The 72089-nt window shown below is 42.3% G+C and overlaps 1 protein-coding gene across 2 annotated transcripts; it reads right to left on the bottom strand.

Moving 5' to 3' along the window:
• Window positions 1-19853: 19853 nt before the first annotated feature.
• On the bottom strand, window positions 19854-66006 carry LOC109865180 (alpha-tectorin). 2 transcript variants are annotated; one of them, XM_031799851.1, is made up of 25 exons: window positions 65958-66006; window positions 65764-65842; window positions 65575-65598; window positions 47778-47899; window positions 46549-46827; window positions 46275-46370; window positions 45558-45711; window positions 44916-45316; window positions 43090-43669; window positions 42394-42977; window positions 38422-38992; window positions 35857-36458; window positions 35276-35433; window positions 34659-35059; window positions 33928-34124; window positions 31742-32140; window positions 31132-31415; window positions 30375-30646; window positions 30049-30168; window positions 29685-29869; window positions 28505-28674; window positions 26046-26294; window positions 24887-25049; window positions 23826-23928; window positions 19854-20056 (listed from the first exon to the last, which is right to left on the bottom strand). In XM_031799851.1, the coding sequence occupies exons 2-25, from the start codon at window positions 65834-65836 to the stop codon at window positions 19950-19952; spliced, it is 6294 nt and encodes a 2097-aa protein (XP_031655711.1). In that variant the 5' UTR covers window positions 65837-65842; window positions 65958-66006; the 3' UTR covers window positions 19854-19949. The 2 variants fall into 2 exon arrangements, with proteins under 2 accessions (XP_031655711.1, XP_031655712.1); XM_031799852.1 differs by having other exon boundaries at window positions 19855-20056; window positions 30049-30165; window positions 65958-66005.
• Between the last annotated feature and the right edge of the window lie 6083 nt (window positions 66007-72089).

Genomic DNA, 72089 nt, shown 5'->3' with positions numbered 1-72089 from the left:
CGCTACACTCATCGACGCTAACTCATCGAGTTCCTGTGTCTCCGCCACAAGGCCGTGAACCTCGAGTTCTGCCATCTGTAATACATAAGCAACAATATGATTGAGTTGAGCATCTTCATTCAGACCCTTGGTTGAGAACCTGGAACACACGTATTTAAGTAAGGCAACAGAGCAAACAAAAACTCCAGTTGTCAGAATCAGTCTGAGCCTGGCGTCATTGTGATGGGTACACGACGGTCCATTCACTCAAATCCCAAACGTTCCTGAAGCCATTAATGCAATAAAATAAAGGATTTTGTAATATAGCCCTTTACATTCGTACCCGACAACTTTTGCAAATGTTTTGTTGTCTGAGAGGAAAATGCTGTAAATTTAAGAGGACGATGTATTTCGAAAGGTGAGATGTTGAGGATTACAATATATACCACTTTGATGTCATACAAGCAAACAAAAACACCCACGAGTCCAAATGTGCACATTTCTATATCATAAAACTTATGTCATACACAGTGTCAACATGTATGATCACTCTGTTGTATGTACAGTTACAAGATGACATGGCGCCATACTCTGGATTATTCTGAACATAATGAGCCTGTTTGTCTGTTGGGAAGAAAATCCACAGTGGAACACACCTGAATGCACTCATAAAGACTCCTTTCTATGTGCACCAAAATGATGATCTGTTACCCTGAATTGCATTGTGAAAGCCTAACACGAACATCATATTTTATAACTTCACTAGTCATGTTGATAATAAAACAAGCTTTCAAATGATGCCCACCTGACCCAGATTGTGATTTATAATGGACTGTTTCTCAACAGCGTAAACAACAACAGTAATTGTGTATTGGCGAGGACGCAGAGTTGTGTTCCAAACAAAAACAACTACAAGTGTGATTGCTCTAGCTCTAGCTAGGAGAGCAAAAAACAACAACAACCTTATAGTTGACTACTCTTCTTTGAGTCATAAAAGTGTATTGAAATGACTTAGCAACCGTGCACACTTTGTAGAGGTGTGGCCACTTGGAGAAAGCAGTTAGTTCTCTCACTCTAACCCTTGTAATTCTGTTGTATTATGTTGCACCTACCCCATATTTTCCAGGAATATTATTTTGTTACTGATTGTGTTCAGAGTATTTTCAAATTTCCTTAATATTTCTGCTTCTGCTATTGTTGTGTCCTCACATTTGGTCTAATCATTTCCCCATAATCTACAAACTGTCCTCTTTCAATTGCTACCATGGTTATGGTATTTCATATTTCTTCTGTAAGAAACATTTCAATTTATCCCTATCCATATAGGCCAATTCCCACGAGTGTAAAGGGTTAATATACCACACTCCCCGGTCAGTGATGCTGTCCAAAAGTCCCAAATCAAGAATTTTGTTGGTGACCATTGAAGAGATTAGCCCTTCAAGGGTTCAGCAATTACCCATTTGCTGAAGAGGTGGTTAGGTTAGGGCATACTGGTTTCCAGCCGTGGTTCTCTTTTCAAAAGGGCCTATGAGATCAATGCCCAGGCTAGACCATGCCCGTCTAAATTTGATAGGATGCATCACAGGGGCCCGCGTTTTCATGTTGTCATATAGTTGACACTCAACCTTAGAGAATGTGAAAACATAGTACATTAGATATAACAAACGCAAACACTCTTTCAATGTAATTTATAATAGCAAAGTTATAAAACAAGTTGTTTGGAACCTGGATGCTGATTGATTGATAGCAGGGACCCACAATACCCATATTCCAAGGGTAATGCCTGTTAACAGTTCAGTTAGATTTATCAATGCACATCCCACAGCCCAGCCAGTCAATTTATAAACTTAATCTCCCCTGGAAAAAAGCATCTAGACAAAATGTATGCCCCAAGCTACTAGCCTAGCATTTGTTTGGTACAGCAGGGGTTAATTAAAGCCTAGCTGTGTGCCTATCGGACCATGTTGTATTTTTTGTTTGCCATCTCCACCGTGCCATGCATATGAATGTGACAAGACTGACACCTTCTCTAAATCAGGCAGATACATTTTTATCAGGATCATTATTATAATGATCCCTTTTGGTCAGAGGTTGTCATTAGTATATATGTGGTTGTAGTCAGTAGTTGTGTTGGTCTGTACAAAACGTAGACAGTCATTTGTCGTTGTCAGTTGTGTGCAAAGAATTGACAATATAAACTAAGGTAAAACAAATGAAAATGCACACAGTTCGTCGTCATTTCAGCTGCTTGATGTGATTGTGTTCCACTGAATTCCCGTGATACGGATTGAATTGGCTAGCTAGCGAAGGAGAAGTAACGTTAGATTGTAATTAATTGTGACAGAGAGAAAGTTGCCACTTATCTAGTAGATCGTTTCCTTCAGCAGATGTTCCCAGGTACTGTTTTGAGTTAGCCTTCTTGAACAAATACATGCACTATCAATCAAAAAGTCTTTGCAATCGCAAAAAAATGTACTCACATCAATTAGGACTTTGAGACGCGATGTAGGGGGGGGGGGGGGGGGGGTGAGAGACATCCGCACGAGCTCAGCCATCCACAAAGAGACGAGCGTTATTGAACTGGGAACATTTTCACGCTGTGAGAAAGTTTACATGACGTCACAATCACAACACAATCAGAACGATTGGGAACTATTTCACGCTGGGAAGATGTTTTCATGATACAGGGGACAATGACACAACGTCCCAAGAATGTTCAGGGGACGTTTAGGAGACAATGACACAACATCCTAATATTGTCCTAAAAATGTCCTTGGAAACTAGACTAAACCTCCAGGGGACCATGACACATCATCCCAAAAACGTCTTAAAAACATCCTCTGGGATGTCCCTGGGACCAACGGGGAACTAGACAAAACCTCCAGGGGACCAGTACACAATATCCAGTTGTAAGTAGTTGTGATTTTGGTTAATAGTAATCATTAATTTTAGTCCGTGCTTTTTGTGGTCAATAGTTTTGGTTAGTTGTTTTGTGGTCAGTATTTATGTGTATGTGGTCAGTTGTTATGTCAGTAGTTGTGGTCAGTAGTTGTGGTTATTTGTTGTGGTCACTGGTTGTGGTGTCAGTAGTTGTGTAATTGTCAGTAGTTGCATGGTTGCGGTCAGTCGTGTTGGTCAGTAGTTAAGTGCTCAGTAGTTGTAGTCAGCAGATGTGTGGTTAGTATTTTTTGTGGTCAGTAGTTGTATGGCTGTGGTCAATAATTGTGGTAGTAGTTATGTGGTTGTGGTTAGTATTTGTGTAGTATTTGTGTTTAGTCAGTAGCTGTGGTCAGTAATTGTGGTCAGTAATAGTGTGGTTTCGGTCAGTAGTTGTATTCGATAGCTGTGGTTAGTTGTATTGTGGTCAGTAGGTGTGTCCAGTAGATCTGTTGTTGGGGGAGTAGTTGTGTTCACCAGTGGTGTTCAGTAGTTGTGGTCAGTTGTGGTCAGTACATTTTGTGGTCAGTCATTTGGGTCAGTAGTTGTGTGATTGTGGTCAGTAGTTGTAGTCAGTGATTGTGTTTAGTGGTTGTGTGATTGTGGTCAGTAGTTGTGTTGGTCAGTAGTTTTGTGAGCAATAGCTGGTTGTTGTAAGTAGTTGTGTGGTTGTGGTCAGTACTTGCAGTCAGAAGCTGTGGTCATTAGTTGTGCTCAGTAGTTGTGCGTCGATCCTATCGACGGCTGGGGCGCGAGAACCTGACAGACCGGTTGGACTCATACACTTGTGCTCCAATTTGCATGATCAGAGCCCACTAGTATGCACTTTCAGAAACAGCCACGGTGTTTACTTCTCCTGGGTTAAGGAACAGATATGGGTCCCTGGAACTGGCATTGATATCTGTGGTGCCTGGATCTGCCACCACAGGCTTCGGCAGCACTGGGCAGAGGCTGGTCCAGAAGCGGAGCCCACTTATTTTTGCCTCGCCTCTTTTGGCTGGTGAGGAGGCAGAGCAACCTCCAGAACGTCTCCTGAAGGGGGGCAGTATGGGCCATGAGGTATGCACATAATAGACTAGCTGGGTCAGAGTGATCAACCAGCACCAGGGAGGAGATAAACACCTGTAGGTTACCAATAGCTGGAGGTCCTGGGGCCTTTGTCCATGTCGCCCGAGAGAGCACGACGGACAAGGAAGCCCAAATTGAGCGTCAGGAACTGCACAACGAAAGAATTAGCAAACATATCCATATTTTCAGAGAGACATATGAACCGTTTGATTGAAATTTGAGAAGTGTGCCATTGTACAAGGACTAGGGTGTTACATTGTGTTATTGAATCATGACATCACAATCGAATTCTGGGTGACAATGTGAATCAGTACAGATCTGGCTCACGGTGATGTCATAGAAGAGATAGAATCCTCAATTATTTCTCAACATCTAAGTAAACTCTTGTACTAACTTGGGTATTATATCTGTCATAAAGCACCCACCACAATTAAAAACAAATCCACAAATAGATAAATACACATTTGGCAACAATGGTGGTCCTGTGAGGCTCAGTTTGCAGACTATGGTGCTTGCAATGCCGTGATAGTGGGGTTGATTCCCATTGTGGCCACCCATACAAGCATGTATGCGCGCACTAATGTAATTTGCTTTGGATGAAAGCATCTGCTAAATGGCACATAAATAAGAATATACAACTAACATTTATGAGGGCCACTACCTAGCTTTTATCAACACAATAACATACTTACTGTAGCTACAATTGATTGACTTGACAATGACAGCATGGAGTTGGCAAGAGCACTAACAGATGTGGGACCATGAAATTATTGTTTTGACCATGAAACCAAAGCAAAGTAACCGTATCACACAGTATGACATCACACAGATACTATATGTTTATCAGCTACAGAAACCTATCCAAATAGGATACATGAACGTAGAAAGGGGATTTGTTGTCTTAATTGTTCTTGCACCAGGGAGTATAATAAAACCTATGCTGTGAAAGATTAACCAAATCCTCCAACTATGGTTTCTAAACTAGATGACCCTATACACAAGAGGCATTTGACACCTTTTCTTTATTTGAAGCCTTTGTACCGTAACATAGATGACAAATCACATGTTATGGGTGTGCGATAACAACTGTTATGTCTAGAGTCTCACCTTAACACCGCAAGGGACACGTCCACTGACACTGAATGATTAACTTCACCTTCACCAAAGAAACACTAGGGATATTAGTATTGTCTCCCCCTTCCTGGACCTAGCAACAAAGGAAGCTTCAAGAAAAGTTGGGAAATTCAACCCCACAACTTTTCTCAGTCTCTCAACTTCCATATGGAAACTAGATAAATGCTTGAGGATGGTGGTTTGTCGGGTGTAGGGAGAAGTTGCAACCTAGATGTTGATCTTGGGTCAGTTTTGCATTCATCCCGGAAACCCCAAACTAAAGCTCCATAATTGTGTCAGATTGGGGGAGATGTGTTAGAAAAAAACAGTCACACTTTATTTGGATAGTCCGGACAGTCCATCTGTAGATGCTCTTCAGATGGTCATACAATCAACAAACTATCTGTTGATAAGCAACTGCTTGCTAAGGTTAGGGTTAGCCTAGGTTTAGAATAAGAGTTAGGGCTAGAGTTAGGGTAAGGCTTAAGTTTAGTGTTAGGATAAGGGTTAGGGTTAGTAGATAGTTAGTTGAAATGCTACTGATAGTCTGTATAGTATCAAAGATACTAGAACGAGGAGTGGAGTGGATACAGGGTGGTAGCTCACCCCCTCTATCTGCAGGTTTCAGGCAAATATAGAGACCAAATGTCCCCTCGTCTTCCAAAATTCAAAAGATGCGAGCACTTGCGAAATTGTGATTTGTCCAATTGATCAATGACGAAAAATCAGGGCAGGGGAACAAAATTCCTTGTTAGTCGTCACATTTTACAGTCTGTTGACAGACGCTACAATACCATTTATGTTAGCTCATATGATCATTTGATTGTTCAATTGCACACACGGTCCAACAGAAATTTGACTTCCGCTTTTAACCCAACTCCTCCATAAGACACATATACAGTTGAAATCGGAAGCTTACATACACTTAGGTTGTATAGTCATTAAAACTCGTTTTTCAACCACTCCACTAATGTCTTGTTAAACAAACTATAGTTTTGGCAAGTCGGTTAGGACACCTAATTTGTGCATGACACAAGTCATTTTTCCAACAATTGTTTACAGACAGATTATTTCACTTATAATTCACTGTATCACAATTCCATTGGGTCAGAAGTTTGCATGTGCCTTACATGTGCCACAAGTTGACTGTGCCTTTAAACAGCTTGGAAAATTCCAGAAAATTATGTCATGGCTTTAGAAGCTTCTGATAGGCTAATTGGCATCCTTTGAGTCAATTGGAGGTGTACATGTGGATGTATTTCAAGGCTTACCTTCACACTCAGTGCCTCCTTGCTTGACATAATGGGAAATTCAAAAGAAATCAGATCTCAGAAAAAAAATTGTAGACCTCCACAAGTCTGGTTCATCCTTGGGAGCAATTTCCAAATGCCTGAAGGTACCACATTCATCTGTACAATCAATAGTACGTAAGTATAAACACCATGGGACAACGCAGCTGTCAAACCGCTCAGGAAGGAGATGCGTTCTGTCTCCTAGAGATGAACGTACTTTGGTGCAAAAAGTGCAAATCAATCCCAGAACAGCAGCAAAGGACCTTGTGAAGATGCTGGAAGAAACAGGTACAAAATTATCTATATCCACAGTAAAACGAGTCATATATTGACATAACCTGAAAGGCCGCTCAGCAAGGAAGAAGCCACTGCTCCAAAACCACCATAAAAAAAGCCAGACTACGGTTTGGGGACAAAGATTGTACTTTTTGGAGAAATGTCCTCTGGTCTGATGAAACAAAAATAGAACTGTTTGGCCATAAAGACGATCGTTATGTTTGGAGGAAAGGGGCAGGCTTGCAAGCCAAAGAACACCATCCCAACCGTGAAGCACGGGGGTGGCAGCATCATGTTGTGGGGGTGCTTTGCTGCAGGAGGGACTGGTGCACTTCACAAAATCATGAGGTAGGAAAATTATGTGGATATATTGAAGCAACATTTCAATACATCAGCCAGGAAGTTAAATCTTGGTTGTAAATGGGTCTTCCAAATGGACAATGACCCCAAGCATACTTCCAAAAAGGCTTAAGGACAACAAAGTCAAGGTATTGGAGTGGCCATCACAAAGCCCTGACCTCAATCCTATAGAACATTTGTTGGCAGAACTGAAAAAGCATGTGCAAGTAAGGAGGCCTACAAACCTAACTCAGTTACACCAGCTCTGTCAGGAGGAATGGGCCAAAATTCACCCAATTTATTGTGGGAAGCTTGTGGAAGGCTACCCGAAACACTTGAGACAAGTTAAACAATGTAAAGGCAATGCTACCAAATACTAATTGAGTGTATGTAAACTTCTGACCCACTGGGAATGTGATGAAATAAATAAAAGCTGAAATAAATAATTATCTCTACTATTATTCTGACTTTTCACATTCTTAAATTAAAGTGGTGATCGTAACTGACCTAAGACAGGGAATTTTTTACTAGGATTAAATGTCAGGAATTGTGAAACTGAGTGTAGATGTATTTCGCTAAGGTGTATGTAAACTTCCGACTTCAACTGTAAGTTTTCTGGATATTCTATTCTGGATATTCTATTCTAGAATCTGAAAATTAGGTTGTCACTTGTTAACAGCTTCACAATCATAAATGTATTAGGTAGCCCTTGACACTCATACCCGTACGTACACTGGTTGAAAATGGCAGATCTGGGCACTTATAATTGCCTAAATTGGGCTGTAGTGGCTGTACAGTAACATCCTATACATGAAGTTAGAGCTCTGGCCTCACAGCGCTGTATGGGTTTTGGTGACAGGCATTCTGAACTTAAATGCCGAGCGCAACAAGAAGTTGCCCCCATCCCTCCCGGTAATAGGGACATTTCTGCCCATTTTCTGTTGACTGAGTGAGGGAAATGCAATAAATGAAAGATTAATCGATGTATTTAGAAAAAATATTAGACGTTCAGGATTATATTAATTACATCTTTGATGTCATGCAAGAAAGCCAAACACCTGTGAGTCCAAATGTGCACATTTCCTAATCATAAAACTCGTCATGTACAGAGGCAATGATAATGATGACTATCTTTGATGTACAGTTACGAGATGACATGGCGTCATACCCAGGATTGTTCTGAACAGAATGAGCCTATGTTTTGTTATTGTAAAACACATTGTCTCAGCCTCCAGTATTTATGCTGCAGTAGTTTGTGTCGGGGGGCTGGGGTCAGTTTGTTATATCTGGAGTACTTCTCCTGTCCTATTCGGTGTCCTGTGTGAATCTAAGTGTGCGTTCTCTAATTCTCTCCTTCTCTCTTTCTTTCTCTCTCTCGGAGGACCTGAGCCCTAGGACCATGCCCCAGGACTACCTGACATGATGACTCCTTGCTGTCCCCAGTCCACCTGGCCATGCTGCTGCTCCAGTTTCAACTTCCACCTGACTGTGCTGCTGCTCTAGTTTCAACTGTTCTGCCTTATTATTATTCGACCATGCTGGTCATTTATGAACATTTGAACATCTTGGCCATGTTCTGTTATAATCTCCACCCGGCACAGCCAGAAGAGGACTGGCCACCCCACATAGCCTGGTTCCTCTCTAGGTTTCTTCCTAGGTATTGGCCTTTCTAGGGAGTTTTTCCTAGCCACCGTGCTTCTACACCTGCATTGCTTGCTGTTTGGGGTTTTAGGCTGGGTTTCTGTACAGCACTTTGAGATATCAGCTGATGTACGAAGGGCTATATAAATAAATTTGATTTGATTCGCTGGCGCACATGCGCCTGAATACACTCATGACTCCTTTCTATGCTCTCCGACATGTCACTGTTTTTCTGAATTGCCCTGTGAAAGCCTAACACGGATCATATTTATAACGTAGCTAATCATTTTGGCAGTAGAACAGTAATTAACATCATGCCCACCTGACCCAGTTTGCAATTTATAATGGACCTTTTTTGTCTTGTGTAAACAACAGTAGTAATTGTGTGATGGCAGGGGCCGTGTTCCAAATGAAACAACTACAAGTGTGCTTGCTCTACTTCCTCAACGGCTCAAGTACCCGAGTTGAAGAGTTCTTTCAGCCATAAATGTGGCCGAAATTGCTTAGGAACTATAGACACTTTGGAGAGGTGCGTGGCCACTTGGAGACACCAGTTAGTCCTCTCACTCAAACCCTTGTCTTTTTTTGTTGTTGTCTTATGTTGCACCAACCCCCAAAATGTCTAGGAATAGTTTTCTCATGTTACTGAATGTATCCAGAGGCTTAAATGTAAAACGTGAATTCACAAAATGTAACAGCATAATGTTTTGATTCAGTCGTGTCAGGTGAACTTTTGTGAACTCACCTTTGGTTTAATCATGTCCCCATTGGTCTGACCATTGACAATGCTCAATAGAGCAACTGAAACTGTTCCCTTTCAATGCTCTTTAAGAGAACGTTCAATAGAGGGTAATCTATTCCAGGACAAAGAGAGAGAGAAAGTCCTGGCATGTCGTTACATTTGGCTGAATAGCAATAAATAGAAACACGATTAGCGGTTTCAGACTATGCAAAGAATAACTCTATGAGTAGGCAATGGAACCTCATTTGACCTCAGCTAAACATTTGATAAAAGTAACATACAAAGTGCACAAAGAGGTGGTGAGTGAAGGCGAACACCCTGGAGTGAGGTGAAGTTAACTCTAGGTGCTGATCTTGGGTAATTTTTGCATTTTTACCCACTAATGGTTCAGGTTAGTACTACGGGAGGGAAAGCTGATCTTAGATCTGTACCTAGGGGAAACTTTTCCTCAGAACAAGCGGAGACAAAACACACTAGCAGTGACTAATGGGCTTTTGCTGCCCTCTAGTGATTAAAGCCACATTCTGTCATTTGACATGCTGTTCAATTAGCATCTCAATAAGTGATATTGATATACCCAGTGATTCTTGACAAATAAAACGTATAAATGCCTTGTGCTTATTACAACAATTGTACTTCCCTATGATAAAACAAGATGGCAGACTGTGTTAGTTCATTGTTTTTGTGCCCGCTGTGCCTTGATTAATAATCTCAAACATCAGTAAATTAAAGCCATTATAAATAATTTCCTTCATTAGAAACAAAGTACAAACAGCTTGAAGCTGTAGGATCATTGGCACCAACACAGAGCAGGAAACAAAACATTATTGATTTATTGCTGATATATTGGCAGCATACTGTACTGTATCAGTGGTCATGTATTGTATTGCCTTTTCAATATAGCCTCACACCTACTGCACAAAAACAAAGGTCACAAGTCTTATAAGCCTGACATCCAATAAAAGTTGGTCTACTTCACTGAAAACACCTCACACTCTATAATGCCCAATTTCTAATACATTACCATTATAACCATTTATATTAAAATACTTTAAGCCTCTCAACTGCAGGAGGGTCTTCATTTCTTCTTACATGCCACTTTATATTCCAAGACGTGTAGTATAGAGGTCTGTTTTTATGTTTGTAATGGCACGGTTACTGTCAGGACCCGGTTACGAACCCGGGTCTCCGGTGTGAGAAACAGTCACTTAGCAAACTGAGCCACGAATAGTCGGCAGAACCCAGAAGATGAGGCAGACACAGCAGTACTTGAGACGGTGTTTTAATAAAGTAAAAGGAATGTTCAGGCAAAAATATAAGTCCACAACGTCAAAAGTAATTCCAAGAGAACAAAGGTAATCCTCCAAGTCAAAAAGGTAAATCCACAAGGTGGTAGGTACAGCAGAAAAAAGCCTCAAAAGATAATCAAAAATAAATAAACAAGAACAAAAACAGAGTACCACAAACGAGTCCAACTGGCACAACAAATTTTCACAGCATCACTGGGGCTGGGTGCTAACATTCAAACACCGAGCAAAGAACTGAGGGAAAACTAAAGGTTTAAATACAATCAAGGGAAATGAGGCACAGGTGCAAATAATAACTGGGAACAAGGGAAAACAAAAGGGTCAAAAAGCACAATGGGGGCATCTAGTGACCAAAACCGGAACAACCCTGGCCAAATCCTGACAGGTTACTATGGGAGATGATGCTGTGATAATTAAAATGATGTAAGCATTTGTTGTGGGGACAGACACTGGGAGACGAGAAGTAAGTAAAGAAGGCCTTGCTGAGAAGGCCTTGCTGGCCCTGACGGCCCACCACTGCATCTAAATGTATAGTGTCTAGAGCCATGGCATCATAATGATGGTAATAAGAGGTGGATTAATTCGGGTGGGACTGTGTAGGACTTCACTGAAGGCCCAGGCCCCAGAACCACGGCACGCTAGCTACTGCTTAGACAGAAACGCAGTATAACCAGGCGTTGCGTCAGTTATTTTAAGAATGTGAAATGTCAGAATAATAGTAGAGAGTGATTTATTTCAGCTTTTATTTATTTCATCGCATTTTCAGTGGGTCAGAAGTTTACATACACTCAATTAGTATTTGGTAGCATTGCCTTTAAATTGTTGAACTTGGGTCAAACATTTTGGGTAGCCTTTCAAAAGCTTCCCACAATAGGTTGGGTGAATTTTGGCCCACTCCTCCTGACAGAGCTGGTGTAACTGAGTCAGGTTTGTAGGCCTCCTTGCTCGCACATGCTTTTTCAGTTCTGCCCAAAATTTTCTATAGGATTGAGGTCAGGGTTTTGTGATGGCCACTCCAATACCTTGACTTTGTTGTACTTAAGCCGTTTTGCCACAACTTTGGAAGTATGCTTGGGGTCAATGTTCATTTGGAAGACCCATTTGCGACCAAGCTTTAACTTCCTGACTGATGTCTTGAGATGCTGCTTCAATATATCCACATTTTCTTTCCTCATGAAGCCATCTATTTTGTGAAGTGCACCAGTCCCTCCTGCAGCAAAGCACCACCACAACATGATGCTGCCACCCCTGTGCTTCATGGTTGGGATGGTGCTCTTTGGCTTGCAAGTCTTCCCCCTTTTTCCTCCAAATATAACGATGGTCATTATGGCCAAACAGTTCAATTTTTGTTTCATCAGGCCAGAGGACATTTCTCCAAAAAGTACGATCTTTGTTCCCATGTGCAGTTGCAAACCGTAATCTGTGGATATAGATACTGTTGTACCTGTTTCCTCCAGCATCTTCACACAGTCCTTCGCTGTTCTGGGATTGATTTGCACTTTTCGCACCAAAGTACGTTCATCTCTAGGAGACAGAACGCGTCTCCTTCCTGAGCGGTATGACGGGTGCATGGTCCCATGGTGTTTATACTTACATACTATTGTTTTTACAGATGAATGTGGTACCTTCAGCCATTTGGAAATTGATCCCAAGGATGAACCAGACTTGTGGATGTCTGCAATTTCTGAGGTCTTGGCTGATTTCTTTTGATTTTCCCATGATGTCAAGCAAAAAGACACTGAGTTTGAAGGTAGGCTTTGAAATACATCGACAGGTACACCTCCAATTGACTCAGGCTAATTGACATCATTTATCAGATGCTTCTAAAGCTATTACATTTTTTTCTTGAATTTTCCAAGCTGTTTAAAAGGCACAGTCAATTTAGTGTCTGTAAACTTCTGACCCACTGGAATTGTGATAGTGAATTATAAGTGAAATAATCCTTCTGTAAACAATTGTTGGAAAAATGACGTGTCATGCACAAAGTAGATGTCCTAACCGACTTGCCAAAACTATAGTTTGTTAACAATAAATTAGTGGAGTGGTTGATAAATGAGTTTTAATGACTCGTTGTGAACTTCCGACTTCAACTGAAAGTGAGGTAATTTCAACTGAATGTATGCATCTTAGAAGTAGTTTTCACATACAAACGTTATAATGAATCAAATATGCTTCCCAAAAATGACATGATTACTGTGGTAAAATGTTTATTTTGATTAGCGATTTTCTGCATTAATCAGAGTGCCATCAATTAGCCTGATTTTCGATGTGTCCATGTAACAGGATTATTAGGGAAATCATTCTTCTTGCAAAGCCTGTAAACATTTTAATCGAACTACTGTATTATATTAGACTATCCACAATAATCATATTATTGTGTGCATGTAACCGTACTCAGTGACACGTAGCATCGGCGACTGAAATTTTGAATTGCATAAATTCATAAACTCTTTACATAGATCTCTTTTCACAAATTGAGGATAATACAGTACCACTGTCGTGGCCCCCTTACAAGAACTGTCCCCCCCCTCCTTCTCAGTGGCTGATGTGAGTAAAACATTTAAATGTGTTGACCCTAGCAAGGCTGCTGGCCCAGACGGCATCCCCTAACCACGTCCTCAGAGCATGCGCAGACCAGCTGGCTGGTGTGATTATGGACATATTCAATCGCTCCCTATCCCAGTCTACTGTCCCCACATGCTTCAAGATGGCAAACATTGTTCCTGTACCCATGAAGGCAAAGTACGTTCATCTCTAGGAGACAGAATGCGTCTCCTTCCTGAGCGGTATGATGGCTGCGTTGTCCCATGGTGTTTAGACTTGCATGCTACTGTTTGTACAGATGAATGTTGTACCTTCAGGCGTTAGGAAATTGCTCCCAAGGATGAACCAGATTTGTGGAGGTCTACAATTTCTTTCTGAGATCTTCACTGATTTCTTTTGATTTTCCCATGATGTCAAGCAAAGAGGCACCGAGTTTGAAGGTAGGCCTTGAAATACATACACAGATACACCTCCAATTGACTCAAGTGATGTCAATTAACCTATCATAAGCTTATAAAGCCATGACATCATTTTCTGGAATTTTCCAGTTGTTTAAAGGCACAGTCAACTTAGTGTATGTAAACTTCTGACCCACTGGAATTGTGAAACAGTGAATTATAAGTGAAATAATCTGTCTGTAAACAATTGTTGGAAAATGTACTTGTGTCATGCACAAAGTAGATGTCCTAAACGACTTGCCAAAACTATAGTTTCTTAAGAAAATGTTTTGTGGAGTGGTTGAAAAATGATTTTTAATGACTCCAACCTAAGCGTATGTAAACTTCTGACTTCAACTGTATGTTATGTCTGAAAAAGTCAGTTATAAATTCTTCTGCCCTAGTTATAAAACAATTTATCATCTAGTAAGCTTTGATGAAATTTCCAATATCCTCGCCCACGTGGATATTCTGTAAGAGTAATATATATGCCAATTATGTGTTGATCCGACCACATTTTGTCCCCTATCATTTTTTTTCACTTTTGGTGCCAGAGAGAACGACGTAAGAAAGTAATCAAGACTACTAGCTTGATTAAGCCTCTGCCATGTATATCTCACTAGGTCAGGGTATTTAAGCCTCCATATATCCACTGATTCCAATATATCCATGACATTCAGGATTTCCATAATTGCCTGATAGTGATAGACTGTAGTGTGATTTCCTTTACGGTCTATAGAGGTATTTAAGACTGTATTCAAATCTCCCACTATAATAATAGAGTCTAGTGTTGCTTGTAGAGTTGATACATTCTTATATATATTTTCAAAGAAGCTTAGATCATTATTTGGACCGTATAGGTTAATAAGCCATATCTGCAATGATTAGGAAATGGAAGACATACAAGACCACTGATAATCTCCCTCGATCTGGGGCTCCACGCAAGATCTCACCCTGTGGGGTCAAAATAGCCTTTCATGTCATACATTGAAAGGCTAGTTCACAGACAACCCGGGAATATGCATGAAACCCAGTAAGTATTCCATAGGGAGATTCTGCCCTCTCCTGGCAAGGAGACATTAACAGTATATCACTTTCTACAGTATATATCATTACAGTTACTTATAAATGTAGAAGTAAAAAAAAAAAACGTAAAGCATGAGAAGAACATGTTACCTTAGCACAGTTAGTTGTTAGAGGATAAAACATGAGAGTAATCAACATCGTCACCAGACTGTGGCTAGAATATGTCAACACAGAACACTTTCAGATAATTCAGACCAACAGAATAGAGATGTTTTTCACACCCCTTTCCCTTTATTTTTTGTGACCAGACAGGGAGATATATTTATATTTGACCATAGCTAGTTCTATTTTTATTTCATTTCCGCCCCCTTTTGTCATTAAGCAGTCAGTCTATGAGCCACCGGGGCTTCAGTATAGTGCGGCCCCTACGGGTCGTGCAAGGTGCAGCAACAGTGGCTCTGCACGGACTGTCCTGAGCAATATCCACAAGCGTTGCAGCCTGATGCAAAGGGGAACGGGCAGGAGTATCAGGGGACAAAGGGGCAAGGTCCGGTGCCCTACTCTCACATGAGTAGCTAACAGTGGGGTTGCCTGTCTCAAACCATGTCCATGAGATAGTGGGTAACGGAATGGTAATGCCCCTGAGAGGGCAGTGAGTGGGGGGGGTATGGGAAGGTACAGAACCTTGCTGACTCTTGTGGCTGAGAGAGAGAGAGCTTGTGTGCTCGGTTGATGTCTGTTTGTGCAGAGCTTGATTACTAATGCCCAGAAATACAAATTGAACGCTATGTCCAAAAATCGAATCAAATGTTATTTGTCACATAACCATGGTTAGCAGATGTTGATGCGACTGTAGAGAAATGCTTCTGAATGAGAATATGGACATAAGAAAATATATGGATGAGCGATGGTTGAGCGGCATAGGCAACGTGGAATAGATGATATTTGATACAGTATATACATATGATATGAGTAATGTAAGATATGTAAACATGATTAAAGTAGCATTATTTAAAGTGGCATTGTTTAAAGTGACTAGTGATCCATTTGTTAAAGTGGCCAGTAATTGGGTCTCCATGTAGACAGCAGCCTCTCTGAGTTAGGCCTTGAGATATAAACTGTTTTTCAGTCTCTCGGTCCCAGCTTGGATGCACCTGTACTGACCTCTCCTTCTGGATGGTAGTGGTTTGAAAAGGCAGTGGCTCGGGTGGTTGATGTCTTTGATCTTTTTGCCTTCCTGTAACATCGGGTGCTATAGGTGTCATGGAGGGGAGTTAGTTTGCCCCCCCCCGGTGATGCGTTGTGCAGACTGCACCACCCTCTTGAGAGCCTTGCGGTTGAGGGGGGAGCAGTTGCCGTATCAGGTTATGATACAGCCCGACAGGATGCTCTCGATTGTGGATCTATAAAAGTTAGTCAGGGTTTTGGATGACAAGCCAAATTTCTTCAGCCTCCTGAGGTTGAAGAGGCGCTGTTGCGCCTCTTCCAGGACCCAATTGCACAGGGCGGAGTTGAGGCCCAGGGCCTCCAGCTTGATGATGAGCTTGGAGGTTACTATGGTGTTGAATGCTGAGCTGTAGTCAATGAACAATTTTCTCACTTAGGTATTAATCTTGTCTAGATGGGATAAGGCAGTGTGCAGTGGGATAGCGATTGCATCGTCTGTGGACTTGTTAGGGCGGTATGCAAACCAAACTGAAGTGGGTCTAGGGTGGCCGGTAAGGTGGAGGTGATATGATCCTTGACTAGTCTGTCAAAGCACTTCATGAAAACAGAAGTGAGTGCCACAGGGCAGTAGTCATTTAGTTCAGTTATCTTTGCCTTCATGGGTACAGGAACAATGTTTGCCATCTTGAAGCATGTGGGGACAGTAGACTGGGATAGGGAGCGATTGAATATGTCCGTAATCACACCAGCCAGCTGGTCTGTGCATGCTCTGAGGACGCAGCTAGGGATGCGGTCTGGGCCAGCAGCCCTGCTAGGGTTAACACATTTAAATGTTTTACTCACGTCAGCCACGGAGAAGGAGGGGGGGGGGGGCACAGTTCTTGTAAGGGTGCCACGACAGTGGTACTGTATCCTCAATTTGTGAAAAGAGATCTTTGTAAAGATTGTATGAATTTATGCAATTGAAATTTCAGTCGCCGATGCTACGTGTCACTGAGTAAGATTACATGCACACAATAATATGATTATTGTGGACAGTCAAATTAATATAATACAGTAGTTTGATTAAAATGTTTACAGGCTTTGCAAGAAGAATGATTTCCCTAATAATCCTGTTACATGGACACATCGAAGATCTGATGGCACTCTGATTAATGCAGAAAATCGCTAATCAAAATAAACATTTTACCACAGTAATCGTGTTATTTTTGGGGAGCTTATTTGATTCTGAGTTCGGTCATTATAACGTTTGTATGTGAAAACTACTTCTAAGATGCATACATTCAGTTGAAATTACCTCACTTTCAGTTGAAGTCCACAACGAGTCATTAAAACTCGTTTATCAACCACTCCACTAATTTATTGTTAACAAACTATAGTTTTGGCAAGTCGGTTAGGACATCTACTTTGTGCAAGACACAAGTCATTTTATTTCAAGTCAAGGATTATTTCACTCATATTTCACTCATAATTCACTATCACAATTCCAGTGGGTCAGAAGTTTACAGACACTAAATTGACTGTGCCTTTTTAGACAGCTTGGAAAATCATGGGAAAATCAAAAGAAATCAGCGAAGACCTCAAAAAAAAATTTGTGGACCTCCACAAATCTGGTTCATCCTTGGGAGCAATTTCCTAACGCCTGAAGGTACAACGTTCATCTGTACAAACAGTAGCATGCAAGTATAAACACCATGGGACCATGCAGCCATCATACGGCTCAGGAAGGAGACTCATTCTGTCTCCTAGAGATGAACGTACTTTGGTGCGAAAAGTGCAAATCAATCTCAGATCAACAGCAAAGGACCTTGTTAAGATGCTGGAGGAAACAGGTACAAAAGTATCTATATCCACAGTAAAATTTGTCCTATATCGACATAACTTGAAAGGTCGCTCAGCAAGGAAGAAGCCACTGCTCCAAAACCGCCATAAAGCCAGACTACGGTTTGCAACTGCACATGGGGACAAAGATCGTACTTTTTGGAGAAATGTCCTCTGGTCTGATGAAACAAAAATTGAACTGTTTGGCCATAATGACCATTGTTATGTTTGGAGGAAAAAGGGGGAGGCTTGCAAGCCGAAGAACACATCCCAACCGTGAAGCACGGGGGTGGCCGCATCATGATGTGTTGGTACTTTGCTGCAGGAGGGACTGGTGCACAAAATAGATGGCATCATGAGGCAAGAAAATTATGTGGATATATTGAAGCAACATCTCAAGACATCAGTCAGGAAGTTAAAGCTTGGTCGCAAATGGGTCTTCCAAATGAACATTGACCCCAAGCATACTTCCAAAGTTGTGGCAAAACGGCTTAAGGACAACAAAGTCAAGGTATTGGAGTGGCCATCACAAAACCCTGACCTCAATCCTATAGAAAATTTTGGGCAGAACTGAAAAAGCATGTGCGAGCAAGGAGGCCTACAAACCTGACTCAGTTACACCAGCTCTGTCAGGAGGAATGGGCCAAAATTCACCCAATTTATTGTGGGAAGCTTGTGAAGGCTACCCGTAACGTTTGACCCAAATTAAACAATTTAAAGGCAAAGCTACCAATACTAATTGAGTGTATGTCAACTTCAGCCCCACTGCGAATGTGATGAAATCAATAAATGTTGAAATATATCATTGTCTACTATTATTCAGATATTTCACATTCTTAAAATGAAGTGGGGATACTAACTGACCTAAGCTAGGGAATTGAAAAACTGAGTTTAAATATATTTGTCTAAGTTGTATGTAAACTTCCGACCCCAACTGTACCTCGGGCGGCTAGGGGAGCGGTTCCTCAAATGAGACAAGCTGTAGTCTGGAGTAGGTGAGCAACCTACTCTGCCTGTTGAGTAAGAAGAAACCTGTCAACTTGGACTGCCTTTTGAATCATGGTGTGGTTCATCCTGCCTCTGTCTTTGCATTGACAATCCCTGTCCCATCACCTGTTGTCCTTTTACGTAGTCCGGAGAATGTCACTTCGCACCGATTTCATGTCGGTTGTAAGGTCCTCTATTATTTTCACGAGCCGCTCATCACATTAAGTGGTTGCAGCACCTGAGCCTGGCACAAGGGGTTAGATGTGGCAGACATGTTAACCATTAGACTTGGGGAGTTCAAATGCATTTTCTTATGTGCTCGCGCCCAGCAATTACAAATGCCTGTTTCAGAGTAGCAGCCCCATGTTCGTGGCGTGTAAGCCTGAAGCACTGGGTACAGTCCAGCTTCAAAACGTTTCATTTGGATGGCAGCATCATTGTAGCCTGGAAAAGCTTCCTGTGTTAGACGTGTGATTTCAGCTGCATACAGCTCTAATGCTGATCTTGGGAGTCTGGGCCTAACATTTAACAAAGCTCTGAAAAAGAGTATTGCTTTCCACCAAAAACATCACTCCACTTTTCCATAGTCCAATTGAATTGCTTGTTGCAGGGAAATCCAGCAAGACAGTGCATCATCACTCAGTTTAGTTGGAAGACTTGTGGCTAAACAATTGTCTGCTGTGCCAGCACAAGCTTTGACAGCTAATTCCCAAACATTTTTTCCTTTGAGTAAAACTCTCCTTGTCCTTTCCATCGCCATGAAATGGTGGGGGCAGATCCACTTTGTAATGTATCACGTTGTTAACAGTGGGATGCGCCGGGTACCAGGCAGTACTCACAGGGGCTCCAGTGGTTTCTGCTCGTCCCTCGGGTCCTCTCAGCGGTGCAACGACGTCCTCGCGCACCTCCTCAGAGTCCGACATTCTCGTTTTGTCCGTTTGTTATTCCACTCACTTGTAGTTGTATAGTCTGTTATTTTGTTTAGTTTTATTGTTCTTGGTCATGAATAACAAGCTTCACAGCAGAGACTCATTCATTCATATTCCATTTGCTAACTAGGTCAATGCTTTAGTAGGTAGCTATTGATTCAAAACAGCATAAAAGTCTGTAATTCCTAACAGAACCCACTGTCACCAACTATGTAAGGCATGGATATAAAGATGAGCCGAACAACTTCTGTCTTCAATGATTCATATTTAATTTCCAACTGCTAGTTCTACATAAAACATGTCATACATCAAAAGGCTGGGTTTGCCATAGAGACAGATTGGTCCTAGATCAGTGTTGTGACACTCAGGAGGACAGAGAGCAGCAGGGTCACCAGGGAGCCAATCTGACCTGGGGCTCCGCTCACTCTCTCTGATATTGGAATCCACATATCTGAGGAGAAATCAAAACAGATCAGAGATCAGTCAGTCCAAAAAATAAGAGCACTGAACAAAATAATAATAATACATTTAATTTGTATAGCGCTTTTTACAGAGTTATCGCAAAGCTCTACTGAGGAAAAAAAAATAATGATACAGAATAAAAACAACATTTAGAATCAAGGCAAGTAAAATATCAATAGTGAGCTTGGTGCTAAATAGATTTAAGGGTAGGTTTTAAGGCCAGTTATAGAAGTTCTGAGTGATGGAGAGAATCTCAGATGGTCAGGTGAGGGGCAAGGGCGCAGAAGGCTCGGTCCCCCATAGTTTGGAGACATGTCTTGGGGACTTGAAATAGTAGAGAGTGGCTGGAGTGTAGAGTGTGAGGTGGCAGCACTGTTCTTGACTAGTTTGAGCCTCTGTAATAATTTGGCTGGGGGGCACCCAAACAGCGCATTGCCGTAGTTGATCCGAGAAACGATGTACACTACCATTTGGGGTTATTTAGTAATGTCCTTGTTTTTGAAAGAAGAGCACCTTTTTTGTCCATTTTTAAAATGACATAAAATTGATCAGAAATACAGTGTAGACATTGTTAATGTTGTAAATGACTATTGTAGCTGGAAACGGCAGATTTTTTATGGAATATCTACATAGGCGTACAGAGGCCCATTATCAGCAACCATCACTCCTGTGTTCCAATGGCACTTTGTGTTAGCTAATCCAAGTTTATCATTTTAAAAGGCTAATTGATCAAAACCCTTCTGCAATTATGTTAGCACAACTGAAAACTGTTGTCCTGATTTTAAAAAAGCAATAAACCTGGCCTTCTTTAGACTAGCTGAGTATCTGGAGCATCAGCATTTATGGGTTTGATTACAGGCTCAGAATGGCCAGAAACAAAGACCTTTCTACTGAAACTCGTTAGTCTATTCTTGTTCTGAGAAATTAAGGCTATTCCATGTGAGAAATTGTCAAGAAACTGAAGATCTCGTACAACGCTGTGTACTACTCCCTTCACAGAACAGTGCAAACTGGCGCTAACCAGAATAGAAAGAAGAGTGGGAGGCCCCGGTGCACAACTGAGCAAGAGGACAAGTATATTAGAGTGTCTAGTTTGAGAAACAGACGCCTCACAAGTCCTCAACTGGAAGCTTCATTAAATAGTACCCACAAAACACCAGTCTCAACGTCAATAGTAAAGAGGCGACTCTGGGACGCTAGCCTTCAAGGCAGAGTTCCTCTGTCCAGTGTCTGTTATTTTGCCCATCTTAATCTTTTTTATTTTTATTGGCCAGTCTGAGATATGACTTTTTCTTTGCGACTCTGACTGTTGTTTTGCGGGTACTATTTAATGAAGCTGCCAGTTGAGGACTTGTGAGGCGTCTGTTTCTCAAACTAGACACACTAATTTGAACGGTGGTGTAGGTGTGGATGAATTCCTCTGCATCTGGATGGGAGAGTGATGGTATGACCCAGGCAATTATGTTTTACATGTGCATCGATGGACAGAGAAGGATCAAACTTGACTCCTAAGTAGGAGATGAGAGGACAGGTGGATGGCCTGGCCGTTGATTGTAAGGGAGATGTTTCCAGTACTGGTGACCTGCTTGGGTTTCCCAATAAGCATAGCCTCAGTCTTGCTACTGTTCAACTGGAGGAAGTTCTGTTTCATCCATGCCCTGATGTCCTTTAGGCAGCCGCTGAGTCTTGCTAGGGTCAGAGATGGTGTCTAGTTTTGTGTTATAAACCTGGTTTCGTCAGTGTAGCAGTGGAAGTTAATGTTATAATATCTGGCGATTTGGCCAAGAGGGAGCATGTAAATTAAAAACAGGATAGGGACCAGCACTGACCCCTGTGACTGTAGACTCCTATGATCTGGACTCTCTAAAAGGGATGTATTGTTTCCTATTGGAGAGGTAGGAGGAGAACCAGTTCAGAACAGTTCCAGAGACAGTAGTATGCTCTCTGATAAGCCGCAGGAGGATAACGTGGTCTACGGTGTCAAAAGCAGCACTGAGATCTAAGAGGAGGAGGATGCTGATCCATAATGGTCAGCCATCAGTAGGTCGTTGGTAACTTTATCCAAAGCTGTTTCAGTGCCGTGCAAGAGCCGGAAGCCAGACTGGAATACCTTGTACAACTGCACTTTCTCCAGAACTTTTGATAGGAAGAGGTTGGAGATGGACCTGTAGTTGGATAGGATGTCCTGGTCAAGTTTGGGTTTCTTCAGTAAGGGGGGGACAACAGCTGTTTTGAGAATCGATGGTACTTCTCCGGTCAGCAGGGACTTGTTGATCAGGGTGGTGACAAACATAAGCAGGCTAGATGAGCAGTTTTTGAGTAGGGTTGTAGGGAAAGGGTAAAGGGAGCAAGTGGTGGCCTTCATTTGTGAGATGATTGAATGCACAGCAGCGGATGTGACTTCTGTAAAGTTGCTGAAGGGAGGGGCACGTGGGGTGCCGGCCGTCTTAGAGGCCATTATATTTGTCCTGATGGTATCAATCTTTGTCTTTTAAAAAAATCTCAGAAGCGATTGCACTTCTGCACTTGTTGAGAGAATGAGTGTGCAAAGCTGTCATCAAGGCAAAGGGTGGCTACTTTAAAGATTCTAAAATATATTTTGATTTGTATAACACTTTTGTTTACTACATGATTCCATATGTTATTTCATAGTTTTGATGTCTTCACTATTATTCTACAATGTAGAAAATAGTAAAAATAAAGAACCCTAGAATGAGTAGGTATGTCCAAACTTTTGACTGGAACTGTATATATTATAGTTTTCTTCTACACATACTTAACCCCATATTTTTGGGTGCAAAAAAACACCTCGATACTTCCATTCATTTGTATGTGTTACCTTCAGGCACTTGTGAGGTCATATAGCAAAGCGGAGTAGTCTCCCCCATAATGAGGAAGGCCGACATAGGCGGATTCGGTGGATTGAAACTCAGCCCACGCCCAAAAAAAACATGATATCGCCATCTTAAATTGATTGATTTTGATGGGGATTCTTTTATTATGTTACTTAGATTGACGCACGGGTGTGGCAATCAGTGGAGGCTGCTGAGGGGAGGATGGCTCATAATAATGGCTGGAACGGAGCAAATGGAATGGCATCAAAGACACACTATACCATGAGCACGTGCTCCCCAAACAAGGTGCCACCAACCTCCTGTGGCATCAATAGACTCTTAAGGATTAAGCGGTTTTCTATTGACATTCATTTGGAGACCTCCATAACAATGAGCTGATGATGCCCAATTTTGCCTGGACACTCGTCGACACTGGTCATTGCTGTTAATTATCTATGCATAGTCACATCACCCCTACCTACATGTACAAATTACCTGTAAATTCATGTTCATCACTCACGACGTTATGTCATCAGATGCTCCAAAAAATATCTATATACAAATCAATTGCTAGCTAGCTAGCTACATTTTTCTTTGTTGGACTTGCATTTATGCAATTTAGTTTTGTGTGGTTGTTGGTTTAGCTTTCTGTAACTTTATAGCAAGTACTGTCTGCATGTGTAGACTCATATCGCGTCATGATTGCAAGGTGTCCCGATATCTTTTCCAACTGTCCAAAAATCTTTTCTAACCGTCCTGTTATCTGGTTTTAATGTGCATTCTAGAATGCCCTTCTCGACAGTCAGAAACAAGTATTCAACAATGGCTGTGGTTATTTTCAATTCGTGGAGTTGGTACAGTATACCATAGTGTATTCTGTATAAAATATCATATTCTAAGGCCAGAAATAGTGGTAAATATTACCTCTGTCTTTTCCATTCAAAACCAGAGGTCCCATGGAAATGGCAGCGCTGTCGTGGAAGGACGCGTCCCTGCGTCCTCTGTGGTGGTGCCCAGGGTAGCAGTGCTGCAGGACACAGAAACCAGACGGAAGACTGTATTACCATGTTTAGGCTATGGACTACTAGAGTTTCCTCCAAATGACTACTGTTTATAAACAAGTTCAACTTATCTAGGATGAATCCAGAACATATTTTTTACATTTAACTATAAGTGGTTGTCTTGGCTATTTGACATGAACTCACAAAAGTGAGAGGATAATCTGACATCAGCTGATTTTAGAGAAAATTGTCAAAGTTCAATTTTTTAAAAACATCAAAGGCATCAACAGGATGCTTGACTTCCGGCGTGTGTAGGGCAGACCTGGGTAAATTAACAAATAAAATAATTGAGTTGCATTTTAAAGAGGCAATCTCCAGTTGCTACATCCATTTTAGGATTTATAAATGAATGATATTTACCCATTGATTCTTTACGAATATCACTTATTACCATTGGTTCTTTACGAATATAACTTATTAATATGCCTCATGAGATTAGTTTAACTGTTCTACACCTTCAGAACCCCAAAATGTACGTTTTTGTACACCAATTTTTTGAAACAAATGTAAAAAAAAAAAAAAAACACTATAGCCTCAAACATGGTTAAAAATATACTGTTTATATCATGGATGGTCAGTACTTGCATCCATTGCTCTGTTTATCAATTTGAGTGTTTACATTTCTTCAGCCCCATCCCTCAGCTTTTTACCGAAATAGTGGCAGAGCAAACACTTTGATATTGTTTCAACTGCGGATTGCCACTTTAACGTAAAGCTTTGAGCTTGCCTGGTACAATGGAATCAACAATGGAATAGTCGCAAAAGAGCACTCCAGACAGGCTCAATTAAATGCCCAAAGTATTTGAAAGTAAACAAATACTCTTTTAACCCTGGGACATGTTTCATTTGTGCCTTACACAATGTTTTCAAACGTTTTGCAAAATGAACATGGCCCAGGTGTGTTGGGGAGGGGAGGAGACTCACCGTGGTGCAGTCGTTGAGGTGCAGCAGGCACAGGTGGACCTGACAGTGCAGGAAGACACTGGAGGAGTTCCTGGTGAAGGTGAACATCCGGAAGGAGAAGTGGGCCGATGTGGAGACGCCATTTTGGATAAGCTCCACCGTGCTGTCCTCAGGGTTAGGGCACCTGGAGTAAACAAGGAAGCAGGGGAGGAAATGGGAGGAGGAAGTGAAGGAGGAAGTAAATGATAAATTATGCTGTTATTTTTGCTTTCTAAATGAAATGTAATTTTGGTGATTACATTAGGATGGTTTAACAGTCAAGCGGCAGGGTAGCCTAGTGGTTAGAGCGATGAACTAGTAACCGAAAGGTTGCAAGTTCGAATCCCCGAGCTAACAAGGTACGAATCTGTCGTTCTGACCCTGAACAGGCAGTTAACCCACTGTTCCTAGGCCGTCATTGAAAATAAGAATTGTTCTTAACTGACTTGCCTAGTAAAATAAAGGTATAAAAAAATCTCAACTATTTTGCTCCAAGTGTATTTTCCTTGTTAAATAAATACAATTTTAGTTGACCAGGAAATGACAACCTGTTAAACTGTGTGGTTGTTTTGGACCTGGTACCAATTGCTAGCGTCATTTTAAGATGTCTGGCTTGAAAATCAGCAAGCCCCTACCCAAACTAGATCAAACCAGACTCATCTGGCCAAGTCACATCATGTGATATTCTACTGCGATCTAGTGGATGAATTGAGAATCAAACATGAGATCTGATTACATCAGCGAAAAGGTTATGACTAAAGCTTTCTCATCACATGTATATAATTCCTGTAAGGCAAAAATGAAAGCTGGGACGTTGCACAAGTCCCGCACTTTTAAAATGGCTGTGTTCCCATTTGGAATTTGTGCATCTTAAGAGCGCCACCCATAGCTGCAGGAAGTAGTTTGTCAGGGGGTGGGGGGTTGGGTTGCTGAGAATGTTTTGTTCAATTCTGATTATTCAGGACCCCTACTTCCCGTAGCTATGGCGCCACCATAAGGTAAAAGTTATGACCATTTTTGTTTTAGTTTTGATCATTTTTTATATCAAACCTACACTTTCAAATCTCTTATTCCCATCATGGGGACAATTTGTGGCTCTGAACATGCTAACATTTCCCTGGTAAACATAATGTCTCCATACTCTCCAGCAATAAGATTCCAGCGGACGGCGTAGTTTGGGTCGTTCACAGGCGTGGCCCAACAGGAGTCCAGCACAGTAGAGATCTGATGACCGTCCACTCCGTCCACCTGCACGGCCACATAGATCTGCTGGTCAATCTCCACGTTGATGTGAGAACCAGATAATGGGTAGCGGAAGCCGGCATCCTGGTATGGGATCATCCGCATTTGGTAGTGGCCCTTGCCGGAAGGAAGCTTCCTGGTCACAATGCTATGGAGCAGAGGAACAAAAGGTTATTCAAATAACTAGACAAAACTCAGGGGTTGAAGATTAAAAAATCCCATGACTGAAACAGAAGTCGATCTCAAACCGATTGTCTGAGGGGCCTAGTTAACCTCCCCTGCCATTTAAAAAAGTAATGACCATCATACTTTTAGGGGAAGAGTACATGTATTGTACATAAACTGTAAGTTTGATCTATTCCAGTACCCTTGCTTAGGGGGTTCCAGCTTCCTCTTCTGGGATTTTTTTTGTGTAGACGGTCTGAGTAGCTCAGTTCTGGTGACTTTTTAAGTAGTTTCTACTCTAAAATAAAATATAATTTCCACCTCCAGAAATGAGCCCAATAACATATTGGGAAAAAGTATTATTTTTAACATATAGCCTATGCATGGTCTGTCTATTATCACATGTGCTATAAATACATATGCTGAAGCATGGGGTTTGTCCATATGCATTTACCCGATTGGACACAGTTGCGCCTTAACTACAATATTTAACTTTTCAGCGACCAGACCAAATTCACATTGACAGATGTTTAACTCACATTTCTTTCTCATTGAAAGCAAGTCTAAGAAGTGGTAGATCACTTTTATATGCGCTATTTCTAATGCTTCTTGTTCTTAAGTGCCTTAAGTGTTTTTGCATCTTTTACTTTCGGTTTTGTACAGCAGCTGCAAAGAGCAGTAAATACTAATATTTTTGGTTATGGAAAATATATTTCACAGCTGTTTAGATGGTACAATGATTCTCTACACAATGACTGCTTGTTTTGTCCCATAAACTGAAATTAGGCAAACTATTATAATTTTAGCAACCAGGAAATGGCAGTGATTTCTGCATATTGCACCTTTAAACATGCTTGAAACTCTGGTTGTACCTGCAATTTTTAAATGATGCCACACATTTTAAGAAAACAAGAATGAACGTGGTGGCAATGGAAAGCTGGGATCCCCCAAAACTGCTTTCAAAACATAATTGCATAAAAAAGTATTGTGCATTGACTGCTTGTCAGAATACATTTTCCTCCCTATGGCTCTCGCAACCTGAATGAGCCTCGAGAATAATATTTATATTGCATAGAACACACAACAAGCCGACCAGGTGAATGTCAACTATTGGGTTGTCTGATTTTGTTTAAATAATAACACTGGAAAGTTTCATCGTTAGTGATGAAATACAGGCTTTGAATTACTTTGCCAGCAGCTACAGTACGCTACCCACCACTATTTGAGTTGAGCGCTGGGGTGGTGCGCATTATAGACCGTTTATTTCCTTTCATCTGAACATCAGTGTCAGCAACAATCATGCATTTCAGTTCACAGCGTATGCACTGTGAACTCACCAGAATTCTCTTCCCCTCTTCTCTGTGACAGAGAACTTTAACCCTAACCCCCTAAGACTATTCAGCTCATTTGTCATAACGTATACTGCGAAATTCTGACTACCGTAACTGTAGACTTCAAGTCAATGCGCTAACACTATTTAGTATTGTCTCGCGAAACTTGTTCCGACATACAGCACGCAGAGACATAAAAATGGTATCCACGAGTTCATCTACTCTGGGTAAATAGAAAAATGGCTAGAATCCTGCCTAAAAAGGCCTAAAATAAAGGTTATTTGTAGAGCACATTTTATACAGGTGAAGCGCAACCCAAATTGTTGTACATAAAAAAGGATTATAAAAATATACTTTTAATATAAAAGGATCATTTTGATAATGGGATAACATGAGCATAAAACAGAGTTTCACGCACTGACTACAGAATATTAACAATGATATACTGTACTAGCACACATAGCACTCTTGTGCCTTAAATACATCCTCCAGCGATGTTTTTTACTTTTCCTGTTGAAAAGCGATATCCCAAGTATAAATACAGTACACACACTAAGGGGTTATAAAAATAAAAAAAATGTTTTGAGCAAAATAGTGTTTTTTTATTTTTTTTACACCTGCGAACTTCAAGGAATAGGGCATTCAAGGAGTTGGTCTGATGGTCAGATGTGATGTCATCAGCCTCTCCCTTGCTTGAGATACAACTTGTGTCATGTCATGTCTGACCTGGACCACCTATTGATGTGTCCTTTGTTAAGTAAATAAGGTGTTACTTGAGGTGAAAAGGAGACTGGAGGAGAACTTTAATGCTAAAATCAATTCAATTCCAGTCAGCATAGGCTGTTTGAGAGGGTGCTCTGACCTCTCTAGAGGTTTGAGATCCATGGTCATGGACAAGGACTGGTAGAGGGGGTACTCGCAGCAGAAGCGCAGGTTGAGGTGCCTCGCACGACTGATGACCCCCATCACCCCTCCGTGGGGTTCCACCTCACCCTGGATGTAGTTCTGATAGATGAAGTGAGTCCCGTTGCTCTGCGGAGAAAAAAAACAACAAAATAAGAACATTTGTCTCATTCCAAAGAGTCTCATTCCAAAACGCTCTGTCCCTTTTCTGAAATGTTGGTAAATTAGCTTAGGAAAAAAAATTGTGTTTTTTCACTATCTAATCAATCTGCTCTGACGACGAGCTCATGTCTGAAGGAGACGACACCTGCGAGGGTAAAAAAAAAACACGCCCTGTTAAGAACTCTTCTTATTTATTTAAATATTTTGTATATATATTGACTTTCAATGTATATAATGTATGGTCGCCCCATTGGTTGTTCAATGACAGACATGTATTTGTTTGATATCTATCAGACAAATAAGCATGTTTTTTTGCCAAACGCTATATACAGTACAGTAGCTCTCTCACTCTCAGAGAAATAAGTAATCCTGCTTGGTTTTACACAGTTAAATGTGACAAACAACATTTTTTTATAAATAACTGTACAAATGACACATTTGTGAAGTCAACATTAAAAACAAATCTATGCAGTAATATGAGATCTGAATGTAAAACATTTACATTTGACATTTTAGCAGATCTTATGATCTTCTCCAGAGGGACTTACAGTTAGTGCATTGATCTTAACAAAAAAACATTTGAATACACGTTAAATCGATGAATAAAAAATCTGAGAATATTCATATTTTAAACACGCATGAAGGTACCCATAAGCAGTCATTTGTAGTGGAAAAACACAAATGTGAAAAACTGGTGGATATAGAATATTATAAATAAAATCTTCACTTGATGGGCACCTACTGTATGTAAGGATTTCATAGCACATTCATAAACTACAGTATACTGCATTTATGCAGAAAGAAGTCAGCAACACTCGACAATGAAAAGTTGACAAATATTTATAATATGAATCATTATTTGGACTATGCTTTGTATTTGTTGAGCCTTTTTTGAGCATGGGGTTGTCTGTGAAGTGCACTATGAGACAACATAATCCAAGTGATAATATCATGATTGAACTGTGAAAATACAGTACCATAAGAGTTGTCCCACAGAGTTGGTTGTCGTTGTCGAAGTGGAACTCCAGGCGTCCATCCCGGACAGACCCGTTGCAGGTGGAGTCAGTGAGGTGCAGGGCGTGGGGTGGGAAACCGGCTTCAAATAGCTGGCACCGAGACAGAGACATGATGCCTGAACTGCTGGAGCAAGACGTGACCGAATCTAAGGGCGGAGATGGACAAAGACCATGGATTAATCTCTAAACATCCGTCCTCATTTTCTCGTATGCTCTATACTCATCCTTCCTTCTTTTCGAAACATCAGAGGGAGGTGAATTTGCACAGGAGACGTGGGTTTCGGACGACGTCTGTCACAATGGTGAAGTGCTAGGGAAGTCTTACCGTAGCTTTCGTTGTTGGGCCGATGGTGGTTCTCGTCACAGAAACAGCCGTAGACGCCGTCCTGATCCCCACACCACTCATCATCAGTACAGTCCAGATCATCGCAGGGGTCCGACTCTGCTAGAGAGAGAGAGGGAGGGAGAAAAGGAGGGGGAGAGTGATAGAGAAAGAGGGGAGAAAGGGACAATTGGCAACAGTAACTACTACAGGGTTAACTAGAAATAGTAAGGACAGGCATTTGGAAAAGAACAGTAATGCCTACTAATTGCCAATTTCTCCATTTTTCCATTTAGACAAAATGCCCCCAAAGACACCCGGACACTCACCACACAGCAGAACTGCACGCCATTCTGGGATATCCAGACCCAGGACGGAACAGGACTCTTCATAGGCCGCCACGGCAGAACACAGCATCCCATTGGCTGGAGTGTATAAGCAAAGGTCGTAGATACAGGAAGTGAAGTAGGGCTGGGGGTCAGAGTGCAGGTGGCAGGCGCTGAAGGGGCCGGTAGTGTTGGTGATGATGCTACACAGGTCCGTGTATTCCACACTGAAGGGACAGTCGTCTCCGCCGCCTCTGTTATCAGAAGCCCCACATCTGGAAAAGGACACGTAGAAGAGTTAGTTAGTTATTTACCTGGTGAGTGAGTGGCTACATTACGATTCTGTACCCTTCTCCGACTAGTGTGAAGAATATGGTTGAAACTCCCTCCAGCCATGCTTGCACCAATCCAATGGTTTTAAATACATGAGGGCGAGTGAACGAGAGCACACTTCTGGAGAAGGGTAGAGAGTCGGAAGGCAGTGAGTGAGTATAGCACGTTTATCTGTTAGGAAATAATGAAAACATTGCAAGGGAATAACAGTCACTGTACAATCATCTAATCCCTTGGGTTTCCGTTATGGATGAAAGTATGTATTTTCATTCTGCTAAAAACTTTGCTTCTGAATCATCTTCTTGTGTTTTTTTATGAAATTATACATTCTATGGCATATTTTGAATAAACTGAATTTCAATAGAGGTTGTTTCCCCAGAAGCCTTAGTTGTTTCAAAGCCTGACAACAACAGCAGCAGCAGCTCACCCTGGCCGGCTAGTGTCTGCCTTCCAACCGTCACCAAAGTCATTGTCACTCCGCGCTGGCGTGCCATTGGGCAGGACTTTGTCATCTTCCGGGTCACCGTTGAGGTTGCCACACATCCCGCACACTGCACCGTGGTGGCTCTGGCCCAGCCTGACCATCAGGGTGCTACGGCCGTCGAACTGGACCATCAGATCACTGGAGTTGAGCATCACGAAGCCCCGCTCCCACACCACTCCGGCAATGGAGCCGATGGAGGAGGGGATAGAGACCTCGCTCCCATCCACCTGACCGAGAAAAAAGGGGGAATGTCGGAAAGAGATTTGAGGTTATTGGAAAAGACCTCGGGCCTAGACTTGACTAGTTTGATAGAGGATAGTTGACGACAAAGAGACCTCAAGAAGATTTTGTCCTTGTAAGCAAGAAAATAAGTATTTGTAGGTAGTGTGAACAATGCAAAAGCATGAGGACAAAAACTTGTGGTTGGGGAAGGCTTGGCGACTACATTCTTGAAGGGCTCTATAATAAAAGTCTCATATCATTGCTAAAAACGGACAGATTTGTCACATTTGCATCAACTTTAAAAGTGTTATTTGGATTTTAGTGCATTTACCATCACGCTCTTGCTCTGTCCAATGGAGACATGGGTCTCCTCCCCTCCATGGGACAGCCACACATCCACCAGCGACACAAACGAGACAAGGTTGTTGCCACGGTGACGGTTGGTGGCCACCACACGGAACGTGAGGCCATTAATGGAGTGGTTGGAACAGGTCCTAGCGATGTCATAGGAGCAGGTGCCCTGGAAATGGGCCACGGCCCCGTCAAAAGTGATGTAATGGGGGTCGCCCCAGACCGTGCAAGTGGACAAGGCGTTGAAGCAGCCCAGGCGGCCATTTTTTATGGCGCACTCCTGGTTGGGGGTGCAGGATGCGGCAGAGCAGCGGAGGTCATTTGGGGCGTAGCACTCACAGTGTCGTGAGCAGCCTTGGGTCCAGAAAGACTCACTAACCTGAAGTACAAAAAAAGTGTGGATGCGTTGAAAAATATAGGCTACAGCACACCATGTTCATATAACAACGTCTCTACAGGTACAACTAGCTATTTCAAATTACAAAGGAATTCAATCAGAGTAATAACAGTTAAATGAATGAAGTAGGCCTACTTGCATAAAATAAACGACATAAAAATACTGATTTCTATCAACCTTTCGAAAATGTAGCAAGGTAAAGTTTTTATTAATGATTCAGCAGTGATCTAACGGACTGGCCTGGGTCAATCGGGTCACTTTAGGGGTTATCATTTATTTCTGAATACATTTTCTACTGTAATATTGTCTTAATATTTTACCATGACTAGAGCTATGTTGGTATATTATTTCAAAAAGCACTGCAGTGCAAATCCATCTGTCCCCTGAGTGTAGCAGAGTTGATATGAGAAAATATGACATTAAGAATGATCGAATCAGAATGGTTTGTTCCATTTCCGATTAATTTCCGATGAACCTGTTGCAACCTTTCTCTCTCCTTCTGCATCAATGGGAAGTGGTTTGTATTTTCCAGCTCTGCTAGTCCTGTCATAAAAATGCTGTAATTATCACTACAGAGTAGTGAAATATGTTCCTTGTCAACTTTATTAATATTTATTTTACCATCTACATTGGGAATTCTGTGTGTTTAGAATGTCATCTTTGTACTCGAGCTCAATGGAATGTTCACCTTAGTCTGAGCATGAGCTGCTAACTCTTGTTGTTTTTAGCATTTGCTGCAGCATAGAGTGCTATGCAACTTAGCATGTTAGTATATTAGCTATGCTGTAAGCTATTTCCTTTGGGAAAACGAGCAGTCATTGTATTCTCACTGGTCAGACACTGACTGAGGGTTATATGACTTTACCATCCAACAGGCACGGATGCAGTTGAGACACTGAACTGAAAGCCTGCTTATGCAGGCATGGTACTTTTTCTATTACACTGAGTGTACAAAACATTAGGAGCACCTGCTCTTTCCATGACATAGACGGACCGGGTGAATCCAGGTGAAAGCTATGATCCCTTATTGATGTCACTTGTTAAATCCACTTCAATCAGTGTAGATGAAGGGAGACAGGTTAACAAGGTATTTTTAAGCCTTGAAACAATTGAGACATAGATTGTGTGTGTGCCATTCAGAGGGTGAATGGGTAAGACCAAAGATTTAAGTGTCTTTGAACGCGGTATGGTGGTACCGTACGCGGTATGGTGCGCACCGGTTTGAGTGTGTTAAGAAATGCAATGCTGCTCGGGGTTTTCCACACTCAATAGTTTCCCGTGTGTATAAAGAATGGCCCGCCACCCAAAGGACATCCAGCCACCTTGACACAACTGTGGGACACATTGGAGTCAATATGAGCCCGCATCCCTGTGGAACGTTTTTGACACCTTGTAGAGGGCCATGCCTTGACGAATTGAGGCTGTTCTGAGGGCAAAAGGGGGTGCAAATCAATATTAGTATGGCGTTTCTAATGTTTTGTACACTCAGTATATATGGTGTATGTAATTTGTGGTGCCACGCATTAATTGCATGTGCACAATGATTTACTTGATCTTGACTTCTGCTCTAATGGGAGAATGTGCAGATGTAGTTGAGACACAATGAACTGAAAGAACGTTGTTTCATGTTTCTCTAACTCAATATGCAGGCAGGAAAAACTCTGATCCGTCGAGAAAGTCTTTGCGGTGTCACCCTTGATCCTTTACTCTGCATACAACACAGAGCGAAACCTATTCCCCTGGCATAAACTATGAGATGAGTAACTCACATCGTAGTAGAAGCCATCGAACTGGCAGCCACAGCTCTCTACGGGGACACAGTGCCTCCCGCTCCTGAGGTAACCGTTGTCACAGAAGCATCCCTCGGTGCAGCTCTGCTCGCAGCTGGCATCAATGCTGCTGACACAGGTGTGCCCACAGTCTGATCCACAGAGCTCATAGTGGCTATTTGCTGGGCACTCAATATCTGCACATGCAGAGAGAGAGCGAGAATGAGAAAGTCACCTGGAGACTACATAAAAGCCTTAGTCGTACAGTTGCAATCACTGAAAAGGTTTCCACACTGCGTGATGTTGACAAAACAATATTGTTACAATGAGTGTTTAACTGCACCATCAGCAGTTTCTCTTAAGTGTTGGAACTTATGTGATACTTTGAAATATGTGTGATATTTTATTGTCCCCAATGTACATTTGATAAATTCCAGACATTCTACAAATTTGATCATATGAAAGCTTCACAATTTGAGACTTTGTTATTAAAACTCACGGGGCTGTCTTTAGAATACAATCAAACTTGCAATTGTGCATGAAGTACATTCTTCAGAGAAAAAAAACCTACATGAAACTATATTAGGCTTTTCACTCTAAATAAAATGCAGAATGACGTATATACAGTACTGTATGAGGTCTTGGGTCTTACCATATTACCACAAAGGTTACACCACAGAATATGTTAGGTCCTATCTACCAATCTAAAGTGAAGACAATTTGTCACTCACTACAGGTGGTGTTTTGTCTCCAGGGGTAGATCCTGACGTTGGTTGACTGACAGGTGCTCACATACGTCTGGATAGCCCTGCAAAGAACATCCTGCTCTCTGTTCCCCGACAGACACACGTCAAACACGCAGTCGCGGAAGTAGGGCTCGGGGTCCACCTGGCCATGGCAGAAGCTCAGGGGTCCCTCAACGTCCTTGATGACCTCACACCGGGCACGGGCGGGACTCTGGTTGTGGCATTGTGGACAGTAGGCTCCGCAGCCATCGCTGCAGGTGTAGTTGCCCTCCACCTTCCAAGAATTCCCAAACTGGGAGGGAGTGGACGCCAGTGTTCCCGAGGGGGTGAGGAAGTCGTCGTTGCGATTGCCATTAAAGTTTCCGCACAAACCGCACGTCATTCCGCTGTTGTAATGATAATAGTGACACAGTGAATTACAGATGTAAGAAAGAACTGTTTAAAGCGGTTAAAAACAAACATTTCCATTGTTAGGATTTATTACGTACTTTAGGCAGAGTTTGGGTCAATTTAGTTTTCTGAATTGAAAACATCAATCCGTTTATTACATCCATCAATTTTACATTCGCCACCACTACCACCAATGTGTACCTAACACACACCTGTAGTTGGAGGGGACAGAGATAGACACCACACTCGAGCCGTCGTAACTGACCCTCAGGCCGAAATCGGAGTTGACAAACGTGCGGAGTCCACTTGCGTAGATGGACACCCGTCCACCATGCAAAAGGATAGGCAGGTTGCTGGTCACTCCATCAATCTGAAAAGACAATTGAAGTAATCAGTCTTTCGACATTGTTTACGATGTGGCATAACAGCAATAGTATTTCTCAATGTTCATCATCATCTCTGGTATTTGTCAAATAGATGATGAATGTAATCAACAGAGATGTGGTAGATAACGTTTGTATTCCCCATGGCCATGATAACACCTGAAGTGAATACCGTCTATTAACTTCATCATGCCTTTGTTCAAGTATTTCCGCTGTTCTGCTAGTCTGGGTAAAAAGACATGGTACTCTTTCAAAAAAAGAAGATAAAACAACAAAAAAATGGACCGCAACTTTGACATGTTTCAGTTCATAGTACTATCTTTTGAAAAAGCTGGTGCGTTTTGGAAAAAAGGAGTACCACAAACTGAAAAATGTAATTTGACAGTCTTTATCAAAGCTTTTTACCTTACCTGTACCACTCCATGCCTCTCCCTGGAAATGTGCACCCAGTGGCCCCACACATTGACAAACACCTCGGCTGTGATGGAAACTGTCAACCCGTTCCATGGCTCATTCCTGGCCTCCACCAGAAAATGCTGCAGCCCTCTCGTGGTGTTACCACACAGGGTTGCTAGGACGTAGCGGCAGGTGCCCTGGAAATCGAATGCCCCCCCATCAAATGTGAGGTAGTGGGGGTCTCCAGAGGCGGAGCAGGTGCCATGGGGGTTGGGGTGGCACCCGTACTCACCCTCCACCACACGGCAGGACTCCTGGGGGTTGCAGGCATATGGGGTGCAGCGGACTGCTCCAGTGGTGCCGTTACAGGTGCACAGGCTCTGGCACTCCCCACCTTCCCAGAAGCGCTCACCGCCTTGGAGGTAGCGTCCCTGGTGGTGGCATCCGCAGGCCACTGGCGGAACGCATTGATTGGCGCTGAGTAGGTAGCCATCGTTGCACTGGCATCCTTCCTGGCACGCAGTGACACAGAGGAAGGGGAAGGAGAGGCTAGGGCAGGAGGCGGGACAGGAAGTGCCACACAGCTCATAGTGGCTGTTGGGGGGACAGGTTTGTTCTGAGGGGGGAAAAAATGTGGATTTCATTGAAGAACCCTTTCAGACACAACACTAACATAATACCATTAATAGGCTATAAAGCTGAACCATATCATGATTGCACACATGTATCATAGCTGAATCTCAAACCAAACACTTGGCCCCTAAGCCCTTTATAGATTGGCCACTTGCTGTTGTGTACTATAGTGATCACTCAAGTATGAAATTGTTTTGGCCAAAATTTGCATTGAGACGATGCACACTCGACGTCCCAACTGCCACTTATCAATATTCTAAAATTCCAAAACCATTTGCGAGTACTGTCTTTCACAACCTGTCTTGACTCACTTGCTATGAAACACGGGCACTGGAGACTTGAGGCAGACACAGATACTCCGATAGACAGTGAGAAACTTGTAAAAACAACATCTCTACTCCTGCACAAAATAAGTGCAAGCATTGTATAACGGTTGCCAGTGATTTCATCAGCTAGTTTTAGCTTGTTGTAGCCTGCTGCTAGCTAGATTCACTGACAAACACAGGGATGGAATTTGAACTAGCGCTAGCTAAGGATGTTAGGCATTGCACTGATAAAGGGCAGCGTAAGCTGTTTGCTAATTCATTAAAAAACGTTCATTGTGATAAAATAATGTTAATACAGTAGCTAGGTAACTAGCTAGTTTGCTTATGGAATGAGCATTGTATTTAATACAGGGGTTAAAGCAACAAACAAAACAATTATATGACAAACTTAAGTCGATCTCAGATTGATTATCGGAGGCCAACTCACGCAATTGAAGGTGTAGAGAAAAGAATGTGGTAGCAATGGAAAACTGCTTTGAAAAGCATTTTCCCTGGATAGCATTAAGAATTGTTGTGCATTGACTGCTTGTCAGAATGCATGTTTCCCTCTCGCAACTTAAATGCACCTCGAGAGGAATATTTATCTCACATAGAACACACAATAACAAGCTGACTAGGTAAATAGGTAAACTATCCTACTATGGGGTTGTCTAACAACATTACATGGCGCTGGAAAGTTTCATCCTGAGTAATAAACTTTAGGCTTTGAATTACTTTGCCAAGAGCTACAGTACACTGCTGTTTGATTTGAGCGCATTATAGACTATCGTTATGAAGTATTCCCTTCTTCTGAACATAGGAGTGTAAGCAACAATCATGCATGTCAGTTCAGCGCAAATATTTCGTAGAAAAGACATGCTTCTGTATTAGGCTGTCATCTCCAAACCCAATCCCCCTGAGATTGTTTTATTGCGGATCTACACTGATCGTAAAAAACGACCTCTCCAGAATAAATATGACAGAAATCCGTCACAGTGACAGGGAACTTTAACCCCCTGATTTACTGTTGCACTAGCTGGTTGGAAGGTTTCTCTTACGTTTCATATGAAGTGGCTGGCTCAAGCTTAGCTAACACGTTAATAATAGACAAGCTTCAGAAACATGAAACTCCTTAGCTAGATTTAAAATTGCGCGACTGAGACCTCCTCCAAATCAAAGTTCAAAATTAATTACAGATTTCTTGATTTATTCAGACTATTTTTGAGGGTGACGTAGTAATAACTGTTGTTGCTAGTTAACATGCTAAGATTCATGGGAACAAGTTGCTTCCAAGGGCACTGGGTCGCAATAGGATGCCAACTCGATAAATAGGCTTCCGAAGGGCGCAGTGAGATTGACCTGATTGAGTCATGAATGCTCATATCGAGTGATTGTGTGATCGAAGTGCTCGTTTTGAGATTCAGGCTATATGTATTATGCCCATCAATGCTAGTATTCTATACTTAATTATACTACACTATACTTCTTTAGTATAAGAAGTATAGTGTAGTATAATTAAGTATAGAATACTAGCATTGAAGGGCATAATAAGTATACATGAACCAGCTTGTGATACATGTACATTTTAATGTAGGGGTTCAGTTGACGTGCAGCGTTTGCAATAATGCTACTGGTGCTCACCACAATCAGTGACATCCCTCCAGTTTCCCACTGTGATGCCAATCTGTTGGCACATTAGGGCGTAACCACGAAGAGCCTCACACAGGACCCCTGGGGCCCCACCCGCTTCAGTCAAATCCTCCACACACTCTTCCACCCGATCCCGTGGGCCCACCCTGCTCTGGCACAAAGAGAACGGCCCACCAGGCAAAGCCATAAGGCCACATGACTGGTCAGAATAGTAAACAGTGGTGTTCTGTCCAATTTGTGGCAGCACCCTATTTTCCGTTTCCACACAGTGCGCCGAGAGGGACCCGTCCCGCCAACTGTCTCCAAAGAGTTGCGAGTTGTTGACCAGAACACCGTTCGGGGTTCGAAAGTCATCGTGCCTGTGGCCGTTGTAGTTGCCACACAAACCACTGAGGGAGCTGTTGTAGGTGCCTGGTGTGGTGACCCGGACCAAGTGAGGCCAGTCAATTTGGACGGTGACATCAAAGGAGGTGTGGATGACGATGCTGTTGACACTGCTGTGGAAGACCTGGATGTGGCCGGACTCGGTGCTAAAGGGCAATCGGATCAGCTGACCATTCACCTATGGTGGGATTCAATGGGATCAATTCGTTAGGAAATGTGGGATTTGAGATTTGACAAAAAAACTGGTTAAAGGATTTGTAATTTGGGTGAACTATCCCTTTAAAGGAATTTAGTACATGAAGGAGAGGTTTTAAAAGCTTCTAGATTAAATCTCTCTCCCAGTAAAGTATTTAAAATATAATTGTATATATAAACTCAGCAAAAATAGAAACATCCTCACACTGTCAACTGTGTTTATTTTCAGCAAACTTAACATGTGTACAGTGGGGCAAAAAAGTATTTAGTCAGCCACCAATTGTGCAAGTTCTCCCACTTAAAAATATGAGAGAGGCCTGTAATTTTCATCATAGGTACACTTCAACTATAAGACAAAATGACAAAATGAGAAAAAAAATCACATTGTAGGATTTTTAATGAATTTATTTGTAAATTATGGTGGAAAATAAGTATTTGGTCACCAACAAACAAGCAAGATTTCTGGCTCTCACAGACCTGTAACTTCTTCTTTAAGAGGCTCCTCTGTCCTCCACTCGTTACCTGTATTAATGGCACCTGTTTGAACTTGTTATCAGTATAAAAGACACCTGTCCACAACCTCAAACAGTCACACTCCAAACTCCACTATGGCCAAGACCAAAGAGCTGTCAAAGGACACCAGAAACAAAATTGTAGACCAGCACCAGGCTGGGAAGACTGAATCTGCAATAGGTAAGAAGCTTGGTTTGAAGAAATCAACTGTGGGAGCAATTATTAGGAAATGGAAGACATACAAGACCACTGATAATCTCCCTCGATCTGGGGCTCTACGCAAGATCTCACCCCGTGGGGTCAAAATGATCACAAGAACGGTGAGCAAAAATCCCAGAACCACACAGGGGGACCTAGTGAATGACCTGCAGAGAGCTGGGACCAAAGTAACAAAGCCTACCATCAGTAACACACTACGCCGCCAGGGACTCAAATCCTGCAGTGCCAGACGTGTCCCCCTGCTTAAGCCAGTACATGTCCAGGCCCGTCTGAAGTTTGCTAGAGAGCATTTGGATGATCCAGAATAAGTTTGGGAGAATGTCATATGGTCAGATGAAACCAAAATATAACTTTTTGGTAAAACTCAACTTGTCGTGTTTGGAGGACAAAGAATGCTGAGTTGCATCCAAAGAACACCATACCTACTGTGAAGCATGGGGGTGGAAACATCATGCTTTGGGGCTGTTTTTCTGCAAAGGGACCAGGACGACTGATCCATATAAAGGAAAGAATGAATGGGGCCATGTATCGTGAGATTTTGAGTGAAAACCTCCTTCCATCAGCAAGGGCATTGAAGATGAAATGTGGCTGGGTCTTTCAGCATGACAATGATCCCAAACACACCGCCCGGGCAACGAATGACTGGCTTCGTAAGAAGCATTTCAAGGTCCTGGAGTGGCCTAGCCAGTCTCCAGATCTCAACCCCATAGAAAATCTTTGGAGGGAGTTGAAAGTCTGTGTTGCCCAGCAACAGCCCCAAAACATCACTGCTCTAGAGGAGATCTGCATGGAGGAATGGGCCAAAATACCAGCAACAGTGTGTGAAAACCTTGTGAAGACTTACAGAAAACGTTTGACCTCTGTCATTGCCAACAAAGGGTATATAACAAAGTATTGAGAAACTTTTTATTGACCAATTTATTGACAAATACTTATTTTCCACCATAATTTGCAAATAAATTCATTAAAAATCCTACAATATGATTTTCTGGATTTTTTTTCTTCTCATTTTGTCTGTCATAGTTGAAGTGTACCTATGATGAAAATTACAGGCCTCTCTCATCTTTTTAAGTGGGAGAACTTGCACAATTGGTGGCTGACTAAATACATTTTTGCCCCACTGTAAATATTTGTATGAACAAAACAAGATTCAACAACTGAGACATAAACTGAACAAGTTCCATAGCCATGTGACTAACATAAATGGAATAATGTGTCCCTGAACAAAGGGGGGTGTCAAAATCAAAAGTAACAGTCGGTATATGGTGTGGCCACCAGCTGCAGTACTGCAGTGCATCTCCTCCTTATGGACTGCACCAGATTTGCCAGTTCTTGCTGTGAGATGCTATCCCACTCTTCCACCACGGCACCTGCAAGTTCCCGGACATTTCTGGGAAGAAAGGCCCTAGCCCTCACCCTCCGATCCAACAGGTCCCAGACATGTTCAATGGGATTGAGATCCGGGCTCTTCTCTGGCGATGGCAGAACACTGACATTCCCATCTTGCAGGAAATCACGCACAGTACGAGCAGTATGACAGGTGGCATTGTCATGCTGGGGGTCACGTCAGGATGAGCCTGGAGGAAGGGTACCACATGAGGGAGGAGGATGTCTTCCCTGTAACGCACAAATCGATCCCGCTCCAGAGTACAGGCCTCGGTGTAACGCTCATTCCTTCGTCGATAAACGCGAATCAGACCATCACCCCTGGTGAGACAAAATCGCAGCTCGTCAGTGAAGAGCACTTTTTGCCACTCCTGTCTGGTCCGGCGACGGTGGGTTTGTGCCCATAGGCGACGTTGTTTCCTGTGATGTATGGTGAGAACCTGCCTTACAACATGCCTACAAGCCCTCAGTCCAGCCTCTCTCAGCCTATTGCGGAAAGTCTGAGCACTGATGAAGGGATTGTGCGTTCCTTGTGTAACTCGGGCAGTTGTTTTTGCCATCTTGTACCTGTCCCGGAGGTGTCATGTTCAGATGTACCTATCCTCTGCAGGTGTTGTTACACGTAGTCTGCCACTGCGAGGACGATCAGCTGTCCGTCCTGTCTCCCTGATGCGTTGTCTTAGGCATCTCACAGACATTGTAATTTATTGCCCTGGCCACATCTGCAGTCCTCATGCCTCCTTGCAGCATGCCTAAGGTACGTTCATGCAGATGAGCAGGGACCCTGGGCATCTTTCAAGCAGACGGCGGCAGGGTAGCCTAGTGGTTAGAGCGTTGGACTAGTAACCGAAAGGTTGCAAGTTTGAATCCCTGAGCTGACAAGGTACAAATCTGTCGTTCTGCCCCTGAACAGGCAGTTAACCCACTGTTCCTAGGCTGTCATTGAAAATAAGAATTTGTTCTTAACTGACTTGCCTAGTAAAATAAAGGTAAAATAAAAAGCATGGGAACAGTGTTAAACCCTTAACAATGAAGATTTGTGAAGTTATTTGGATTTTTATGAATTATCTTTAGAAGACACGGTCCTGAAATGGGGACGTTTCTTTTTTTGCTGAGTTTATATAAAAAAATTATTAAATCATACATTCGGGAGCCAAAAACTAAATCTGATATATCTGATACATTTGAGCAATGTCATGATTCATGACACATTGTGGTTGGCAAGTTATCTGTAGTTACATTGTATTACTGATGAATGGCACTGACCTGCACTCTGCTCCCACCTCCCATCTCAATGTGCACCTGTGTCCCCACCGCTTCAAATTTCAGCACCTGGGTGAAACCCTGCTGGCCTCTGGGTACTTTCTCTGCCGACACCACAAAGTGAGTGTGGGGGGACCACCCCATGACCCTGGCCAGGATCAGCCCACAAGCCCCGGGGTACTGGAAGGTCACTCCGTCAAAAGTGCGGTAGGACCTGGGTCCTTCCACCCAGCAGGTGGCGTAGCTGGTTGGTCTGCAGCCCCTCTCCCCATCCTCCACGCTGCAGGCCTCAAGTTCTCCACACCCATGGGAATAACAGGCCATTGAGCCACGGCTGCAGATGCAACGCCTGCCGCAGTTCTGGTCCAGTATGACGGTCGCTCCCGAGCTGTAATAACGGTTTTCGAAGGTGCAGCCACACTGGGCGAGGGGTACGCACACTCCAGCGCTCAGCACGTAACCAAGGTTACAGATACAGCTCTCCTGGGAGGGGAGGGGGCAGCCATGGGAGGCATTGAGGTTGCTGCAGGTGGCAGGACAGCTTGTACCCTGGGACTCAAAGTGACTGTTGGCTGGGCAGGAGATTTCTGATGGAATACAATGGAAAGAGAAATGGTGAAAACATATGTTATTTTTATGGTGCAATTCGGTGGAAAAGAGACCATAGTTACAAGATTGATTGGCACATACAGTACATACCACAGAAGCCTTGCCTCCTCCATAATCCTGGCTGTATGCCATGCTGTTGGCACTGGGTGGCATACACGTTGAGGGACTGGCACAGAATGGGCTGGTACCCTCCCCCCACGCACAGATCATAGACGCAGCTCTCCTCATAGGTCTGGGGGGGCAGCTGAACGTGGCATGGGGCGAATGGTCCAGACGGGTCCTGGAGGATACCGCAGTGAGCTGTGTTGCCATAAAGACTCCTCTGGGAGGGGGTGCAGAAGGCACAGTCCAACCCAGCACACTGGACCCTCTCACAGGCTGGGTCGTTGTCCCCAGACGCCTGCCAGCTGTTGGCAAAGTCAACGTCAGAGGTCAGGATCTGTCCCGTGCGAGAGCGGAAGTCATCCTCACGGTGGCTGTTGAAGGTTCCGCACAGACCGCAGGTGGCGTTGAAGTAGTTGAAAGGTACACTGATTCTCACATAGTGGTTGGCGTCATACATCACCAGCAGGCCAAAATCGGTGCTGACTGCCAGGGAGAAACCAGACTGGTAGACCTGGATGGTGCCATTACGGAGGGAGAACGGGGTGGAGGCAAAGCTTCCGTTGACCTGGATGAGCAGAATGAGTAGAAATCATATTATTGAGGAGTATGAGAGAGAAGGACATAATTAGGACACTACTACACTATATTTCCTTCAAATTAGTGGATTCGGCTATTTCAGCCAAACTTGTTGCTGACAGGTGTATACAATTGAGCACAAAGCCATGCAATCTCCATACACAAACATTGGCAGTAGAATGGCCTTACTGAAGAAAGAGCTCAGACTTTCAACGTGGCACCGTCATAGAATGCCACCTTTCCAACAAGTCAGTTTGTCAAATTTTTGCCCTTCCAGAGCTGCCTAGGTTAACTGTAAGTGCTGTTATTTTGAAGTGGAAATGTCTAGGAGCAACAACTGCTCAGCTCACGAAGTGGTAGGCTACACAAGCTCACACAACAGGACCACCGAGTGCTGAAGCGCGTAGTGCATAAAAGTTGTCTGTCCTCGTTGCAATACTTACTCCAAACTGCCTCTGGAAGCAATGTTAGCACAACTGTTCGTCAGGAGCTTCATGAAATGGGTTTCCTTGGCCGAGCAGCCGCACACACAAGCCTAAGATATGGAGGGGTGTGAAGCTCGCCTCCATTGGACTCAGGAGCAGCGGAAACACGTTCTATGTAGTGATGAATTACGCTTCACCATCTGGCAGTCTAACAAATATGGGTTTGGTGGACCCACTTTGTGGCAACAGTTTGGGGAAGGCCCTTTCCTGTTTCAGCATAACAATGCCCCCATGCACAAAGTGAGGTCCAGCAGAAATGGTTTGTTGAGATTGGTTTGGAAGAACTTGACTGGCCTGCACAGAGCCCTGACCTCAACCCCATCAAACACCTTTGGGATGTATTGGAACGCTGACTGTGAGCCAGGCCTAATTGCCCAGCATCAGTGCCCGACCTCAATGTTCTTCTGGTTGAAGGGAAGCAAGTCCCCGCAGCAATGTTCCAATATCTAGTGAAAATCCTTCCCAGCAGAGGTGAGGCTGTTATAGCAGCAAAGGGGGGACCAACTCCATATTAATGCCCATGATTTTGGAATAGGTTGTTCAATGAGCAGGTGTCCACATACTTTTGGTAATGTAGTGTATATCATACAAGTAAAAATAATACTTCCTACAGCATTATGAAGAGACAATTCAGTGAAGTGCAAGTTCACATTTTTGTCAACTATGTGCAATGCAATGTGAAATCAACAGTAATAAACACCAATCATGCTTGAGCGACAAAGAAACTCTTACATGTGTACCGGCACTGACCTTTGCTTCGGCTTGGTGACCTTTGACCAGCTCTATCTCCACGTCGTAAACAGATACCCTCACCAGACGGGTCCAGGACACCTGTGTGCTACCACGGTTTTCGTTCTTTCCCTCCACACGGTAGTAGGGCAGTCCATGGCCACACTCCTCTGACAGGACATAAGTGCAGGTGCCCTGGAAGTGGAACACACTTCCGTCAAAGGTGTAGTAGTGGGGGTCGCCGGAAACGGTGCAGGTGCTGCGTTCAATCGTTTGGCAGGAGAACTGGAAGGCGTCGGGTTGACAGATTTGGGAAAAGGAGCAGGGTTGGCTCTGGCACTGAACGCCTGTACTGGTGCAGGAACACCTCTGTCTGCAGCTGTTGTCACTCCAGAAGGAGTCACCCAACTGGACAGGAGAACCTGAAAGAGTGATAGAAGATGTTTCAGGCAGCCAATATTATGGGGTAAGGACAGAAGCCTGGACAAGATGTAATGAATTTAATTTAAACCTAGTCAGAGTCTCTCAGTAACATGATGCGCAACCATCACTTAAAAAAATAGATTGAATATAGTTTGTCTATTTTGGAGAAGAACAGTAATTCTTACCACAAATCAAAAATAATGGGGCTCCTATGTTTTGTATTTTTTGTGTTGTTCTCACCATTGAAAGTACAGCCTCTTGATCCATGGTCTGTGCGAAAGGCCCAGCGACCTGCAACATTTACGTTACTGGTGGAGCTGAACATTGTAAAATTGCTTTGAAATGATCCAGGGATCGAGAAGTGGTGGATGGAGTTGATTGTGTCATAGCCGGCCTAGTAAAAAAAATAGACACAAATGTATTTAAAAAATGGAATTATGAAAAAACAAATTTACATCACCAGACAATATATATTTTTGTTGTTGCAGAAATGCCTTCTTAAATGTGAACTTTCGTGAGCCTTAATTACAAACTTGTATGGGATCAGAAAATATTGAGTTTTGCCAAGGAGAAAGCACTGAGCTATATAGGGAGAAAGACAGGATCCTTTCTGGCTAGCCATGATTGGCTGAGACAATGGAGAGGTTGACCATGCTGACGGTTGGCCATGCCGACATGTGAATTCTTAAAGACATGGGTGGATCTATGGCTTAAGAGGGTGTGGACGATGCTGAAGGATCGTAAACAACAAAATTCTCTCCAGCACTCAATCTTTCAAGGGTATTTTCTCCTACTTGTCTCCTAAGTGGGATAACACGTTTACCAACTTTTAAAGTAGAATAACTTTCCCATGTTTCCTCCAATCACAATGAATTATATACAAGCTCTGAATCGAACCTTTTGTACATAAGCACCCATTGGGATAGACCGTTACAAGTATGCATTCATTCTTCTGACCTGAATGCTGCGTTGTGCTAGTGCAATCTGCCCATAGTTCATCAGGACAAAAGAGGATTGGACACCAGCAATCAGAACCACTTGGAAGGTGGTTTCCTTACATTAAGGAAATGAGAGAGATTTTAATACATAGCCTACTGTATAATGTAACAATTTTGCCCACCATAAGAAATCCCATGTAATTTCTATTTCATATCATTGCTTCACAGGTGTTGTATCGATTGCCTTTACAATAAGCATTACTTTTCATATAGAGCCACAAGAAAAGTCTTACTGTTCCTGAATTGGGGAAGTAGGCCACCCTATCCCACGTAGCAATGAAGACCAAATTAGCAGAGAAGCCCAGGTTTGGGAAGTACTGATTGATATCTTGTGTGGCCTGTTGAAGAACACTACCGCTGATGTACTGCTGGTAAAAGATGTTACCATTCCCTCGGTTGTCCAAATCGGTCCAAAATGGAGCTATTAGATCTATTGTGGAATGTGCAGGAAATCTGTATGGTATGTAGCTGGACCATGCTTGGTTGAACGTCAGGTGTCCATTGTGGTTAACCTTAAATCAAATGAGTTCATTGAAAAATTGTAAATGATTACACAATTATTTTGTTTAGTTGTACTGTATATCAGAACAGGTTTTGAATTGCTTAAAGGAGTAGTTTTACAACTTGATGTTAGATGGTTCCTCACCCTGAAAGTAGTCTATGGATCAGGAGAAACTGTGTTTTGTATACATTTCCAAACACTGAGGTTGGAATAATACTGTGAAATTGTGAAAATTCGGATAATGTCCTTAGTGTGAGAGCTGTTTGAAAAGATCAGTTCAAATTTCAACGTGTTTTGATGGGATGGAGTTTTGGTCTGTCTGGTGACATCACCAGGTGGTAAATCAGTTAATAGACCAATAAGAAGGAGAGTTCAAAACCTCTCTGCCTATAATAAGAGCTAGTTTTCCCCTCCCCACTCAATCCTAGCAAAATGATTGCTCTTGGCTAACAAGCTATTAAGTGAAAACACACACAGTAAGGTTTTTTTGTTAAAGGCCAAATCACCTTTGAGTAACATTAAACAAAATATTCATATTTGAGTTGATTTCAGATGATGTGGACATTGAAAAAATAAAACACGCTCACACAGTTAGTAGCAGCAACAACAAAAAACATGGATTACAGTTTCTCCTGGCCCATAGACTACTTTTAAGGTGAAGAACCATCTAGCATCAAGTTGTATAATCTTTAACAACTCCAGGAGGCATCCCAGCATACTTTTTGGGGGCATGCAACACCTTAACAGCATATTCTGATTGTAAAGTGGTTTACTGGTTGAACAGACATCAGAACCAGATTACATCCAGGTAAACAATGGCATCTTGATTTGACAACCAATATTCAACCTGACCAGCAAAATAAGTTATAATGCATTGCATACAGTTTTGCCCACAAAGATATTCAAAATACACAACAGGTTTCATACAACAGAGATAAATAAATGTACATTTCTACCCACATATATCTGTTGGTACGCATTTCCAAAATAGACAAATGGCCGGCTCAGGGGAATAAGAGGGGAACTTCCATCATCTGATCTGGAACTCATGGTGTCTCCAGCCCCAAATGGATAGAGCGGTCCTGAGATGAACAAAATGCCCCTCTGTCATAAAAAAGCTATTATCCAGGCATATTTGACCACACTGGCAATTATTTCAAGTGAGTTATTCGATCACCAACCAGTGATCAGGTCAGCAAAGTATAACCTGTCCATCAAAGAGGATCAACAATAAGCCAAGATAACAATTATTTTAGTACTATTAATTGTAATAAAAAATATATATAATTACATTTGATTTCACAAAGCATATCTAATTGTATTTTATCTGGTAGGAATCTAAGAAATATTTGGAGGAATTATTCAAGTGTGATTAAATCACTCAGAAGTCTGGTTCTTTCACTTTTTAAATGCATGTGCCAATCAACAGAAATGGCTTCACTGGTTGGCAACAATCAATGCACACAACAAAGAGGACATATATTTAGCCTGGTAGCCTCATCCTCATATTTCTAGCTAATCACATACTGTATAGCAAATTACCTGAAGGCCCACCTATTACCAGTAAGTCAAATGTTTGTGACTTCCTTTTCCTGGTGGGCAATGTAGGTTGATAAGTGAACAAAAGCATTGCAGGTCATTTAGCAAATTACCTCTTCATTGTCAGGGGACATTTAAAACCTCTTAAGGATCCGCCCCTTTTTTTCCATTTTTGACTAAAATGACATACCCAAGTCTAACTGCCTGTACACAGGCCCTGAAGCAAGGATATGCAATATTCTTGGTACCATTTGAAAGGAAACACTTTGAAGTTTGTGGAAATGTGAAAGGAATGTAGGAGAACATAACACAATAGATCTGGTAAAAGATAATACAAAGAAAGAATCAACCGTTCTTTAGTAAAAAAAATTGTACCATCTTTGAAATGCAAGAGAGAGGCCATAATATATTATTTCAGTGTATGTGCAAAGTTTTAGAATGATAAAATGACCCATTGCATTTTGGTTCCACATTTTGTGTCAATACTGCCCAAATGTGCCTAATTTGTTTATGAATAACTTTTCATGTTCAAAATTGTGCACTCTCCTCAAACGATAGCATGGTCTTTTTCCACTGCAATAGCTACTGTAAATTGGACAGTGCAGTTAACTTAAATTCTTGTTAATCTTTCTGCCAATATCAGATATCTATGTCTTGGGAAATTTTCTTGTTACTTATAACTTCATGCTAATCGCATTAGCCTACGTTAGCTCAACCGTCCCATACACAGGACACCGATCCCTAAGAAGGCAATTGAATGAACACCTGCTATGATAAATCAACACTTTTGGCAATAATGTTTTCATGGGGTACTTTTGATAAGCATATTTGTGGTCTGATTAGGGCTGTGGCGGTCACAAATTTTGTCAGCTGGTGATTGTCAAGCAAATAACTTTCAGTCTCATGATAACTGACCGTTAATTAACATAAACATATTTAGCATCTACTGGCTTCCACACATAGTCTACAAGCCACTGATGCATACCTTTGGAACATCTCAATTTTAAAAAGATGAATAGATCCATGTACTATAGCCTAAACCTGTAGACAGGTCTAAAGAAAGAAATGAAGAAATTGTAGTCTATTTCAGAAGAACAGAATAGCATACTCTGAGTTGTCCTTATGTTTGGTCCTGATCTGGCTATGCCAAATGGCTGTGGGCTAGACTAGTTCATTTAGCAGACAAGATTTGCTTAGAATTCCCGTGGCATTATTTTATATTATTTTATAGTATGAAGAATACAATTCCACAAAGTTGAATAAAATAGAAAGGATATTTTCTCCAACAATTTGAGGGAGTGCGCACATGCGGCTATTCTGTGTTGAGCGGTTAACAAAGAAGTAGGTACTCCTATGTGCTTAATTTAGAGGTATTAATGTAACTTTAGTTGTACTACAAATGTTGGGCTATATGTTAAGATTTTTTACCCCCTTTTTCTCCCGAATTTTGTGATATCCAATTTCGATCTTGTCTCATTGCTGCAACTCCCCAACGGGCTCGGGAGAGGCGAAGATCGAGTCGTGCGTCCTCCAAAACATGACCCGCCAAACCATGCTTCTTAACACCCACTCGCTAAAGTAAAGCCCCCCTTGCCAAACCTTCCCCTAACATGGATGACGCTGGGCCAATTGTGCGCCACCTTATGGGACTCACACAGCTAGGGATCGAACCCCAGGCTGCAATGATGCCGCAACACTGCAATGCAGTGCCTTAGATCGCTGCACCACTCGGGAAGCACGTTTAGATTTTTTTATACATTATAAGGCTGAATAATGCAAATCTAATCATGATTTGAAAATAGTCGGTTGAAAAGAATGAGCTCTGCTTTGTTTTTTGCGTAGACTGTACAGACATTCACAATTTTACAAGCACTTGCTAATGCCTCAAATTTCCTGGCGGCATCCCCTTTGTAATGCACCATAAAACAATCCATGCCTTTTTCGGCCAGTGGCCATTGTGCCCTTGGCCCGGAGTGCTGCGTTATGCCCTTCTCTCTGAGTGCTACGTGATCCGAAGCACCTCTCACTCACATGGCTCTCCATCACGTGATCGGGTCTTTCTCACAGTCTACAAGTGAAGACCGACTGTGAGAGAAATTACAGGATCATGTTATAAATACTGTTATTGCATCAAATGGTTGTTTAATGCAACATAATAGGGGGTTCTTAGAACACTCATCTGTGTGTGTTCTACCTAGAATGGGCCTCTGGGGGTTTAATGCTGACAGTAGATTTACGATGCCTTAGGCCACATTCCATTAATGTGAGGGAGATTGCTCCGGTTTGATTGGAAGGTACCAGGGAGAGATGGCTCAGGGCCAGACCCTGGTTTCTATACAAAGAGAACGGTCTTTACAGCAGTCTGATGTGAATTATTATTATTATCTTTATTACAAATCTTAACCTTGTGACCCATTCCATACATCTATTGTTTGTCATGAACATTCAGGTCGATGTAGTTTGCTATAAAAAAGGTGTTATATTTTTTGTCTCCGGGCTCTCAACGAATCATCTGAGGGTTATTTGTCGACCAGCCCACATTATCGCAGAGAACTCAATCGATTCACTTTGTATGTGCGTGCTGTATTTACCTGCTCCCTAATTAATAAGTGAATAAAGATTTAGTTTCAGTTATGACTTGTGTGATAAGTTTGTCACTCCTCATTTGATAGTAAAGAAATGAACCACCCCAAGACACGTCGGGGACGCAACTGCAGAAGTCCTTATCCAATTCCGAAGTGCATATTGAAGATATTGGAAGAACTGTCCACATTTACTTTTTGTCAGCCAACAAGATGTGTAGGCCTAACGAACAACAAAAACACAAGCCTATATCAATCTACTATCCCCCACAGTACAAAAGTTAACCTATTCTATTCTGTGCGAGGAAACAAATATTCCAAACATAGTCTGGGACAGTTCTGGGATGCGATAGAGCCCAAACTAATACAACCACTAGCATTTTTTTCCCTTCGCAATGTGGCTGATGGAAAATATCAGAACCGTTAGTTTAAATGTTGATAAACTATTAGGCAATTACACGCAGTATGTGTGCGAATGTTCCCCAAACTTGAAACTCACGTGCTGCTTATGTATTCCAGTTAGGCTCTACACCCCTTATAAAGGGGGTTAATGTTATTTGGCCACTTTAGTTGTGAAACAAACCTTAGCAAAACGTATAGGCCTATGGGCTAGGCTACATGAGGTGTGCGACTATGATTAGACAAAGTTGGAACAAATTGTTTCTTGCCTTACGCTGGGCATCATTCAATATTTTATTCACAAGTGATAGGCTAATATTGTCACCCATCAGACTATTCTTGATTTAATCTTGTCTTTACATGTACCAAATAATATATATGACATTTGTTTTGATTTAGAATGGATCATTATTATGCACCGGTCTTAAAACAGGGGCAGGGGAAGAAAATACATGTCATCTATGCATTTAAATAGAAAATGGAGGACGCTTTTCCCGTGGTTCATTTTCATGACAGCCAGGTAGGCTATACTCCTGTTGTAAAGATAAGCAATGTGCTCAATATTAGGAAAGTTGAGAAAAAAATATAGTAGGCCTTTCCAAAAGAAAGCTGATGGGAATCCTCCTCTTTTTAATAGCCATCACTGTTTTCTTGCGCAATTGCATAATGGGCTCTCGTGAAGTGTTTGATTTGATTTTCGATTACATTTTCAATAATGATAGAGTGATTAGAGGGACAATATAGTGCTGAGTACCAGGCAGTTAGCAAGTTTGGTAGACTACTAATGACCATCAGCAGAGTCAGAGCATGGAGAAGCCTAATTACTGTGACTGTCACGTTCATGGTAACGAGGAGACCAAGGCGCAGCATGATGAGAATACATATCTTTTAATGAACGATAAACACTTAAACTATACAAAACAATAAAACTAACGTGAAGCTATATATAATGAGAGCAGACACAGGCAGCTAAACAAAGACAATAACCCACAAATTACCCAAAGAATATGGCTGCCTAAATATGGTTCCCAATCAGAGACAACAATACCATTATTTAACCAGGTAGGCAAGTTGAGAACAAGTTCTCATTTACAATTGCGACCTGGCCAAGATAAAGCAAAGCAGTTCGACACATACAACGACACAGAGTTACACATGGAGTAAAACAAACATACAGTCAATAATACAGTATAAACAAGTCTATATACGATGTGAGCAAATGAGGTGAGATAAGGGAGGTAAAGGCAAAAAAAAGGCCATGTGGCAAAGTAAATACAAAATAGCAAGTAAAACACTGGAATGGTAGATTTGCAGTGGAAGAATGTGCAAAGTAGAAATAAAAATAATGGGGTGCAAAGGAGCAAAATAAATAAATTAAATACAGTAGGGAAAGAGGGTAGTTGTTTGGGCTAAATTATAGGTGGGCTATGTACAGGTGCAGTAATCTGTGAGCTGCTCTGACAGTTGGTGCTTAAAGGTAGTGAGGGAGATAAGTGTTTCCAGTTTCAAGGATTTTTGTAGTTCGTTCCAGTCATTGGGAGCAGAGAACTGGAAGGAGAGTCGGCCAAAGAAAGAATTGGTTTTGGGGTTGACTAGAGAGATATACCTGCTGGAGCGTGTGCTACAGGTGGGAGATGCTATGGTGACCAGCGAGCTGAGATAAGGGGGGACTTTACACTGGACCGTGGAGACGCACCGTGAGCATCTCTGCATAACACGGTGCCTGACCAGTTACACGCTCCCCACGGTAAGCACGAGGAGTTGGCTCAGGTCTCCTACCTGGGTCTCCTACTTTACCTAGCAGAGTCTTGTAGATGACATACAAAAAGCCTAGACACGACAAAACACATATCACCCTTGTCACACCCTGACCAAACCAAAATAATAAATAAAACAAAGAATACTAAGGTCAGGGTGGGACAGTGACTAAATGGTCATATGAAATTTGACTGCCTTCGTGACTCGTGACCGCCGGAGTGGCGGTAATACGGTCACCACAACAGCCCTGTCTGTTATGAACTGAAAAGAAGAATGACCCAGGGATGTGTTTGGGGACATTTAATACAATGTGACTGGCAGATCGGGTGCTGTATTTGAATAATCGACCCGGAGGGAATGGCTGCCGTTTTACGGGCTCCCAACCAACTGTGCATTTTTTTTTTTTTTCGCATTGTTTGTAACTTCTTTTGTACATAATGTTGCTGCTACCGTCTCTTATGACCGAAAAGAGCTTCTAGATATCAGAACAGCAATTACTCACCTCGAACTGGACAAAGATTTTTTCTTTAATGAGTCCAACGCAAAGGATATATTGCATCCCCAAGACCAGGTCCAAATCCCTGTAATTTCCAAGAAGAAAATATGGAAATACAGGGGGCGGAGATCAGGGTGCATTGTGAGAATTCTTTGGCAAGTGGGTAAACTGCCTCTACCCTTCTGTTCTATTGGCCAACGTGCAATCACTGGGACATCAATTTGATATCTCCGTTCTATATTATAGTAACCAATAAAGTGTTAAACAAATTAAAAAATAGATGATAGATTCTTCAAAGTAGTCACATTTTGCCTTGAAGACACCGTTGCACACTCTTGGCATTCTCTCAACCAGCTTCACCTGGAATGCTTTTCCAACCGTCTTAAAGGAGTTCCCACATATGCTGAGCACTTGTTGGCTGCTTTTCATTCACTCTGCTGTACATCTCATTCCAAACCATCTCAATTGGATTGAGGTCAGGCGATTGTGGAGGTCAGCTCATCTGATACAGCACTCCCTCACTCTCCTTCTTGGTTAAACAGACCATACAAAGCCTGGAGATGTGTTGGGTCATTGTACTGTTGAAACACAAATGATAGTCCCACTAAGCACAATCCAGACAGGATGCGTATCGCTGCAGAATGATGTGCCTTCAATTCAAAATAAATCACCAACAGCGTCACAGCAAAGAATGCCCAAACCATCACACCTCCTCCTCCATGCTTCATGGTGGGAAGCACACAGAGATCATCTGTTCACCTACTCCGCATCACAAAAACACAGCGGTTGGAACCAAAAATCTCAGATTTGGACTCATCAGACCCAACAACAGATTTCCAACTGTCTAATGTCCATTGCCCGTGTTTCTTGGCCCAAGCAAGTCTCTTCTTCTTATAGGTGTCCTTTAGTAGTGGTTTCTTTGCAACAATTTGACCATGAAGGCCTGATTCACACAGTCTCTTCTGAATAGTTGATGTTGAGATGTGTCTGTCACTTGAACTCCGTGAAGCATTTATTTGGGCTACATTTTCTGAGGCTGGTAACTAATGAACTTATCCTCTACAGCAGAGGTAACTCTGGGTCTTCCTTTCCTGTGGCAGTCCTCATGAGAGCCAGTTTCATCACAGCGCTTAATGTTTTTTGCCACTGCACATTAAGAAACTTTCAAAGTTCTTGAAATTTTCCGCATTGACTGACTGACCATGTTTTCAAGTGATGATGGACTGTCTTTGCTTATTTGAGCTCTTCTTGTCATAATATGAACTTGTTATTATACCAAATAGGGATATCTTCTGTATACCACCCCTACAGTGCCTTGCAAAAGTATCTATCCCCCGTGGCGTTTTTCCTATATTGTTGCATTACAACCTGTAATTTAAATAGATTTTGACTTGGATTTCATGTAATGAACATACACAAAATAGTCCAAATTGGTGAAGTGAAATGCAAAAAAAGAACTTGTTTCCAAAAAATGTTGTTTAAATGAAATAGAAAAGTGATGAGTGCATATGTATTCACCCCCTTTGCTATGAAGCCCCTAAGTAAGATCTGGGGCAACCAATTACCTTCAAGAGTCCACATGTGTCCAATATAAGTGTCACATGATCTGTCACATGATCTCAGTATATCTACACCTGTCCTGAAAGGCCCCAGAGTCTGCAACCTCACAAAGCAAGGGGCACCACCAAGCAAGCGGCACCATGAAGACCAAGGAGCTCTCCAAACAGGTCAGGGACAAAGTTGTGGAGAAGTACAGATCAGGATTGGGTTATAAAAAAGTATCCAAAACTTTGAATATGGCACTATAATAAACCTGCCAAAACTCACGGACCAGGCAAGGAGGGCAATAATCAGAGGCAACAAAGAGACCAAAGATAACCCTGAAGAAGCTGCAAAGAAGCTGCAAAGCTCCACTGCAGAGATTGGAGTACCTGTTCATTGGACCACATTAAGCCGTACATTCCACAGACCTGGGCTTTACGGAAGTGTGGCCAGAAAAATGCCATTGCTTAATGGAAAAAAATAAGCCAAAAGGCATGTTGGAGACTCCCCAAACATATCTAAGATGGCACTCTGGTCAGATGAGACTAAAATGTAGCTTTTTAGCCATCAAGGAAAACTCTATGTCTGGTGCAAACCCACCACCTCTCATCACCCCGGGAAACCCAGTCCCTGCCGATGTTTTTCCATCGGCAGGGACTGGGATACTGGTCAGAATTGAAGTGATGGATGGCGCTAAATACAGGGAAATTCTTGAGGGAAACCTCAAGAATACTGCTAAAGCAACACTTGAGTGGCTTAAGGGGAAACATTTAAATGTCTTGGAATGACCTAGTCAAAGACCAGACTTCAATCCAATTGAGAATCTGTGGTATGACTTAGATTGCTGTACACCAGCGGAACCCATCCAACTTTAAGGAGCTGGAGCAGTCTTGCCTTGAAGAATGGGCAGAAATCCCAGTGGCTAGATGTGCCAAGTTTATAGAGACATACCCCAAGAGACTTGCAGCTGTAATTGCTGCAAAAGTGTCTCTACAAAGTATTGACTTTGGGGGGGGTTGAATAGTTCGTTTTCATTTTTTTTGTCTTATTTCTTGTTTATTTCACAAAAAAATGTATACTTTGCATCTTCAAAGTGGTAGGCATGTTGTGGAAATCAAATTAGACAAATTCCAGGTTGAAAAGGCAACAAAAAAATAAAAAATACCAAGGGGGTGAATAATTTGCAAGCCACTGTACCTTGTCACCACACATCTAATTGGCTCAAACGCATTAAGAAGGAAATAAATTCAATAAATTAACTTTAAACAAGGCACACCTGTTAATTCAAACGCATTCCAGGTGACTACCTCATGAAGGTGGTTGAGAAAATGCCAAGAGCCCAAAGCTCTCATCAAGGCAAAGGATGGCTACTTTGAAGAATCTAAAATATAAAACATATTTCGATTTGTTTAACACTTTTTTGGTTACTACATGATTTCATATGTGTTATTTAATCGTTTTGAATTCTTCACTATTATTCTACAATGTAGAAAATAGTAAAAAATAAAGAAAAGCTCTGGAATGAGTAGGTGTGTCCAAACTTTTGACTGGGACTGTATATTATTCGTAGCTGTCTATTTACCACCACAAACTGATGCTGGCACTAAGATCACACTCAGCGAGCTGTATAAGGCCGAAAGCAAACAAGAAAATGATCATCAAGAAGCGGCACTCCTAGTGGCCGGGGACTTTAATGCATGCAAATTTAAATCCTTTTTACCTAATTTCTACCAGCATATCACATGTGCAACCAGAGGGGAAAAAAACTCTAGACCACCATTACGCCACACACAGAGACGCATACAAAGCTCTCCCTCGCCCTCCATTTGGCAGATCTGACCATAATTATATCCTCCTGATTCCTGCTTACAAGCAAAAACTAAAGCAGGAAATAACAGTGACTTGCTCAATACAGAAGTTGTCAGATGACGCGGATGCTACGCTACAGGACGGTTTTGCTAGCAGAGACTGGAATATGTTCCGGGATTCATCCAACGGCATTGAGAAGTATAACACTTCAGTCACCGGCTTCATCAATAAGTGCATTGACGACGTTGTCCCCACAGTGACTGTACATACATATCCCAACCAGAAGCCATACAGGCAACATCTGCACCAAGCTAAAGGCTAGAGCTGCCGCATTCAAAGAGCGGGACACTAATTCTAACCCTTATAAGAAATCCCGTTATGCCCTCAGACAAACCATCAAACAGGCAAAGCGTCAATACAGGACTAAGATTGAATCCTACTACACTGACTCTGACACTCGTCGGATGTAGCAGGGCTTGCAAACTATTATGGACTACAAAAACATCTGCCTACCAGACGAGCTAAATGCCTTTGAAGCTTCGAGTCAAGCAACACTGAAGCATGCATGAGAGCACCAGCTGTTCCAGACGACTGTGTGATCATGCTCTCCATAGCCGATGTGAGCAAGACCTTTAAACAGGTCAACAAACACAAGGCCGCAGGGCCAGATGGATTACCAGGACGATTACACAGAGCATGCGAGGACCAAGTGTCTTCATTGACATTTTCAACCTCTCCCTGACCGAGTCTGTAATACCTATATTGTTTCAAGCAGACCATTACAGTCCCTGTGCCCAAGAAAGCAAAGGTAACCTTCCTAAATGACTACTGCCCCGTAGCACTCACGTTGGTAGTCATTTAGTGCTTTGAAAGGCTGGCTATGACTCACATCAACACCATCATCTCAGAAACCCTAGACCCACACAATCTCAATCGCACTCCCCACTGCCCTTTCCGACTTGGACAAAAGGAACACCTGTGTGAGAATGCTGTTCATTGAATACAGCTCAGCGTTCAACACCATGGTGCCCTCAAAGCTCATCACTAAGCTAAGGACCCAGGGACTAACGACCCAGGGACCCAGGGACCCAGGGACTAAACTCCCTCTGCAACTGGATTCTGGCTGCTGCCAGGTGGTATTTACTTTGCCTTTTTTGCCTTTACCTCCCTTCTCACCTCATTTGCTCACATTGTATATAGACTTGTTTATACTGTATTATTGACTGTATGTTTGTTTTACTCCATGTGTAACTCTGTGTCGTTGTATCTGTCGAACTGCTTTGCTTTATCTTGGCCAGGTCGCAATTGTAAATGAGAACTTGTTCTCAACTTGCCTACCTGGTTAAATAAAGGTAAAATAAATTTTAAAAAATAAAATAAAAAGGGTAGTCAACAACACATCTTCCACGCTGATCCTCAACACTGGCGCCCCTCAGGGGTGCGTGCTTAGTCCTCTCCTGTGCTCCCTGTTCACCAACGACTGCGTGGCCAAGCATGACTCCAACACCATCATTACGTTTGCTGACGACACAACAGTGGTACAACGATGAGACAACCTATAGTGAGGTGGTCAGAGACACTGCCAGGACAACAACCTCTCCCTCAATGTGAGAAAGACAAAGGAGCTGATTGTGGACTACAGGAAAAAGAAGGGCCGAAGAGGCCACCATTAACATCGATGGGGCTGTAGTGGAGCAGGTCGAGAGTTTCAAGTTTCTTGGTGTCCACATCACCAACAAACTATCATGGTCAAAACACACCAAGACAGTCGTGAAGAGGGCACGACAACACATTTTTCCACTCAGAAGACTGAAAAGATTTGGCACAGGTCCCCAGATCCTCAAAGTTCTACAGCTACACCATCAAGTGCATCCTGACCGATTGCGTCACTGCCTGGTGTGGCAACTGCTTGGCAATCCGATCGTAAGGCACAACAGAGGGTAGTGCGTATGACTAGTACATAACTGGGGCCAAGCTTCCTGCCATCCAGGACCTACTGTATATACTAGGCAGTGTCAGAGGAAGGCCCAAAAAATTGTCAAAGATTAATCTAATGTCCACCCAACTATCTACATTAAATTATTGTTAATATACTGTAACTGCAGTGTCCAATTTACAGTAGCTATTACAGTGAAAAAATGCCACGCTATTGTACCATGAAAATTGAAAAAAAGGGTCCGATCCTTAAGAGGTTTTAACTCTATTTCTTGAACTGCATTGTTGGTAAGAATTTCAGGGTAAGGTTGTTGTATTCAGCGCGTTGTGACAAATACAATTTGATTTGATTTCAACGCTGCACATTGGTCCGATATTTCCTACTCCTCCTCAGAAGAGGAGGAAAATCGCTACAGAATCACCCACCACAAAAGGACCATGCAGCGTGGTAACCAGGAGCAGAGGGTTCTGGACTCCTGGACTTGGGAGGAGATATTGGACAGCAAGGGACCCTGGGCACAGGCTGGGGAATATCTCCGCCCCAAAGAAGAACTGGAGGCAGTAAAAGCTGAGCGGCGGCGGTATGAGGTAAGGCAGCGCAACAGGCACGAGAGGCAGCCCCAAAACATTTTGGGGGGAGGCACACGGGGAGATTGGTGGAGTCAGGCGATAGACCTGAGCCAACTCCCCGTGCTTACCGGAAGAAGCGCAGTACTGGTCAGGCACCGTGTTATGCGGTCAAGCGCACTGTGTCGCCAGTACACGCTCATAGCCCGGTGCGCTATAGACCAGCCCCCCGCAAGTGCCATGGTCCGGGCTAAAGTGGTCATCCAGCCTGGAGGAGTGGTGCCAAGGCTGCGCACCAGAGCTCCAGTGCTCCTCCACAGCCCGGTCCATCCGGTGCCTCCTCCACGCACCAGGCCTCCTGTAGGTCTCCTCAGGTCCTGTGGCAGCCCCACGCACCAGGCTGTCTCTCCGTCTCCTCCCTCCAGGTTCTCCCGCCTGTCCGGCGCTTCCAGAGTCTCCCGCCTGTCCGACGCTGCCGGAGTCTCCCGTCTATTCGGGGCCCCCGGTCCCCAGTCCGAGGGCGGCGGCGAAGGTCGCCGCTCCAAATGCGCCACTTAAGTGGGTCAAGACTATGGTGGAGTGGGGGCCACGTCCCCCGCCAGAGCCTCCACCGCGGACAGATGCCCACCCAGACCCTCCCCTATGGGTTTAGGTTTTGCGGCCGGAGTCCGCACCTTTGGGGGGGGGGGGGGGGGGCGTACTGTCACGCTCTGACCGTAGATTGCTTTGTATGTTTCTAATTTTAGTTTGGTCAGGGTGTGATGTGGGTGGGTGGGTATTCTATGTTTTCTGTTTTGTGTGAGTACCTGACAGAACTGTTGCGTTTTGTTCCACTTTTGTTTTTTGTTTCAGTGTTCCGGTTATAATAAACAGCATGGACACTTACCACGCTGCACATTGGTCCGATATTTCCTACTCCTCCTCAGAAGAGGAGGAAAATCGCTACACATACCAACCAGGTTTATAACTTGACATAATCCTGTCTCGGAGCTCTACGGACAATTCCTTCGACCTCATGGCTTGTCAAATGTGGGACCTTTAATGGATAGTTGTGTGCCTTTCCAAATCATGCCAAATCAATTGAATTTACTACAGGTGGACACCAATCAAGTTGTAGAAACATTTCAAACATCTCAAACAGCTCAATTTTGAGTCTCATAGCAAAGTGTCTGAATACTTATGTAAATAAGGTATCTGTTTTTTATTCTTAATAAAAAATGTCTAAAAACCTGTTTTTGCTATGTCATTATGGGGTGTTGTGTGTAGATTGCTGAGGATTAAAAAATATATATATTTTAGAATAAGGCTGTAACATAACAACATTTTGAAAAAGTAAAGGGGTCTTGAATACTTTCTGCTGTAGAATGAAAAATCTACCATGATTAAATACGTATAACAAGTTAGAGACACTGTATGTCCCAATGATCACAATTGTGACTGCTAAGATATGCAAATATGTTTTGTGTGTGCTGGTTTTGCATGTTATTGTGGCATTAATTCAAGTCACATATCAGTTTGCAAACGATGTAAAAAAAAATGTATGTGACTTAATAAAGCTACATATAAACATGGCCTCATTCTTAAAGTACGTAAAACAGCTTCAAAATGCAGGTGTTTTAGCCTCGCTCAGTGCTTTCAGTGGTGGAGGGGCAGCCAGATGAATATGGAGAGCGTAGGGTTTGGTAATCTTCTCTAGTTCCACCGTGTTCAGTCACTCATGGGGACACTACATCACCGCAGAATTTACAGGGAGAGCTAGGCAGTTCAAGCCCCCTTGGGTGCTGCCATAGATTATCATTAGTGCCCATCCAAGAAGCCTCATTGGCCACAGATAAAAATGACCTCAATTCACATTAGATCTACCGTAGTTTTGAATGGACTGATCATGTAACTTTCAAAATCTAGGCTAGAAAGCTAGACAAGCAGTCATCATCATGAATCACGTCGACAATCTACTGCCAAGTCCTCTTCAATCCTTGTCATATGAATTTTAATTATAGATAAAAGGTGTAGGTGCTCATCGGCCATTCGACATAAACATTACACAACAAGTCTGTCACAGCTGATGAAAGGAGAGGACCACGGTGCATTTTCTTCTAATTTATCAAAATGACGCCGACAAAACAATACCAAACCGTGAAGCTCAACGGAAAAGTGCCATAAAAAAAAAGAGTCAACCTCCCATTAAAAAAAAGAGTCAATCTCCGGCCAAATACCCGGCCAAACACAAAGAAATAGAAAACATAGAACACAAAACATAGAATGCCCACCCCAACTCACGTCCTGACCAAACCAAAATAGAGACATAAAAAGGATCTCTAAGGTCAAGGTGTGACAAAGTTGGAAATCGCAAATTCAACAATGAGTGGTTTGGAAGGAATCAGTGGCTAACTGCAAGCGTTGCATAGCAATTACTATTTTGATTCTCCTACCTGTTATTTGGTGGAGAGGGTGTGTGGTCCAAATCTGGGTTTAAGGATTTAAAACAGCTGTCTGAATTGGTCTTATTTCCAAGCTTAAAAGGATAGAAATAACCTCACAACACACCATGGGCCAGAAAAGGTTGAATACATTGGCCATGCTGTCAATCCAGCATGACTTCAGTAGCATTTAAAACAACTGGGAACTAGGAACTGGAGAATCTCAGACTTCAGTGAGCTAAAGACAACTGGGAACTCTGGGGAAAAAAACTAGCTCCGACAGGGAAAATATGTTTTGAACTGTAATCCAACTCGGAATTCCAAGTCGGGAACTCGGCCTCTTTCTAGAGCTCCGATCTGAAGATCACTGACGTCATGATTCAACCTTATTTTTTTCAAGGTTCCCAGTAGTCTTGAAAGCACCTTTGATGACAAAACTTGCCTACAAGAAGGACCACCGCTCCACCTTCCTGTTCAAGTGAGCACAGCACAACTGTCACACCCTGATCTGTTTCACCTGTCCTTGTGATTGTCTCCACTCCCTCCAGGTGTCGCATATTTCCTTGGAGTATTTATCCCTGTGTTTCCTGTCTCTCTGTGCCAGTTTGTCTTGTATGTTCAAGTCAACCAGCGTGGTTTTTCCTGTGCTCCTGCTTCTCTATTCTCTTCTACTAGTCCTCCCGGTTTTGACCTTTGCCTGTTTTCTGGATCCATTCCTGCCATTCTGTACCTCTGGAACTCTGAACTGGTTTTGACCTTTTGCCTGTCCACGGCCATTCTCTTGCCTACCCCTTTTGCATTGTTAATAAACATCCTGGACTATAACCATCTGCCTCCTGTGTCTGCATCTGGGTCTCGCCTTGTGCCCTTATAACAACGAGTCCAAAAATGTATTGCAATGCTGCTGCATAATTTATCTCATGTGCTTTTCTACACGAGGACGGGACACGATATAAAGTTGTTGGGTCTGTAACCATGTCTGCCAGTGACAGTCTCTTCCCATTCAAATATTTTTATCAAGTAATAGACCCATACATAAATGTATTAATGTTTGTATGGTTCAAAAGTCAAAACTCATGGTGTTCGTTGTTACTGAAGGACAATAACGTTAGCGACTGACACAAATCCACAAGGAGTCAGTAGAAACGCCATTTGTTTAAGCAAGTCAGCCATATCAGCTATGGTTTTAAAAAGTCAGTAAATGAGGCTGAATGAATTGTTTCGCTGCCGAATGAGGCTCCGCTGAGTGGTGAGGATTCACTCCTTTTAGGATTCGCTATTTTCAGGTCTCCAGAGATGTTCGATCAGGTAATGAGGCACATGACAGCCAACTTGGAGAATTATGGAGGCCACTGTGTTCTTGGGGACCTTCAACGCTCCATAAATATTTTTGTACCCTTCCTCAGATCTGTGCCTTGACACAATCCTGTCTCAGAGCTCGAAGGACAATTCCTTCTACCCAATGGCTTGGCTTTGACGCTGACATGCACTGTCGACTGTGGGACCTTATATAGACAGCTATGTGCTTTTCCAAATCATGTCCAATAAATTGAATTTGCCACAGGTGGACTCCAATCAAGTTGTAGAAACATCTCAAGGATGATCAATGGAAACAGGATGCACTTGAACTCAATTTTCAAATCCCATAGCAAAGGATCTGAATACTTATGTAAATAAGGTATTTTTGTTACTTTTTGCTTTGTCATTATGGGGTTTTGTGTATAGATTGATGAGGATATTTTTTTTTTAAATTCCATTTAAGTAGAAGGCTGTAAGGCAACAAAATGTGGAAAAGGTCAAGGGCTCTGAATACTTGTACTGTCCTGCATTGTACTCTCCCACAAATCACCTGAAAGCACATATGTTTCTAGGAAGTCATACCTTATTGGCAGTCTTTCAGCTATGTTTCTGGCAAGATTAGGAATGTGTCACAACAAGGGGTGTGTCATGCGGAGTGATGCAGGTTCTTTTAATGGGTTATTTCTAATCGTTGAGATTAAAATACAGTATCTTTGACAAGAGCAACCTGGCCGAATGTGTTGGGCAAACAAAATATTTGCAGACTTCTTTTGCCAAGAGGGCAATGAAGGTTGGCAAGTAAACAAAAGCATTGCAGGTCATTGTCAGGGGACATTTAATACCATTGAATGAACACCTGCTATAACAAATAAACACCTTTGGCAATAATCTTTTCAGTGGATAGTTCGAATGCTAAGTATTGTTGTGTGATATTATACAATCTGCTGTTCAAACAACAACAGTGGACACCCCGGCACTGTTTTGGTAAAAAGTTGAGGGATGGGGCTGGAGAAATGTAACCACACTCAAATTAATAGACAAAGCTATGCATCATCCATGAGATCAAAATTATAATTTTAACTATGTTTTGAGTTCATAATAACATTTTTTTAACGTTCAAGCTATTGCACATGCAACACTGAGCTAGAGTTCAATCAAAGAGACCACCGATGATAGCATGGGGCACTGAAACATTTGCTCTACCTTTTTGGCTGGTTTACATTTGGCCTATCGACATGTCTGTAGACAGGTGTCGTGGTGACATCATGAACATTCTATTGTCATCTGACATCAAACTTGTCGTTGTCATTGTGAAAAAGTATAAACACAAAGTGACAGTCTGAATGGCATCAGCAGCCCAGAGCTTCAAATAGCATGCTTGCTCTATTTTAACACCAATAAACCCATATGTCAACCTATACTAGCTGGCAAGGCAACTAAAAGCAACTTTCTAAACAATGTTTTGGTTTCTTTATATCCTTAATATTGTTGGACCCCAATGGGGATCCATAATAAAATACAAAACATGTCATCTAGCTAAAGTTAGCTGGCTAGCCAGTTCAAATAATGACCTAAGTATAGCTGATAAAGTCTTCATTTTACAGGAAAATAAAAGTATTATTATTTACAAAGTAATAGCGAGCATACAGAAAATAGCTTATGGCTGTGAGTGTGACTAAATAAAAGTAGTTCATTCTGAGGATTTTAGAACTCCGGCACTGTCTCGTCACAGATAGATTTGGTCTTGTTGCTGTACCAGCCCAGTAACCACGACAAGGAAACCAACAGTCGCAGCAACGGTCTACAGTCATTCCACCGGAGTATAAATTAATAAATATAGTTTTGATCAGTGACACTTGTCACATTCTAATTATCTACAGACCAAGTATTTACTCTTATCACATGCATTGTCTACACCTTGTCATAATGGATTTTTGTCAAATAAAATAAAACAATGACAATTACGAAGTGTGCAGACAGCATTATGCACATTCAGAACAACGTTCTCTTACTGAAGCATATTTTCACTTAATCTTAATTGTTTTCTTACATGAGTTTTAAAATGATTAAACACAGTTATGTTCCAAAACATTTAATTCAAAGTCAAACACAGATGTTCTTGAGTGATATTGTTTCAATATAAATTGAATCGAAGTGTGTGAGCTATTTTAGGGTGACTATTCATACATGAAGTAAACTATGACATTGTAGGAATAGTTTACTTCACAGGGCATTCCATAGAGCTTGTATTAAAAATATAATACAGTCGCATAACTCCACTCAAGGTAAGGAAACAATTACGATTAGATCGTCATTTTGAGAAACTATCCTTTAAAGGGAATTGTTTGTTTTGCTGACAAACAATTTGGGGTTTTGGGGTTGAAATCAGTTATTGGACATGGTAAACTTACCAGAAACAGCATTGGTCACCCTACCTGTTGAGATACCAAAGAAAATGTTTACGCAAGGGAAATGAATATGGAAAAATAAGTTGGTTTTATAGCCTTATAGACTAAATTGAAGTGGGGACAAAGGAAAACGTGTGCAATTCAACACCAGCTTTTCTCATCAGCGTCATATTGAGAAGAGACAATACTTACTCATCATCAACAAAAGCAGCACCAAAAGCATGGTTTGGTTCCCCATTGTCACTAGCTCCTTGGCCAAGATCATTCAAATCTATGAGAAAAGATGATAATCATTTTTACCATATTCGTCAGAAACCATTAATATTATTATCCCATCCTTAAAATGTATTTTACGCATATGTTACATGTTGTATTGATGAGCTCACCTATTTCTGTGGATTCACCCTCTCATGTATGTGGTACAATTGGACACTAGGCTTATATACTGTTCATTTCTGTGATGGAATGCACCTTGATCGAAAGCTCTACAAACCGGTTGTCTCACCAGTTACAATAATTCATTGACCATTTATGTGAAACAGTCGCGTGACAAAGGCAAAAACAAATTGCTTCCTCATATGTGTACTGTATTGAGAACAACGGCTTTATTGTAAGATTTAAGAAATATTCTATGGGGTTAGATTTGTTTCGTTATTCTGTAAGAATGTCTATTCAACATAACTCAAAGAAATCTATGATCTGTGAATATATACAAATATTTCACAAGGTAAACCATAATCTGCGAATACCGTATGTAAAAATAAATCACACATAAATCCATGATATGTAAATATAGTCAACATAGCTCACAAATAAAATTACAATTTGAATAAATGTAAAATGATTTGTGAGCATATGTTCAGAAATCCTGACGTGTTTGTATCCACAAATATGTGGTTTAAGATGAGTAGTCTATGTCCATTCATTGGGATAATCTTTGTGTTACATTACTTTCTAAAGCTGTTTTTTAGGGGCAATGTAACGTGTGCGCTGGAAGTCGGGGCGTAAGTTCAAGTAGTGAATCGTTTAATAAATAAATGAAACCAAGATACACGAACAACGCACAGACATGAAACAGAAACAATGACGACTGGGGAAGAAACCAATGGGAGTGACAAATAAAGGGCAGGTAATCAATGAGATGATGGAGTCCATGTGAGTGTTATTATGTGCAAACGCGCGCCATACCGAGCAGCCTGGTGATCTAGAGGCCGGAGAGGGAGCACACATCACAGTACCCCCTCCGCGACGCACGGCTCCAGCCGCAGGACGCCGACCAAGATGACGATCCCGGGGATCAGGAGCGGCCTGGCCACCTCTGCTAAGGCGTGGAAACCTGTCGATCCGTCTCAGGCGCGGAAGCATGACGACCTAGAGCGCCTGAGAGAGAGCATACGTGACAGTACCCTCTCCCCAGCGCTTTCGTCTCCGGCCGCAGGACGCCGACACAGGGACGGTAGTGTTGATGATGTCACTCATCAGCATAGCTTCACGTCTCTCCTCTTCTTTACCATTAGCAAGCTTGTGGAATGTCATTCACCTAAAATTCAGCCTATCTGCATGGCGCCCTAAGGCAATTCCACCACGCTTGCTGATTAACCTATGAGCACACTCATGCTCTCATCACTTCCCTTTCTTTCAAACAATGGACATACATCTACGGGAGTATTTATACTGTATGTCAACTCACCACTTGTGTCTCTCCCCTGCTGTTTGCGTCATCAGTGTTCCAACAACCTTCCACCTCCCCACCAACTGATGGGTAACCTGTTATCAGCATCTGGTCTCCAAGGCGCGTTTGTTAATTGTGGGGGGAAATTATATCTCAGGTGCCGCTTCAGAATCAGAATAAGTGTTCAAATGGGTTGATATCTGGTGACGAAGATGGCCATGACATATGGTGAGTTGGGGAGTAATTTATTACATGCAATCATGTAATCAATTACATGTAATCTGGAGAAAAAACGAACTAATCAGTTACGTTACCAGCTAAAATATTGCAATCAGATTAGACACTAGAAATACTAGATGATTACATCTTGGTTTGCTTTTAAATTCAGAAAGGATGTTAAGAAAATATATTATACATTATGACACCTTTCTGTTTTCTCAATAACATTAAATTCAGCAGTGACAGCACTCAGTCGGGGTCTCAATTTACTGTTGAAAGTTAGAATAATAGAATACACAAAGTGCAATTTCGAAACATGGTTGTGCATCAGCAGTTTTCCTCTAGTTAGTGTGTCACTCACTGACAGTCGCTTAGTTAGCCCGTGTCGATAAAAAAACGTGATTGATCAATTAGTCTAGTTAGTCTAGACAGCTATTTAAACTTAAAAAGATGCACTATGCAGAAATCGCTCCGCTATTTTCTCGTTGCAAATTTTTTAAAATAGTTTTCCTAATTTCAGTTTGTGACACAACAAGCAAGTGTAGTGTAGAGAATCATTGTAACATCTAAACCGCTGCAAAATATCTTTCCCTTAACCAAAAATATTGTATTTTCATCGGTTTGAAGCTGGTGTACAAAACCTAAAGTAAAAGAGGCAAAAACTAAACTGAAGACCGGGAACATAGAAATAGTGCATATAGAACAGATCTACAGCTTCTTAGACATCCATTCAATGAGAATGACAGATCTTTAGCTTACATTTCTATGTAAATTTGGTTGGTTGCCCTAAAAGTTAAGTATTGATCCCGGTGCCGAGTTAATGTGTAGTGTATAGTTTGTGTCAACTGAGGTGAATGAAGCTACACCAACCAATATGATAATGGCTATGGTAATTTTTGCTTGTTTTTGCTGTTCTCCAAATAGCATTTACGAGTTATTAATTGGTATAGAAATGCAGAAAATTAGCTTAAACTTGCTTAAAATGTATTGGATGGGGAGGATACCCAAAACGTACCTTTTGGGTCTTTGCTTGTAGCTGGTAGTTACCTTGTTGTTATTTCAGCACTGTAGTTAAGTAATTATTATGTAACTTATTGGTAATTTCTTTATAGTTTCAGTCTACCTACAGGGCTTTGACACTGTAATTTTAAAGAAAAGATTCTCCTGTTATCATGTAAATTACTATTGCTTTCTTAATAGTTTCACCATTGTTTCTTACTATTCATATCTTTATAACTTTACTTGTATGTATATCTGACTTAATTTAATGCAATTTCTCCCAGACACTAACACAATCACAAGTAATTAAGCTACTATGTTCATGAATGCAACTTAATTGTTAGTGTAGCCGGGCTGTGCCTATGTATAAATGCGCTGCTACTGCGTTCTGACTTCGGTTCTGCATTGTGTTGTGGTGCGTGTTGACAAAAGGGACACACTGCTGCCGTTTTTTGTCTTTTAATATTGGATGAGATTAAATAACTGCAGTGAATAGATGCAGCACAAAGTTATTACATGAAATGAAGAGCCTCTATGTTGCGCACACCTCTCCTCTGCACCTGAACGAGGCAATAGTATGTGTAATAGCAGCCTACATACATAGCCTATATCTGTCTTCAGATTTATTTTAAGGGTGATTTTTCCATTGAAAGAAGTGTACTGTACTTAATCTTCCACTCCACTCTTCCGATACATTTATTTGCTGCAGACAAAATTATATTCAACAGGTAGGCATTTTGAAACAGTTCAGAGATTACTCCAAGTAATGGGACTCTTTGGGGCGGCAGGGTAGCCTAGTGGTTAGAGTGTTGGACTAGTAACCGGAAGGTTGCAAGTTCAAATCCCCGAGCTGACAAGGTACAAATCTGTCATTCTGCCCCTGAACAGGCAGTTAACCCACTGTTCCTAGGCCGTCATTGAAAATAAGAATAACTTAACTGACTTGCCTAGTTAAATAAATGTAAAATTAAATGGGGATCTTTGCCAGGGAGCACTTAAATACATGATCAATGGTGTTGCAGTCAGAAAACATATGTTTACCGATCAAAACCCCAACATCAGGTGATGTTGCTTTCTCTCCCCAAATCGTACGAGAAAACTGTACATCTGCAACTTCAAGCCAACGTATTGCGGAGCGCGTTCCAGCTCGTCAACAGTTATTTCATCTCATCCAATATTAAAAGACAAGGGGAGGTTACTTTCTGTGTTCAGTTTATATAAGAATATCAAATTAAACGAATCTAAGAAACGCTTTTCCAGGCAGTTTGAATGTATATTCTTATTCTTTGCAGAATCTGTGTAATGACTTCAACTAAGAAGGCAACTTGGAACGTACCCGATCCTCCCATGCGATCATTCTCTTTCCCGGTAAGTGAAGTATGCAAATAAACCATGTGGTTGTAATCGCTAGTATGTAATGTTATGGAGATTGATTTATTGCTTTTTACGACATTTCTCAAACTACTATGCATTTTCACTGATCTGTCAAGGTTTTCAATCAAAATCTTAGCTATAGGCCGACTCAAGTTTCAGCTAGCTTTAGCGAGCGAGGCTACAGTCTATGGAGTTTCATGGTGGGCGCAGGGCTTTGTTCTGGGCAACATCTACACACCTGATTAATCTAGTTTGAGTGGTTAATTACTTTAATCCACGGGTCAAACTCCTACTATGGGAGGTCCGATTTTATGCAGGTTTTTGCTCCACCCTTGATTGATAAATGAAGGTTACAAATGACTTAAGGAACTCCCCTCACCTGGTTAGGTTGTCCAGGTGTTCTCTGTGGAATGATTGACACCCCTGCCTAATAGAGCTAGTTCAACTTGTCTTTGCAAAGCCTTTCTAAATTATACAGCTTTAGATCTTATGGAGAAAATAATTCCAAACAATGGATGAATTGGGACCACCAGACAGCAATGCTCCCATCCACAGTGAATGTGTATCTATCCAATGGTCATCTTGTTATGCATCATTCACGTCATTTAAAATTTTGTACACCACCTGTATTTTTTGTGATGTAATCCATTTACAAATTAAGTACATTTTATTCAGTTAATTTTTAAAATTAAAATAACTATCCTACATATACAGTGGTGAAATACAATTCTAAACTTGTTCTATTCTCTTTAATTTGCAGCTCCAAATTCTATTCAGACCACTCAGACCTACACCTGCCACCCTTCTATTCAGACCTACACCTACCACCCTTCTATTCAGACCACTCAGACCACTCAGACCTACACCTGCCACCCTTCTATTCAGACCTACACCTACCACCCTTCTACTCAGACCTACACCTGCCACCCTTCTACTCAGACCTACACCTACTACCCTTCTATTCAGACTACTCAGACCTACACCTACCACCCTTCTATTCAGACCACTCAGACCTACACCTACCACCCTTCTACTCAGACCTATACCTACCACCCTTCTACTCAGACCTATACCTACCACCCTTCTACTCAGACCTACACCTACCACCCTTCTACTCAGACCTACACCTACCACCCTTCTATTCAGACCTACACCTACCACCCTTCTATTCAGACCTACACCTACCACCCTTCTACTCAGACCTACACCTGCCACCCTTCTATTCAGACCTACACCTACCACCCTTCTACTCAGACCTACACCTACCACCCTTCTATTCAGACTACTCAGACCTACACCTACCACCCTTCTATTCAGACCACTCAGACCTACACCTACCACCCTTCTACTCAGACCTATACCTACCACCCTTCTACTCAGACCTACACCTACCACCCTTCTACTCAGACCTACACCTACCACCCTTCTACTCAGACTATTGCAACTCACTCCCCCCACGGCACTAACAGAAACTCCCTCGATAAGCTCCAAATGGTTTGAAACTCAGCAGCCCGTCTTCTAACCCACTAAATCATCCTGGCAGCCCGTCGTCTAACCCACTAAATCATTCTGGCAGCTCGTCGTCTAACCCACTAAATCACCCTGGCAGCCCGTCTTCTAACCCACTAAATCACCCTGGCAGCCCGTCTTCTAACCCACTAAATCACCCTGGCAGCCCGTCTTCTAACCCACTAAATCACCCTGGCAGCCAGTCTTCTAACCCACTAAATCATCCTGGCAGCACGTCTTCTAAATCACCCTGGCAGCCCGTCTTCTAACCCACTAAATCACCCTGGCAGCATATCACCCCCATCCTCTTTGAACTCCACTGGCTCCCTGTCTCCCACCGCATTAATTACAAGATCCTCCTGACCTAAAAAGTTCTCCCCCACCTTGCTACCCACCTCTGACTTTCCTCTCTCCTATCAGCCCTCATGCTCTCTCTGCTCAACCACAGTTAGCCACCTTTTCATCCCCAGGTCCAAGCTCCAGAGTTTCAGTGACAGGGTCTTCTCCAGGGTTGCTCCTAGGCTCTGGAACTCTGGAAGTCCATCATCTTTCAGTCCTGCCTAAAAACCCACCTCTTCACCATGGCCTACCCTTACCTCCACCTACACCATTCCCACCTCTTCTGTTTCACACACTCGTACACACACATACGTGCAACACCTGCTCGCTCACTCACCTGCTTTCTCACTCACATACTCACACATCACACCCTTTCCTTGAGCCCTTCTTACCTCTATTTGCCCCG

This window comes from Oncorhynchus kisutch, linkage group LG20 (genome assembly GCF_002021735.2).
Source record: "Oncorhynchus kisutch isolate 150728-3 linkage group LG20, Okis_V2, whole genome shotgun sequence".
NCBI classification, from domain to species: Eukaryota; Metazoa; Chordata; class Actinopteri; order Salmoniformes; family Salmonidae; genus Oncorhynchus; species Oncorhynchus kisutch.
This window is presented reverse-complemented; position numbering and strand designations above follow the sequence as displayed.

Bases quoted from the DNA above. Each gene is read 5' to 3' on its own strand.
- LOC109865180 (XM_031799851.1), bottom strand. From the start codon at position 65,836: ATGATCTTGGCCAAGGAGCTAGTGACAATGGGGAACCAAACCATGCTT. The intron at 47,900-65,574 runs GTAAGTTTACCA...TGTTCATCTCAG, and splicing joins GGTGACCAATGCTGTTTCTG to GACCGCTCTATCCATTTGGG. The intron at 20,057-23,825 runs GTAATATTTACC...ATTTCTCCTCAG, and splicing joins TTTGAATGGAAAAGACAGAG to ATATGTGGATTCCAATATCA.